This window comes from Lactuca sativa, chromosome 9, assembly GCF_002870075.4.
Source record: "Lactuca sativa cultivar Salinas chromosome 9, Lsat_Salinas_v11, whole genome shotgun sequence".
NCBI lineage: Eukaryota > Viridiplantae > Streptophyta > Magnoliopsida > Asterales > Asteraceae > Lactuca > Lactuca sativa.
Window position 1 is genome coordinate 68943779 of NC_056631.2, and position 72089 is coordinate 69015867.

Sequence of the window (72089 nt, forward strand, 5' to 3'; positions counted from 1 at the left end):
GCTCGGAACCTGATCCCGAACCCAATCCCTCTCCAGAACTGCCACCTGCTGGCCTCTGACATAGTACCACCATTCCGCAATACACATAGGCAACCATTAGTGATACTGATACCTCTAAAGGGATCACATCTATTTCAAGTTCCCTGGTCTTGCCTCAACATTCCTTAATTCGGGTACGGATCCTCTACTTTCAGTAGTACGGGCCCATACTACCTTCCACATCTATCCGTACCTTCCTCAAGGACAGCTTGACTCCACCAGATCCCTTTTTCCACTACTGACCCTCTGTTATTCCCATTCTAGGCTTGCCTTAGGAAAATCTCTAACTCTACCCAAACCGGTCCTCAGCTGCTGAAGGCCTCCTTGTAATGCCAGTTAGCCATTACCTGAATACCATCACATGTGATGAGGCCCAGATAATCCTTCGAGTAACATACTCGTCCCTACAACGGTTAGACTCAAACAAGAGCTGCGCAATAGGGCCAAATCCAGTACTCTGAGATTGTTCAACCTTGATCACATGTAATGTGACGTATTCACCTAATGACTAACTTCCATCACGCAGAGTCCCACATAGCACAAAGCAAGCAGCATTCGGACGGAGGAAAAAAAAATACTCAAACAAGTCTATCCTCAACATGAGAAGCTGAACTAGCACATAATGCTAAGCTCATACTACCAGGCATAACCTAATTAGGCTATCCTACCACTGTTGTAGCACCTGGTTCCTGGTACATAAAATTTATCTTAGTGTTTTTCTTTTTAGCCTTGGACTCGGCGAGTCGTAGGTCCGACTCGCCGAGTAAGGACGGGATCCGGAACACGTTTAAGTTGGCAACTCGGCGAGTCACCGCTGTCTGATGAAACCCTAAATTTCAAGGGTTTGCACCCTATTTAAACCCCTTTTTCCGCCCCAAGCTCGCCCCCATTCACCCTCAGAGCTCTATACCTCGTTCAAGCCTTGTTCCTTGTGAGTTTGAAGCATTTGGTGTGTTTTCTTCAAGATTTGGAGTGAGAAGGAGAGTAGATCAAGAAGAAGAGGAGTAGGCCAGGCATCTTTGAGCTATCTCAGTGTTTTCCTTAAGGTATAACTCGATTTCCCCTCTGTTTTCATGCTTATAGTCCCTTTTAGCTCCATGGAAGTCCTTCTTGAGCCTTTCCTCAAGCTTGTTTGTGCTTTGTGGGTTGTAATAAGTGGTTAGCCTCTAGATCTAGGTGATATTGAGCTCCAGGAGCTTAGATCTACTGTCTTTATGGAGCCATATTGCATGAAAGCCTTAGATCTACTCTTTTGGTGCATTTTGAGCCCTAAAACCTTTATTGGTGATTATTTACACGTAAAGTTGGAAACTTTACGTGTTATTCATGCCCTAGAAACCCAGATCTATGAATGCATGAGCTGGATGCAAGCAGAATCGCGTGTATAGTTTTTGCATGTGGCCGACTCGGCGAGTCGTTCATCTGACTCGATGATTCGAGTCGCGAGTCCCCGAGTTTCCCCCTTTTCGCATTTGCGGGTTGGGAGTAGTGAGTCATTGGGTGTGACTCAGTGGGTCGGAAGCCAGACTTACTCATGAAGTCACTCGGCGAGTTAATGCCATGACTCGGCGAGTTCAAGGCAATCTTCTTGTCTCAAGAACAACTCGGCGAGTCACAACTTAGAGTGTTCTTCGGATGAAGATGAACTCGGCGAGTCAATGCCTAACTCGACGAGTAGAGACGGGCTCATGGTCAGACAAAGGGATAGGGACTCGGCGAGTCTGGTCAACTGGCAGTTGACTGTGACTTGACTCTTGATTTGTTAAGGGTAAATGGTCAATTTACCCTGAAGTAGGTTAGCAGTATTTGACTGAGTATTTTGTGGGAATTATAGCCGGAGGATTTTCGGAGCGGCAGCAACAACGGACAGTCAATTCCCACACAAATCAGTAGCTATTTCGAGGTGAGTTACCTTCCAGTAGCGGTGGGTCTATGGCCACAATGCCGGCCCACCAGTAGGAGTTGTATGTTGGATGATTGTCTTTGTGATATCATCTAGGTTTGCTACTACCTAATACGTTATATGCTGGCATGATATGTTATATGTGATAGTAGTAGAGTTCGGTTGTTAGGACCGAAGGGTAGGTCAGACACCCCAGATATGTCTGACAGTATGTGATGATATGATATATGCTGGTATGATATGTTATATGTGATAATGGTAGTAGGAGGGGAATAGTCTCCGAGGGTCGGTTGTTAGGACCGACGGGTAGGTCAGCACCCCAGAATGGCTTGACATGGGTAGGTCAGCGCCCCAGAATGGCTTGACACGGGTAGGTCAGCACCCCAGAATGGCTTGACACGGGTAGGTCGGCACCCCAGAATGTCGTACCGGGTAGGTCGGGCGCCCCAGAATTGCCCGGCAGTATGTATGATATGTGATTCTATGGTATGTGGTATATTAGGGGAACTCACTAAGCTTCGTGCTTACAGTTTTCAGTTTTGGTTTCAGGTACCTCTTCTTTGAAGGGGAAGGAGCTGGCGCGGTAGCGGTACATCACACACCTTCTTGTATTCCGCATTCTGATATTTTCCTGGGAAATTATACTCTGACACTTTTATGATTATGACAATGTTTTCCGTCATGCAACATCTTTTTTGAAATTATATGATCATTGAATGATTTATTCCTAAAATGTTTTGCTAAGTACATGTTTTAAAAAAACGAAATTTTTGGCTCGTATTTTTGGGATGTTACAACTGTCTACCCAATACTAGCATGTAATTCTCATAAGCTGAAGCACATAAAGCAGGCACATAAGGCATCACTCCTAAATCCTTAGTCCTATTCTAGCATGTTGTTCTACTGAAACTGTTAAACATAACATAAACTTGTATGGGTACTTGGGGAATACTTACTTGAGCTTGGCCGGTCGCGCACATCACACACTTTGTTCTTTCTTAAAACTCTTTACTTAATCCTTTAGAAAACTTTTTCTTTTTCGAAATTCCTTAATCCCTTGATTTCAGTTCAGACACTCCCGAAGGTGTGTCCGAATCCCTCAAACCAGGGCTCCGATACCAACTTGTAACGACCCAAATTTCACGTCCAATTTTTTTTTTTAAATCAATACTTTAGAAAACATTTGTAAATAAAACATTGTCTGATCAAAACCATTCATAACATACATCGTGTCTGAAAAACGAAACATGCAAACAATCAAATATCAGAGTACAAAATCCCAGAATGACTCATGGTGCGGAAATCAATGTGCGTGTATGATGTGCCACTACCGCGCCAGCTCCTTCCCTTTCGATGAAGAGGTACCTGAAAACAAAACTGTAAACCGTAAGCACGAAGCTTAGTGAGTTCCCCCACCGTACCACATACCATCTAACCACATAAAATACATATATTGTCAGACATATCTGGGTGTCCGACCTACCCCTTCGGTCCTCTCGACCGGATACTGACTAGCATATTTGGGTGCTGGTCTCCCCTTCGGTTCTCTCGACCGGATGCTGACTAGTATAACTGGGTGTCGGTCTCCCCTTCGGTCCTCTCGACCGGTGGCTGACTAGCATATCTGGGTGCTGGTCTCCCCTTCGGTCAGCTGGGGACTATTTCACCCCCTACTACTACCACATAACACGTATCACATAATCTATCTAGCATGGCTGGGCATGACTGCCCCTTCGGCCCTATCGACCGGTAATCTGGGGACTATCTCCCCTACTGTCACTAGCACATAGCATCATATCATACTAACACATAATCATATCACAGGTAGTAGCAACCCTAGATGAATATCACAGAGACAATCATCTAATCATATAACTCCTACTAGTGGGCCAGCATTGTGGCCGTAGACCCACTGCTACTGGAAGGTAACTCACCTCGAAAAGTAGTTGTTGAAAGTCTACTTGCTAAGCGCCTGACTGCTGAACCGGTAATCCTCCGGCTATAAATCATAAACATAGATTAGCCACTCATAAACACCCTTAGGTCAGATGATTGACCCACCCTGGTCCAAGGTCAACTCGTTGGTCAAAGTCAACTTCCAGTTGACTGGACTCGCCGAGTCATGGCACAGACTCGCCGAGTCCTTCTCCTACTAACCCGGTCCTACTCGAAAATTCCCTCTTCTCACTCACTTAGTCACCCTTAACTCACTACATGGGACGAAAGAACCGACTCGCGATCCGACTCGCCGAGTCCAAGAACAACTCGCCGAGTCCCCACGAGCAGATCTCCTACTCGCTTCCAAATCCTCACCAGAGCATCCTTTATGAGGATTTGGGTTTCTGGGACTATTGCTACACGTTAAATTGCTAATTCCGCGTGCAGATACGAAGGGTTGGACATTCAACACCTAAAACCCCTCTTACTCAGTAACAGTTCATATGACTCGCCGAGTCCCTTCAACCCACTTCCCATACAGACCAAATTTGAGACATGTAACACTTCCAAACCATAGATCCATGTTCCTAGGGCATGCTTATCACGTAAAATTGCAAACTTTACGTGAATGCATGGCCCTATAAGCTCCGAAAGGCAAATCCAAGCTCTTTATGAGGTCATACACTCAATAGGGACGTCAATCACTTCAACCACAGAGACGTTATACTTCTTATACGTCCATAAGGTCTAGATCTGAAGTCCTTTCGGATCATAGAGCACACACACATGGAGTTTGGTGTTTTAGGGCTTGAAAACCACCAATTAGGGACAAAAAGGGGATCTAATGAACTAGTGATCAAGGTAGGGACTTTTCTACCTGAATGGAAGCCTCTTGCAGGGTAGATGTCAGATCTACTTCTCCTCCTTGCACTCTTCCACCTCCTTCTTCTTCTATTAAGCTTCAAACTTCCTTCACAAGGACAAAATCACTCACAAGGACAAAAGGGGGCTAGGGTTTCGCTCTACAGTTCTTCTGTAAGTGTTAGGGACAAGGGAGGACGAGTTAGAGCGTTTAAATAGGGTGCAAACACTCGGGTTAGGGTTTTTGCCCAAATAGGGCCTACTCGACGAGTCCGGGAACCGACTCGCCGAGTCCAAAGCTTAGACCCCGTGTCTCATCCCGCTTTTACTCGGCGAGTTGGTCCTTCAACTTGCCGAGTCCAAGGCAAAATGTATTATTTAAGAAATATTAGATACAAGGAATATGTACCAGGAACCAGGTGCTACAGCGGCGGTACGCCCATCGTACCTAAAGTTACGCCCAACGTAACACCCTAAAAAACGCGACTTCTTCAGCCTAGTACGCCCAACGTTCTCCTAGTGTACGCCTAATATACTACCAGACTCTCCATCTTAACTTCAAACAACCATAACTTCTGTGTTCCAACTCTGTTTTAGGTGTTCTTTATATGCACATAAAGGTATTGAAGAGCCCCACAGTCATATCTAATTATTTTTAACTTAAGACATACTGAACTAAAATCCTTATTCCAAGAAAGAAGTCTGAAGCATTACTTCTCCCGTTTTACTCTTTGATTCCAAAACACAAACCAAGGGCTCGGATTGTATAACTAATATTATCAACATCCAATAGGGTCTAAACTCTATTCCCTTGAATACCAAGGCCTTTAAAATTGATCCATTTATTTTCCAAATTTCCGAAATAAGAAGCTTCTAAAACAGGATGTTACATAACATATTGAAGTGAAATGGAATTTCATTTAGTTAGGAGTTGACTATGGATAACAATTAGCTAACCATTTACATATAATTAGTTTATTTTGATTTTGATATGAACTTAGAAATATCCACTAAGGAGTTGAATGTATGTATAGCCCATTTGGGACTAACATAGCCAATCATAGAAACCCCAACTTCAAATACTCCCATATTCACTATCATAAATAAAATTGTCAAAAAAGAAAGAAAGCCAGTTGTGCATATGATTTGTGGTGATATACCTAATCGGGTCCCAAACGCCAAGGACAATAAGAAGGCTTATTTTGATAAACCATTACTTCTAGGATTAATAAAAAAGGACTAAAAAGCATAAAAGCTCAACATGTCTGATATGTAATACTAAGACATAGAAGAGATAATTTGATCGTGGATTACAAGCCCATGCTACTATTCATAGATCAAACGATAACACATTCTCGTGAATGTTTAGCGTACAATCAGATATGAAATTTCATAATACCATTAGAACGCTACTTCTTATCCTTAGGTATTTTACTAAGGACAAAGTAATGACATTCTCAAGAATGTGCATCAGCTTAAAGAGAGTATAATGACCAAAACAAGGAGAAGTAGAGTTGATCATTAATAGCGGGTTCTTGCTAAAATTCATAGGATCAAAGACATCTCGTTCTCCTAAATGTTTAGTCTATTGTTTTATGAATTAAAAATGTTTGTACAAGATTTCATAAAATTGTTATAACTCATTTAGAACGCTTTAAAATGTTTAAAAGAAAGTCACAAATCTATGAAATGTGTATAGTAACAAAATGTTGATTCAAATATTTGAATTAGATGTAATATTATGGAATCATATTCTTGAAAATAAGAATTGCATTGCCAAAGATCTAGATGGATAGGATTTTAGAATTCATTTGACAGCAAGTCATATGATTAATGTGGCTCCTATTTGTCGAGACAGATGATAAAAGCCTTATGTGATAGTGTGAATATTTGTAGGAGTTAGTTTTGACTAATGGTTCATTCGAATTATCCACAATATATACTAATTCGAATACATCCAAAAGTTTGGATAAAATGTATTTGTGGAGTTGTTATCTTACACATGTGAACATGAGATATACTACCAAGTATCTAGTTGGATCGGATCTTGGATACCATTTGATTACTATCCTTATGGTAAATGCAAGTCATGTTTATCGAGATAGATGATTAATACAACACTCGGTGATGAAAATATATGTTGGAATTAGTTTTTAATAATGGACCATTCATATAAACCACAATATATAGTAAAACTAACTTCGTGTGAACATGTTTATATGAATAAACATTGAGACCGGAACCTTCTATGCATTTAGAGTTTTCATAAAAACAGAATTTGAGAATCAACTGAGCAAAAGGATAAGATACTCAGATTCAATAAGATCCGTGAGCATCTTAGTCAAAATCAAATCTATCATCTAAGTAATTATGAAAAGGTTTCATAAATTGTCTCCAACATTGTCACTAGGAGTGTTGTTCTAGACAGAAACAAGTCATTATTTGATTTGATACTTCATGAGTCAGACTATGCTTTACAAAATAGTTCATGGATTGTACCATGAATAGTGTAATAAACTCCTTGGTCTTACACAAATTTAGAAGGTTCTGAAACACTCTTAAATGTAGAGTAAGGTTTCATCCCTCACTAAGTACATTTAAAAGTCTACGATTATGAGGTTACGTTCTTCGTGAAGTGCTCGGACTTAGATTACAAATATGATGTGTTGTTGGAGATCCCAACAGGACTTTTGGATAATTGTTTACAAATATTTTGACAACAAAATGTTTTTTGCTCAAAGGACGGTCTTCTAAAAGAAGGAGATGATATTGAAAAATTTTAGTGGGGGCCACAGGGATCTGGATAAGATTCAAGAGTCAACCAATGAAGAACCTAAAATTGTTTTTAGATTTCAGTTTGAGTTTGAAAGAGTTATTAAGGAAACTGACATAACCCCAACTCTTCCTAATATATTTGATAGAGGACTTCATATGCCTAGTATTATATATTGAGATTATATGAGTCACTGGTAGACAATAATCAGAGTATTATAGCTATCATAAGTCATGGAAGGCCCTATAAGGTTGCAAATTTGAAGTAGGACTTTGAGAGCGAGATTCCGTCTATGAGTGTTTGAAAAATTGGTTGAACAAACACTTGGCCTTAAAACATGTTAGTGTTAGTGGATCTTCAAAGAAGATAACAACCATGGATGGGAACTGACACATAGTCAAACCAAATTAGGTTATGAAGAATGTGTAAGCTTATGAAGTTCATTTATGAACTGAACGAGCGTCTCATATGTAACTTTCCAAAAACCATAGTAAAAAATTTTTGATTTTCCAAAAGTCATTTTCATAAAAACCATAAGTTATACAAAACATTGTTTCCAAAACATAGTCATAAAAATTAGAGTATCCAATCACATCCCTCAACATAAATCCATAGGATGATGTGTACGATCATACCTTTGCCTTTCTATGATCATTTGAAATACCTGAAACATTTAAATCCACAAATGTAAGCCAAATCTTAGTGAGTTCCCCCAAAATACCCCACACAACAATACATATACAATACATGCACACATGAGCCTTCAATATACATGGACAACCTCGTAAGGCCTACAGGATGCCTCGACCGCTCTACTGACCCTACAATCTACTGAACTGCCTCTCAAGGCCTACATTAGTTGGACCGCTCCCTTGGGCCTACAGTCTGATTGGACTGCCTCTATAGGCATACAGTACATCTGGACTACCCGAGTATCTTGGCCTATAACAAAAAGTAGGATCGCCTCAACCTAACCACAATATGTCGACATATGCAAACAAATAAACAATAACCAACAATCACATGTAATCATAAAGATCTACCAATATAACAGATCACTACAACATACCACCATCCTACACACAAGGATACATACTACAATACAAAATAAGTGAAAAAACTCACCTCGCAGTCAAGCAGATAACAACATAACTCACACAATCCAAGAACTAGTACTACAGGTCACCTATACAACAATCATGGACCAATTCTTAAACTACATCCCAAAACCCTTAAATCGACCTAAAGTCAAACCTAGTCAGAAAGTCAAAAGTCAACTGTCAGAATTCCATCGGTTGGTCACCATGTCGTGGCCAAGCATTTGCCACGTCATGGTGATTTCATGACAAAACAGTTGCGAAGACCACTTAACGCCCATCATGGAGGCTAAATCTCCATGTTGTAGGAACTATTGTGACCAACTTAATGCATTAAGCTCTTAATCCTTCAAGCAGCTCACGTATACTCTCTAGAAGGCCTTATTACACTCCAAACATCATAAAAAAAATGTTGATTTTTAGGCATGCACATCCAACACATGCCATAAGCTAGGTCAAAAATGGAGGAAATGAGACCCAAAAGTCCATGCATAATATCAAGACTCTATTAAACTTTAGATCTTAAACATATGTCCATAAGGGGTACCCAAGGATCCATAAAGTTTCCAACTTTATGGAGTACAACTACTCAACTATACAATCCTGAAGAACAATGCAAAGAAACCTAGATCTAGAGCATGAAGCATAAAGGTTGGAGCTTGAAGACTCACAAAGGTCCAGAAGATGATCTAGAAAGTGGATGCGGGGCTTGCTTGTTGGATCTTCACATAATGGATGTCTTCTTCTTTTTCTTCTTCTCACCAAAAATCACACACAAAACGTAAAAAACCCAACAATGGTGGTTATTGATGCTGCTAGGTCGAAAGGGAGGTGATAGAAACTGAGGGTGTGCAAACCCTAGCTATGAAATGCCTTAAATAGTGTTTAAAGCCCGAGAATTAGGGTTTTGCAAACTGGTCATCGCCAAATCACGGCTAACATCATGCCACGTCGTGGGGACAAATGAATGCACATTTCATCTGGCCTTGACCACGTCATGGTACATCCCTTGCCACGTCATGGTAACCACACAATTCATTATTTCATAATTGAATTGTCAAAAATCAAAGGAGTTATTTAGCTTAAACTTGGTGTTATAATTCTTCCCCACTTGAACTAGATTTCATCCTTGAAATCCTCAGTTGCAAACAGATCTAGGTAGTGTTCGTGCATCTTTGCCTCGGGATCCTAAGTCTACTATGAGCCCTTCCGGTGTTGCCAATGCACCTTGACCAAGGGCACCAACTTATTGCACAAGGTCTCCATCTTCCTATCACGAATCACCACTGGTCTCTCCACGTAGTTCAGGCGCTCGTCGACGATTCTGTTTGCAATCGAAGTTCATGTCTTTACTGAATGGTAAAGTATTAGCTTGGGAGAGTACCAAGTAATACACCATAGTGGATTTTATAATAAACTTATAATATATTTCATCCAATTTGAATGAAAAGAAAGCCATGTGAATAAAAAAAGTCATTATTGACATCTTTATTGAAATTCAATCATTAATGATCATTTTGAAGGCTCTTATGATTGAAAGGGTTAACTTACCTAGCGTATGGATCCCAAATTCACGCAAGATCACATGGCGTATACTCAGTAAGTACCATCACATCTAATAGTTGTTTGAATGTGAAGACATTACAGTCAATAAAGTTATATTGATAGAAATTTGGTCGATCCATTCACTAAGTCAACAAGTATGACAGTAAGACTGACAGTGAAACTTGATCATGAGGCACTTGAATTGACAAATGATTTAACTAAAACCCACTTAAAAACATTTGTTTTATATTTGAGAACTTAAACAGTATGAAGTCTTAATCTGATTTGGCGATTATTAAGTAGAGATCTTAATATATGATGATGATCAATCATTTCAATTAGTTTATCACTGTGTTCTCTTTTTGCATGTCTAAAACCCACTTCATGAATATTAATTTATTCAAAACTCCACAATCAGTCATACTCTTAGGAGTGAGTATTGAGTTAAGATTGTAGTGAGGTTCGTGGATTGTCTATAGATATTAGATATACAGTGGATATTGCCCTAAAACTCATGAGTACTTGAAATTGAGATTTAAGTATTGGAACAACCCGTGCTCACAGAGATTACTTCATGGATTCAATCATGAGTAATTCTGAGACAACAATATTTTTTTCTTAAAACGGAGAGACGTTGATTTCTTTGCATACAATTTGGTTGTGCATTGTTCTTGCTCTAATGTTATCCATAATTGGTGGTCATAACGAGCAAGTCCATGTATGATTTGACAAGTAGATAAAAACTATGCAATCAAAGTTTATATGTTCCTTCTCCCTTAATAGGAGAGGCAAAATCCTTGGTCCCCTTGATGATTTCATGTTGATATCTTATGTGTCTGGCCAGGTCCGGACTGAATTGATATGTTCAATTAGTAGTCTAATTTGATCATCAGAAATCAAAAATTGAGAAACATCTTAAAGTTGAACTATTAGGTTGATTCATAATCCATGACTCAGTTCACAATGATATCTTGTAGAAACATAGGAATAATTGATCACATATCTATGAACTGATACTTGATAAGATCAAAGTTCGATAGTTGTTATGGAAGGCAGACTTTGTTGGTTATTAGACGATTATTTGACCAATAGTAGTTGATGAATTATCCAAGTGGAAGACTGTTGGAAACAAGTGTCCAATGTCATAACTAAATTTATATAACTTTGGGAATAATATCAATGTCCTTTTTCAGTAGCCCTCAAGAGCTAAAATAGGTAGAATGGATTTAGGAGATTGAGATCATTCTTTAATTGATTTATTACATGTTAATAAATTAATTAGAAACTAATTAGAATTGATTGGAATTAATTAGAATTAATTATAATTAATCTAGAGGTGCATGGACTGAATGTTAATTGTTCAAAAAGTTGAGCAAAAGGAGCATTCTGGAAGTCTATAGGTGGTGGACGGTTTTAGAGCTCTTAGGAGCCTTCCAAAATCATTCTAGATAACAAATATAGAAAGATTTGAATCTGGATTAAATCTGATTATTTAATTTATTCAAATCAGGGTTTATCTGCTTATTACCACAACTATATAAATGACCTCTGTGGCCTTAGAAAATTTGACCATAACTCACCATAAGGTTAAGAAACTAATTTCTCAGGCCTCTCCCATCTAATAAATATTCTAGGGTTTTAGCCTTTTGGGTGTGATCCATTAGAGACATTCTACTTTGGGTCCTAGTCCTTCCGGTGATTGCAAGGAGTTCAAGGCCTACAAGTGGTCAAGGCCAAATACGATTTGTCCTAAAGAATAGTAATATTTTCCCTTTTGATAGTTCATAATGTGGTTCGGTGCGATTATTAGCTAAAACCTCACCACTAACCGCAAATGCGGTTAATCCATTTTCAAAACCGCTTGGTGCGGCGGTGCGGTTAGGCGGTTATTTTTGCGGTGCGGTTTTGTTTTTTCTGTGTTGCGGTTATTAACCGCATGAATTTGGTGCGGTTATTTTGTGTGGTTTTTAACCACAATTTAGAGCTCAAATAGTTTTAAGAGTTCAAACATATTACTTGTAATGATAAAAAAAAAACCATAAGGTATAAGACAATTAACTTAAATCACAAACAATTAATATCTTAAAAACGTCAAATCAATAGTAATTAACAATAAATTTCATAAAATTGTCTAATTTCACCATTTTTCAAAGTTAAACATAACAAAAACCAACACTTTTGTCTTCTAGTATTTTATTCATCTTCCATTCATGAAAGTTGTCTTATTTTTAATATTTAATATATTAATAATTAATAAAAAAAGTTGTATATAATATATGCGGTGCGATGCGGTTTTTGAAAACTAATAACCGCACCGCACCGCAAATTTGCGGTTTTTGAAAAACAAAAACTTCACCATCGGTTTTTATTGCGGTTACGGTTTATGCGGTTTTTGCGGTTAATTTTAGTTGCGGTGTGGTTTTTTCTCACCCCTAGTTCATATTCATGTTTTAAAAGTACGTTGCTATAATAGTAAAACTTAGATCCTATGATGCATGTACACTTATGATGATTTTTGAATGTTTCCGTTGCCTTAATCTAGTATGTAGTTGCATAGAAAACCCAACATGTACTATATGCCATATTCCTTTTATACGTGGGGGTCACATAAACACCTTTTATATGTAGGGCCACATAAACATGTAATATTCTTCATTTATTGGTTTTAATTATATGATATAAACACGTTATAATCTTATTTTACCAACTTATGTTCATATTCCACATTCCACATACAAGTTATCAATTAGCAATCATTTGCATCCTAACAGCAACTATAAGACATAAAGCATACACTACTCCAATTACCTGCCAATTTCCATCAATTTTATTCCATTTCAATTACTTTTTTATTTTTCGAGGAGTTTTACATTTATCAATATATAACTGTTTTTCATGACCACTTCCATGTCATATGACTAACACTCATATGTACTTAATAGAGATTAAGTATTAGAGCAACCTACACTTAGAGATTATTTCATGGAAACTGTCACAAGTAATTATAAGATGGTAATATCGTATATCCTTAAAATAGAGATGCATGAGATTCTTGATCTACAGTCTATTGTGTTATGGTATCCTCCAATGTTGTTCATAACTCGAAGCCATGCATGAAATGTCCATGTATGACAAGATGAGTGATTAATGTGTATGTAGTTAATGTTTATTTGTTCCTTAATTTTTCCCTAATGGGAAAAACGATATCCCTTGGCCACTCGATGATGCAATGTTGACATCAATGCATGGGCATGCTCAGACTGAATTGGTAGTGAATCAATTGTGTAGTCAGTTTTTACGTCACCACAAATCTTTATTGCGAAACATAATCTTGAGTGTCTAAGATTGATAAAATTTTATGCCTTACGTTCATAGGGATATCATGAAGAACAAAAGGGATATTTGATCACTTACCTAAATGATTATTTCATACCTGCGGGTTATGAGTACAACAATAGTCTTCGATGACATACCCCTTGCAAGATTAAGGAATATATTTATACAGTTGTATCATATGCAAGTGGGAGGCTGTTGAAAATATGTCCATAGTAATATTTTCATAATTAGCAAGGTCCTTTTAGGTAACACACAATGTATGGTGTTAGGATCACTACTACCCAATCATGCCAACATAGAACAATAAGGTTCCATTTTCTAAAACCAATTGGTGATAGAAGGGATTACCCATTGACGACCATATATATTAGCATCTAGTTTTTCATTTTGTCGATGTGGGATTGGGTTTGCACCCTAACAATCCTCCCCTCAAACCCAACTTTTGCCCTTCGCCTCCCTTTAACACGGTTCATCAAATCCAATCATTTTTCATACCGCCGATACTTTCACGACACACTTACCTGACCTGGGGTCATCAAGAAGACTTTCGATACAAGACTTCAGGATTAATTTCGTTAGACTAAGAATTATTGGGGATTGCGCCACCTATCGTATCCATGATACCACTTGTTAAGTAGTAAAGCGGATGATACTTGTCAAGACTCGTAACAGATATGATGCCACTTGCCAAGTTCTAATGGCCCATGTTAGGAAGTAATGCGGATAACAAGAAAAACCAAAAGTGCACAAAGACACAATATTTATGTGGTTCGGTCAAGGTGACCAACATGCACGACCATGATGGGAGTATTCTTTATTCATAGAGTACTCGAATAGAGATTACAGGTACAACTCAATATAGATTCATCATACTCACTTAGGATACAAAAGACACACCAAATGACTTAGCAAACATCCTTATTTATAGTGAATGGATTAGACCTAACACCATAATGGGCCAAGCCTATTGGCCTATAGGCCCATGAATGGTGTCAACCAATCACAATCCGCCATGCAGTATATTTTAGAACATTCATCCATGACATACAACACATGAGTATCAAAAACTCACATGATTGAGCACCATGATCCATAGTGGATCATCATGATGCATAGGTGGCGCATCATGAACACTACTGGCTAACCATCCATCATGGTGGCACAACATGGTGTATTCCTTGAGCATCACCAACTTTTGAGCATCCTTGGAAAATCTTGAGCATCATATAGGAATTCATAGCATACATGGATAATCATAGATACCATGGCTCATCAAGGAACCAAAATGGCTCATATTGGCGCAACACCCTTCAAGCTTGGAGCAACTTCCTTCTAAGTTGCGCAACTTCCTTCTAAGTTGGGCAACTTCCTTCCAGATTGATGCAACTTCTTCCACTTTAGCACAACATCTAGCAGAGTGTCACATGGTCCAAAGTGACACAACATGTATGCCAATGGCATAATATGCCTGCCTAGTGGCACAACATGCTTGCCAGTTAATGGCGCAACTATGCATCAAGTTGCTCCATTCCACTGCCAAGTGCTCTAAATCTCTTCCAAATACTCCATACACCGTTTTATACGACTCTTTAATTTGGCACTTGATCCGTTCCTTTTTCAGATGATTCATTCCCTTATCAGATGATCCGTTCCTTTGTTACATGCTTCATGAACCCCCAAGTGCTCCATTGAGTTCCAAGTGTTCCATTGAACTTAAATTCTCCATGAGAATGCTCCACATGCTCAAGTCACTTTTAACAATCTTCACCTTGACTTGAACATCCACTAAACGCCACCTTAAACAAGAACTTCATCTCCCTTCCTGCCATTCATCCCCGAAGGGACCTAACTTTTGCGAACTTCAACCAAGTCCAAAAAAAGCTTGAACTTCTCTCTGGGCAACATCCTTGTCACCATGTCATATGGATTCTCCTTGTTACCAGACTTTTGAATGCATAATCGGCCATAGAACATGATAGGTTTCTCCACCTTTAAAAGAAGACTCTGAAGGAGACCAACCGCCAATGATCTTCTTATCTCTAGATTACTTTCATGGTATGAATATATCAATCCAACCAAGTCCGTATGTCGTGCATTGGCACTATACACCATAAAAACATTAAGAGTTTCCTTCAACTTTTGCAAGATCCACTTGACCACTTCCCGATGAGCTTTCCCCCGATTGCCTCGAATCGCCAAAGAAGTACCAACATGTTTGGACTGATCACGATAGAATGACCACAATACTTTCTCAATGTAGTGATAAATGTATAAACATCATGCTATTCTATCACTCCGAATCTCTACCATTGTTATTTTCTTTTCAACTCTAAAATCGTTCATCACAAGCTTAATCTCCAGAAGCTTCTTTAAGTTGTCTTTCCTGGAATTAACATCACCAGACACTTCTTTCCTGGGTTGTTCAATGGATATATCATGTCTATGATGTTCTATGCCACCTTGTTGTTCCTTATTTATCATAAAATTGTGTGGGGTTCTGTTTCAAACTCCACCTTCTGGATAGCACCCTGATCATTCCCTACAACACGTATACCACCTCCTATTTGGTTAAACATAACATATTCAAAGGTCACATCTCTGCTAATAACAAATTTTGGAGTCTTTCCTTCTTATATACACCACAGACGATGACCTTTCTCTCTAGATGCATATCCTAGAAATATGCACTCCATTGCCTTCGGCTCCAATTTACCATCATTCACACGAGTGTAAGCAGGGCATCCAAACATTCATAAACCAGAATTATCAGAGAGTTTCCCATACCACCTCTTGAGGAGTGTTACAATCAATTGCAGTTAATGGAGATTTGTTCACTAGATAGCAAGCAGTGTTAACTGCTTCTGCCCAAAATTGCTCTGATAAATCAGTAGATAATCGCATGTACTGAGCATTCTCCATTGGTGTTTGGTTCATCTATTTTGCCATTCCGATTTGTTATGGTGTTAACCGTATAGTGTGATGCCTTGCTATACCTTCTGTTTTGCAGAAATTGTCAAACGAAGCCTTGTAGAACTCCAACCCATTTTATGTTCTAAGTGACCTGACTTGGTTCATGGTATGTTTTTCAACCATAATGTCCCACTCCTTGAATAACCAAAAAGTTCATCTTCTTCCTTTTTCTAAAAGCAATTGGTAATAGAAGAGATTACTCATTACTGACCTTATATGCTAGCATCTAGTTTTTCTTTTTGTCGATGTGGGATTGGGTTTGCATCCCAACATATGGTTTAAGCATAAAATGACAAAAGAGAAATATGATGGACTAGCTTATTAATTTATCATAAGATGATAGATTAATTAGAAATTAAGTTCAATGGTTAAAGTGTAATTATCTGATGATACAAATTATGGATAATTATCCCAAAAAGATAGGGATAAGTCTAAGATAAACTGCACATAAACCCTGACCGTTTTGACTTGGATCATTACTTTAGGGGACGATTATATTAGAGGGGCACTATTTTGAGACCTCAATCCGTCTAGGTTATAACAAGAATCATCAAACTAAAATGTATTCTTTTGACTATGTTTCTAGTTTTAGTGTTGTTGCAAGAAATAGATGAATTTGTGATCCTTTCACGTTATGGTATTTTTTTGTGTTTATGCTTCATTGTGATTTTGAATACCATAATCTAACAACTAACATGTTTACAGTGTAACTGTCTTCGTAAGATATGTTACATAACATCCAAACTTATGTATTAGTGTTTTAACATTACTCTAAATATTGTTTACAAGATTATACTCTAAATATTGTTTACAAGATTATGTTACTCCTTGAACCAAGTATTTTATTAATGCCTCGACAACAAGGTGTTAGCATAAAATATTTGTTATATATATATATATATATATATATATATATATATATATATATATATATATATATATATATATATATATTAAAATCAAATTTAAATTTAAAAAAGTTTGTCTAGATGTTATGTTATAGTTACATGCAGTGACGGAGCTTGAAGTTTTGATTTGGGGGCCGAAAATAGAATATGTATAAAAATTGAAGAATAAGGGGGACAAAATCAAATTTTATAGTTTTAAACATAATATGTAACTTTTTTAATACATAATGGGCGTGTTTGGCACGGAGCTTTTGGAAGCGTTTGGGAGCTTCTAGCTTTTAGCTTTTAGCTTTTGACAAAACGCTCTAGTTTAAACAAAAAGCTTTGTTTGGCAGTACAAGCGTTTAGCTTTTAGTTTTAACAAAACGCTCCGATTCTAAAAGCTACTTCATGTAGCTTTTAACAAAACGCTCCGGAGCTTTTGAAATCAATTTCCATAATTACCCTTAAAAATATATTTATATATTTTTTTATTTTTAATCAATTGTCCTTTTATGTAGTTTTATATATTTCAAAAGCTTCCAGCTACTTTTGTCAAACATTCATATAACAAATAAAAGCTACAGCTTCCCGCTACCAGCTACCAGCTACACGCTACCAATTACCCGCTACCAGCTAACCGCTACACGCTTCCAACTAACAGCTATTTTTGCCAAACACGCCCAATGACTAAAAAAAAAAAAAAATAGGAGGGGCCACAACCCCCGGCCCTATATAACCTCCGCCACTTGTTACAAGTTACATGTATGTAATATGAACAAAATTTGTCGATTTGAATATAATGTTTTTTTTAAGAACGGCAACACGTTTTCTATTCTATTTTTAATTTACATCATCAACTATAATAACCGAAAAAACATCATGTCAATATTTTTTGACCTATAAGCTTGATGTAAATGAGATTAGATATTTTATTACTTTTTAAACATAATTAAAATTTTGATAACTTATAGAAAATTTTGACAGTAATCAACGCCAAAATATAACATAAAACCATTTTTTTTTTTGCATTAACTTTGATTCGTTGTAGAAAGTGCTTTTGTCATGATAGTGTTGATTTGTTTTAAACAACAGCAAAAGAAAAGAAAAAAAATCCCTCCTATGTCCTAATATGCATGCCGACATATCAGATACATGTTGGAGATTGGTCCATATCATGTTAACTTGGGTTTTGCTCCATCCATTTTTTTAGGGGTGAACATGTTAACCGAAAAACCGAACCATAAGTAAATTAACCGATTTAATTGAACAATTTTAACCAAATCATTACTAAAAGATAAGGTTCAGTTTCTAATTTTGATTAACCAAATACATATGATTTAGTTATGGTTTTCATCAAAAACCAAACCATTATAAATCGAACCGAACCAATAATATTAATATTGTTTTTAATATAATATAATATTAAATATATGGTATGTAATTATATTGAGAATTGAAAATTTAAAGAGTTATTATTCGGAGTTAGATAGGATAAGTAAGAGCTAGGTTTAAATGTGGATTGACATCTATTGTGTGGGCGTGTAGATAATTCTATTCTGTGAGAATTACAAAGAAAATATGTTCTTTGATAATATGAATACGTTCAATTATTTTAATTATTAAACATTTTCACTAATTAAATCGTCTATCAGGTTATTATACACTTTTTTTTTTTAATTATTCTCATTCTGTCAAAATATCAGGATGTTTATTGAGTCGTATTCTGTAAAAATTAAAATAAATAAAAAACGATGAATAAGAACAAAAAAGAATTAGAATTGGTGAGAATCCATTAAAATAACAATAGTTCTGTGAGATTGAACGTATTCACATGACTAAACAAAATATTCTCTTAGTAATTTTCATAAAATAGCATTATCCATACGTCCACACAGTAGTTGTCTATCCACATTATAACATAGCCCGGATAAATAATATTCTATCAATGCAATTATATATACACACAATCATTCACTTTTCATAACGATAGACCTTGTGTTTTTCAATTTTTATAAAGAAATATTTTTATTTTTATGTCATCTTTGATCATTTTGATTAACCGATATTAGCCATTAACCATTAGCCGTCAAAAACCAATAACCAAAATTAACCGTTACCGAATGATTATTGAAATATATTAATCAATTGCAATGGTTATGGTTTAGTTTTGACCAATAACCCAACCAAACCGTTCCATATATACTCCTATAGTTTTTACTTTTTACTATATTTCCATAAAAAAGAAATACCAAGTCATTGTCGTTTCTAACTTATTTACCAAAAAAAATGTATATCATAATCTTTAAAATAAAATATTGTATTCCACACACCACTTTTTCGATTGTATATCATTTGGTAATTAACTTTAAAAACACTATGGATTAGTAAATTCTTTTGAGAAGGACCATAGTGTGCATGGTGCAAAACTCATCATTCGTCTATATTTTTCGATACTAAGTTGGGCTCTCTTATACAAATCTGATAAGAAGTGAGAACTAGAGTTTTTTGTTTACTTTTTATGTTTTTATCTTTATTTTATTATTATTATTATTATTATTATTATTATTTTACTTTTGTTGACAAGTTTTTTAATTTTGACATTTTTCTTTTGTTGACTGATTAGGACCAAGGTCGGTTAGTATGACCGACTAGCACTAATCTTAAACGGTTGGAGACTGTCTAGCATACATCTAGACGTTGATTAATCTACTATCTAGACCGATTTTTAGAGTGTTGATTACTAATAATTGTACCCAAGGCTTATGCTGGGAAGTAGGAACCCATCTACTTATGCCTACCTTGGTTGAATGCTATTGACGTTATAACAAGTAGACACGTGAACAGTAATTACCACAAAAACAGAAAAGTCTACATCATCATATTCAACAAGGTTTTGAGTAAAATATACAAATACCATACAAAACTCAAACTCATATTCACCCGACGACAACGAAATGAAATATATCAATTTATTATGTACATGTATTATGTTTTAATTTCATTGAAAATAGTTATAATAATGCATTCGTAATGTATGTACGTAAGTTCCTTATCAATTGATTGATATGTATCTGCGTTACTTAATGGTCCACATAAAACCACACCCTGAGAGATACACATGAAGGAGAAGGGATGCATATGAGTTCAATGTACAGATTCATTCTCACATGTAGTGGTCCGGTTAAATGGATAAAATGTGACATTTTTGCATGGGTGCAAGTCATACCCATGCTCTCCCTCACGCTTTCATCCATCCCAACTTCATCTTATTGGTTTGAATAAGATCCTTGATGAATTTGGTCCATGCTTGTCATAATGTAGTTTTGCTTTAAGGTTGGACCAGAAGGGATGAAATGAAAAAATATGTTATTATTATTTTTGTGTTCTTTGAGTTGCATATGTAAGTTAAAATATGTTATCAAGTAGAGGTAACACCATGTATGACCTTGTAGAAATGTTGTGTACTTGTGTATGTACGTATTGTGTAGTAGAGGATATATAATTTACACTATATGATTAAATATCGTTTATACATAGGAATACACTTTTAGTATGTGAACTCGAATATGTAAAAATGGGTTTTTTTACATGTTTTTAAAATCCTACATTCGTTAAAATGAATATGTAAAAATAATTTGTAAAAAACATAAAAATTAAAAATACGTGCATGGAAAACAAAATTGTAATAGATGTAAAAGATAATTTTGTAAAAATAAATTCATAAGAAACAAAAGTCGTAAAAAAATGTAAATATAGTACTTTATTGAAAACTAAAATTTAGAAAAATATTTAAAACAAAATTGAAAATGGAATAGGGATACGAGGCACGAGTTAGAACGAATCATGGTTTCGTGACTCACATAAAAAACAAAATAATAAAATAAAATAAAAGTGAACCATCTAAGGACCAAATCATTAACATTTTGTTATTTGAGTTTTTTAATCAAACGAGGCGATTAGAATGAGAGGGGAAAGGATGGAAAAAGGATAAAAATGAAAGAGTAAGGGGTCGTTTGATAGTTACTGATTGAGTTAGAGCTGACTGAGTTAGAAGCTGACTGGGTTAGAAATGTTGACTGAGTCCACATCTGACTGAATTTATGTTGTTTGATTATTTATCTGACTGATTGTGTTGAATGATAAAAATGACCATATTATCCTTATGTTGTCCTTTTGTGTTGGATAAAATAATTATAAAAATAAAAATTATCACATAAAATCCAAATGAAACATACTTAATTTAAAATCCAAATACAAAGTGTAATACAAAACCCAAATATACATTGTCATACGTAATAAAAAAAAAGTATATCATTTAACGTGAAGCATTTGAAAGTAACTGAGTAGCAATCTGGTCACGCAAAATAGTCATATACTCAACGGCTTCTGAACCCCATTCTATGCCTTGTATGTTTTGACCCTCACTTCCTCCACCTCCCACATTAGGAGTAGCCATAGCGTTTTGTTCAAATTGCTTTTTCATCCCAAGTATGGTAAAGCTTTTGTAGTACTATATTGTTTATTAAACAAGTTTATGACTGGTGAAAAAGATAAACACAAGAAAAAGAAACATGATTATTCAATCAAATGACATAAAAATGATGACAACCACACATCTTCAAGAATTCATGACTAGTTGGCATTCACAAAGCTTTAAGAATTCATGTCGTTGAGATAGAAGATTGACATCTTTAAAGAGATACACTACCATAAAAATATATGGATAGTTCTGGACAATTTTGCCCCTGATTATGGGGTATTAACAGAAAAAACATTCATGCTTCCATGGAAGCTTGTCTAGCAACAGCAAAAAGGTACCAGGAAAAAAAAAATATTGTATATGAGCATGATTGAAAGGAACAGAAGAACAGCGAAATATTTTTGGTGTTGTATCAAGTGCAGGACAATTTTGCCCCTGAATACATAAATAATAAGGACAAAAACGAAAAAAAAAAAAAAAAAAAAAACTTGTTTGTTTTGTTGTTGTTAATCACGATGATGTTGCTGATCGTTGGCTGTCTTCTTGCTTCGTCGATGGCAGATAACGAGGGAGGGGATGAAACAGAATGTAGGGCGACGTGTTTTTGAATGGCTTTTCTCGGTTCATCAAATAGAAATCAAGGACCGAATCCTTTATTTTTTTTTGGACCGAGTCCTTATGTCTATAATTCCTATCAAACATGCTAATTGGTATTTTATAGACCCAATCCCTCTTTGGACCCAATTAGATACCTTATCAAACGACCCCTAATATAAATAAGACAAAATTAAATATATGGTTTTTGTTAAAAAAAAAATTAATGGTCTATCAGCCGTTCAATTTTGAATAAATAAGACAAAATTAAATATGTGGTTTTAACGATAATGACTTAAAAGGGTAATATATTTTTTGAATTTTGTACACATTTAGTCCTTAATATTTTTGTACATATTTAGTCTTTAACATTTTTTTTGTTTCAATTAAGTTCTTTTTTTATACTCATTCAGTACTTATAAATGATTTCTTAATATTTTTATTATGACATCTTACATGAGACAATTACTGATGAGTTGTTTGGGGTTGTTGATGTTTATGTCCAACGTGATTTCGACTGTTTGGTTGCGTATGTCTTGTGGTTTGGCTTGATTCTTATATTCTGAATGTCGTAACTTCTTCATACGATAACATATTTAAGGATCTTTATATCCGCATTTTCATTTTTTCATTAAGATTATTCCCGTTAAAATGTAATATATTTTTACTTACGATTTTATAAAAAAAACATCCATACATGCATTCATAAAAAAAACGTATGGACATGGGCAAACGCAGGAATACATTGTTGGTATTGCCGAGATGAAATAGGTGTTGCTAATACATGAAAAATAACTATAAACGAAAAAAATTGAAATTCCGAGATCATATGGATATAAAGATCGTTCGCGTGGATATAAAGATCGTTCGCGTGGATATAAAGATCGTTAAAATCCGAGATCGTATGAAGAAGTTATGACATTCAAAACGCATGACCTAAGCAACCAAGTAGTTGAGATCGCGATGGACGTAAGCATCAAAATGTCCAAACACTTCAATAATGAATTTCCCACGTAAGATTTCATGAGAAAAAACCAAAGAAATAATTCATAAGTATTTAATGAGTACAAAAACAAAAATGCCTTATTTTGTAAAAAATTATATATTAAGGACTAAATGTGTACAAAAATATTAAGGAATAAATGTGTACAAAGTGAGAAATATATTACCCTATTAAGTCATTTTTACCGGCTAACCTGATTTAGCCGGTTATAAGGATTGAATGTGTACAGTTTAACAAGTTGAAAGGGTAAATATGAATGAAAAAAAAATCAGTGACTAAATGTGTACAAATCAAAAAATATGTTACCCTTTTAAGTCATTATCCCTGGTTTCAATTCATATCCAATCTTAAATGACAGAATATACTTTTAAATAACTTTTTTTTTTAAATTTCTTTTCATTATGTTCTTATTATTTTATATAAAAAACAAAAAAAAATCCCACCACTCCATTCCTCATCCACCACAATTAATCTTTTTCATTGAGTTCAATTTGGGACATAAGGATTTTAAAAGAAAAAACTTTGTTTGGCTTGAAAAAACTTTGTTTGGCTTCCTTACATGAAGGGAGAGGCATGGGCGACATGATGTTGAGAATCGCAACTCTGCACTCATCATTGGCGTTGGGAAGAGAATTTGTCGATGGGTTGAAAGGAGATGAGAGAAGTTGTGGAGGAGATTATCAACAGTAGAAGGTGAATGTAGATTCACCGATGATGTTGGAGGGTTTTCTGATGAAGGTTGTAATTGGGATGAGACATATAAATGAATGGGGGAAGGGAAAAGGAGTGGGGTATGGGTTTTTTTTTTTGAAAATATTAAAATAGATAATAAAGAAGGAAAAAACAAATTATAAGAGCATAATAGCATTTTTGAAGTTGATAGGGACTAAAATCACTAAAATATCAAAAAATAGACCACTGATATACTACTAAACGTTTTTTTTTTTTTGACAAAAGCCACATATTTTTTACATCCACATGAAACATTTTTTTTTGCAATTTTTCTATAAATAATCAAGGATGTTCTTGAGTTGGTGGGAAATGAAATGGAATACAGGAATTTAATAAGTTAGCTTAATTTTCGAGTTTTTTTTATTAAATTGTCATGTTTGAGAAGCGAAAAAGTCGTTTATAAGCCAACTTTATAAAAAACTTAGTTTTCAATATTTTTTTTTAATTTTCCATATATACCCTTAATTAATTATGAAAAAACATATTTTTTTTTATATGTCATTTGATTTCATTATATTTTTTCAGCTAGTATGTCGGTTAGTTTTTATCAAATGTTATTTTGTTAGCCAACTTATAAGTTATCAACAAAATTTTCAGCTAACAATTATTTTGCCAGCTACTACATCAAATATTAAACATCTTAATGAGGTAAGTATCATAACCCCACCAAATCATGTAATCCCACTTATTTACTCTAAATCCTGTCTTGTAATATAATAAAGTGAATGTAATGCTTTTTAAATTCACATATATTGTTTATGTCACACTCGAACTTTCAAAAACAAATACAAATATCTCAAAACACAAAAGATACATCAATAAACAAATCATCACCATCAACTTAACAAATAATGATACAACGGTAACTTAAAAATACTTAAAAATTACAATTTAAATTTTCTAAAAGTTATAACAAATGGTAGGGGTGACAAATCGGGCCATCGTGTCGTGTTTTTGTCTGACACGACATGACAGGATAAGATTTTATATAACACGAACACGACACGACACGATGTCATGTTTTTTCTAACTAACACGAAAACGAACCAATTAAAAAACGACAAACACGACACGACACGAAAAAATAACATAATATAATAATTATTGTATTTAATTAATATTTAATCATACATAAACGACAAACATGAGAAACACGAAAAACACGACAAATAAATGCTAAATCGTGTCAATATCGTGTCGAATTTTGAACACGAACACGACACGACACGACATCGTGTTTTTTACACTTGACACGAACACGACACGAACACGAATTTGAATTTCAGTTTCATCCCAATTTCGTTTCGTGTCGTGTCCATAATTGTCACCCCTAACAAATGGTATGACGTAACTACTTACACCATTCTAAAACTTGCATATGCATACATGAACAACTAGGGATGAAAATGGGGCGGTTTTGGGACGGGGTTGACCATCCCTGTCCCCATCCTCGAGTGTCTTACCTCGTCCCCATCCCCGACGGATGCGATGAATAAAATCCTTTCCCCTTTGTATTTTAGGCTTTTCCCCAGCCTATCCCCCGCTTCCCCAACCCATCCCCGATCTATCAACATAATAAACTCAACAAACTCAACGTACACACAAAAAAAAAAAGACAAGTTTAATAAGTGATCAAAACCATATGCCATAAACAGATTCTGTTTACATCAATCATAAAGTTTAACAAGCATCAAAATAAAAAGTGTCGATTTGGTATACAGATCGACGAACAAAATGACAATTGATGAACTCTTGGAATTAGGAACATAATTTGGTATATGGACTCTATCTCTAATTGTCTAATATAGATCAAATCATTTTATTGGACTTAATTCAAATTCAATAAATGATGGATATATATATATATATATATATATATATATATATATATATATATATATATATATATATATATATATATATATATATATATATATACGGGTTCCCCACCGGGTCGGGTGAAATTTCCATCCCTATGAGCAACACAATTTTACAATATATCCCAAAATATTATAACAACTATCAATACTTTGTAAAATAAACCCACAATCTCGTTAACCTTTGTATATGTTTTTTAAGTTCTTATTTCCGTAGTCATCTAAATCATCTAAACAAGGATATCATTTTCAATCTTCATCGTATATTTTACAACAACATTTATCCATCAATTTCCCCATGTTAAGTGTGGGCTAGTTAGTACAATGACACTACTCGATCTATTAGGAACGTTCAACTGTAATATTCTCCTTCCTTTTGATATCTAGACTATAAATTTTACTTTTTATGACTCTCAACACTCATTTGAGTCAAACTTTTTGTAGGGGCGGACCTAGGGGTGGTCCACGGTGGCACCGGCAACCCCTAACTTTTCCGGCTGCAGTGGAAAATTTTTTGAAAATTTTATTTTTTCTACTACCGTGCAACCAATAACTCTCCCGTGCAACCCCTCCTGTAAAATAAACCCACAATCTCGTTAACCTTTGTATATGTTTTTTAAGTTCTTATTTCCGCAGTCATCTAAATCATCTAAACAAGGATATCATTTTCAATCTTCATCATATATTGTACAACAACATTTATCCATCAATTTCCCGTTGTTAAGTGTGGGCTACTTAGTGCAATGGCACTACTCGATATATTATGCACGTTCAACTGTAATATTCTCCTTCCTTTTGATATCCAGACTATAAGTTTTACTTTTTATGACTCTCCACACTCATTTGAGTCAAACTTTTTCATGTAGGCATATGCCAAAGATGATACACATATCTCATATTATATAAATATAAAAAATTGTGGTCCTTATGAATAATAGTCTTTTTGCATTTCAGAATTTGACCACAAATAGTTTGTCGCATTTTCCAATTTTGGTCCTTGGCTTGCTCATCAACCACTGCTTCCAATAAGATGGTTACATATAGATTCTTTGTCAACTTCTTCATTATCACTTTTAAACAAATGCTTACAATTATTTGTAGAGCCTTTATTTATATCTACACTATTGTAATAGGAAACCGTAACTCAAACCATTTTTTTTTTAAATTCTAACAATTTACAAAATTTTATTTTTAGAAAATTATAACTATTATGAAATCTCATAGAATGTTTGATTATTTCTCCTCAAATGATTGTAATATATAATTAAACAAAATTCTTTTGCAAAGCATGATCACTTTACAAACTTTATACATGTTTTATTATTTTTTTGAGATTTATCACATGCACCTTTCTACATTGTACTTAGCTAGTGATCATCAAATGTCAATAATTTCATTTTAACATCATCCATAAATCATAATTTACCAAAATCTAAAGTAATTTGCAAACCATTTTACAAAATCCAATTCTACTTGGTTAAAAATAATCATTATTAGATTTCACAAACCGAACCAATCCAAAAAAAAAAAAAATACATCACAAAGAATACAAAGAATGAATGATTACTCATGATATTATTTTTAAAATTAATTACTTTGTGACATGATATTTTTCATTTTAATATTTTTAGTGAGCCCTAAGATAACCAAATGGGCTAGTTCTTGCATCTCTTTTTAGACTTCTGGGCCTAAATCTTCACAATTTCAAATTCAAAGAGCCCAAATTCGAAAATGCAAGGGTTTATCTAAATCGCCAAGTGGCTTGTTACATCATTCTTCTCCAGTCTCTTCTAGGGTTTAAGCAAAGACGTGCGATTCTTCAATCTCGTTTTCGCCACCTGAATAATGGCGTTTTGGGGTTAGTTTCAATAATTTTGTTCTTACATCTCTCACCCTCATTCATATCTTCGTAGATTGTTTTCTTAATGTTGTTCATTTGGTGTTTGATCTTCAGGAATTGAAATAAAGCCCGGCAAACCTCACCTTCATCAATACGACGATGAAAGAGGAAGGCTTCATCTATCACAGGTTTGTTTACGCCGCTCAAATAATTTCAACCGCTTTTGTACCCCCGATTTTTCTTCTACTTATCATGGTTTTACTTTTGCTAAGTTAGCAAGCTGAGAAACGATTATTTTATCTCATGAATCAAGTCCCATTTTTGAAGTTGAAATTAAGATTGAATTCTTCTGTTGATTTAGGCAACACTTGGTAGTGGTTCATCTAAAGAGAAGGCTGTTGTTGTGTGTAATGTTGGTGATAAGAAACCGATTTACTTATGCTCGTTGCTACCAAAAAAAATGGAGACATGCTCACTAAACATCGAGTTTGAGGAATATGATGAAGTTACATTCTCAGTTGAGGGACCTCACAGCATTCATCTATCTGGATTCTTCTATGGAGAAAAACCAGATTCTGATGACGAAGATGACTATGAATCGTATCCTTTTCTAAATCCTATTCCATTTGCTCTATGATATTGCCATGTAGACATGAACTTGAACATGAACTTATACTGTTAATTGTTTCTTTTCCTTAACAAGATTTTAAAGTGATTCTGATGAAGAAGGTATCATAGCACCAGAGATGGACATGGACTCTGAAGATGATAGTGATTTTAATTTTGATGAAGCAGATGACCTCACTGATAATGAGATGGATATGATGCCTAACAGTGGAGGTATATAAGTATATAACTATATTACATCTCTTTTGTTGCATTATATTGTTACACACTAGTTTTTGCATTTCTTAAATCACATTTGTTTTTCCTATTAGTGAGAATTGAGGAGATTGTTGATGAAGAAAATCCTGCCACTGAAAAAGCCACTCCTGCACAATCAAAGAAGAATAAACAGGGGCAAATTGTTGTAAAAAAGTCAAACAATGTTCCAGAAGTGGAGAGTGAAGATGAAGATGGGTTTCTGATATTACCCTCTGATAAGGACAAAGCTAGTGTTCCAGTTCCAGAGAGCAAACAAGTTTCAGAAGTGTCAATTGGAAAAGGTCAAAATGGTCAAGTCAAGAGGAAAAAAGGGAAAGATGATTCTGAACATACAGCAAAACGAAAGAAAGATGATTCTGTTACAGGAGATGATCCAATCAGGTATCATTTTCAATCTTGTTTTAAGACATGCACTCTAAACAAATGTGATCCATCAGTTCAATTCTATTTAGTTCTCTAATTACATATAACAATGTTTTTTTTTTTGGTGTTTTCAATTTCTAATTCCATTATGTTGCTCTTTGATTATCAATTTATCAGCCAACCAGAAAATGTAGCAGCAGTTTCTACACCAGAAACAGATGCCAAAAAATCAAAAAAGAAGAAGAAGAATAAGAAAGTAAAAGAGACACAAGAAAGTGGTGACAATAACAAAAATGTAGCTCAAAAGGAGGAAATCAATCAAGAGAAGACACCTGTAAAGTAAGTATCTTCTTACCTCACTTAGAGAAATAAAAACAAAGAGTAAATTGCAGTTTTGGTCTTTATTTTGGTGTCATATAAGTAACACATGATATTTGTAACTGTAAGGACCAAAAGTGAAAAAGAGCTATAAACTAAGGGACCAAATTTGTAATTTACAATAGAAACAAACAAATATATATATGAGTTAAAACACTAATTGTTTGTTTTATATTTATCAAAAGGGAGACAAAATCAGAATCCAAAGAGAAGAGTACAAGTACTACAAAGAAGGATTCAAAAGTAAAAACCGAAACAAAAGCATCTCAAGTTAGAACTTTTCCAAATGGATTAGTAATTGAGGAGATTCAAATGGGTAAACCAAATGGAAAACGGGCCGACCCGGGAAAGAAAGTGAGCCAATTTATATATATTTTTTGTTTTATAACTTGTTTCAAAGTAATCAAAGTTGTCTTAACTTTTTTATTTTTTATTTTTATTTTATTAGATCAGCATGCGTTACATTGGGAAGTTGCAGAAGAATGGAAAAATATTCGACTCTAACATTGGAAAAGCACCATTTAAATTTCGCCTAGGTAAAAATAATTTTTATATATATTTAAATTTGACATTTTAGTGTAAGATAATTTTATATATTAATAATGTTATATTTATTTATTTAAAACTTTTGTAGGTGTTGGGGAAGTGATAGCGGGATGGGATGTTGGTGTTAAAGGTATGCGTGTTGGGGACAAAAGAAGACTAACCATTCCTCCAGCTATGGGGTAATTTTTTATTTTTCTAAATATTTTAATATATATATATATATTTAGTTTTGTTATTTGTTTATATAAAAAAAATTAAATTTGAAAAATTGTGGTTTTTAGGTATGGTAGTAAAGGTGCTGGATCAGCCATACCACCAAATGCATGGTTGGTTTTTGATGTTGAATTGATAGATGTGAATTAGGTAGCTACTACTACTACTACATGATCTTGCAATATTTGTTTGATACACTAAATGATGAGAAGAATTTGTATTTTGGGTTTTTGGTGTTATGTTTTTTTTTTTTGTTTTATATTGAGAATTAAAGTGATCAATGGGAAAATCTGTTGGTTGTAAGTTGAGAAAATGTTATGCGCTATACGTTTTAAAGGAAATGCAATTTTGTATTGGAAGAAATGAAATTTGGTTCTTGATCAACATCGTGGTTTAATACTTTGTATGATTATGTTTTCTGATTTTTTGTTTGATACAGCTATTTTGCTTTTACTGCTTTAAGTTATTTACTGTATGTTTCTTTAAGATGTATCTAGGTATGTGTTACTGTTTACATCAACTTACTTTTCCTTTTACTTTATTTTTTTTTATTTATAATTTATTTTACTTTGTATTCATTAATTTAATTTATATACTTTTTGTATCAATAATTTTTTTTAAATCTTAAAAATATTTTAAAGACAAAATCTTATTATAATACAACATACTGAAATTACAGATTAATAAAATGTTTTCAAATATGCTCAATTAAATCATCTTGAAGAGCATGATGTATTATATTATCACTGTAATCTTTAATTAATATTTGTAATTGTAACTATGAATTTCTAATTAAATAAAATATTTTAGTTTCATTTATTAATATTATTTATATAAAATATAATAAAATGCTTATGTGGCACTGTAGAGTTTAATATGTAAAATGATATAATTAGTGGAATGTTGATGTGAAAATCCATTGAACTCTTAATGCATTAGAGATGACCTTAAACCTAGCAATGTGTACGTTATACTAATGTACTCATAATCTCTACTAATGAACAATCTTTAGGTAAGTGATCAATTATTCTTTTGTCCCACAAGATATCAATATAAATGTAATACATGGAGCTATGCAATCTCGGACGTTCAAGATTGTGTTTCTTGATAGAGATTTGTGTTGACCACACCATATTGAACTATTGATTCATTATTACTTCAGTTTGAGCACGACCATGTATTTGATGTCAACACCAATTCATCATGGGGCTAGGGACATCACTTCTCCCATAATGACAAAAGAAACAAGAGAAATTAAATATCCTCCTACTTTTTGTTCCTAAATATCTTCCTACCCAATGAAATGATGACATGTGTAACATTTAATGCTCATTTAATGAGATTTAATGATATTTTAGGATTCTAATATGACACATGTCATCAATTAAATGGGTAGGAAGATTTGTAGGATTAAAAGGTAGGAGGATATTTAATTTCTCAAGAAACAAATAAACTTTGACTACACTAAATCATCGACCGTTATGATAGAAGGAACGATCAAACTTAGACTACATAGACCTTATCATGTCATACCTGAACATTTCATGTATGGCTGCCAGTACAAACAACGTTGGAGCACACCAAAACATAACATACTGCATAACAAAGAATCTCATGCATTTATATTTGAAGAATATAAGATATTATCATCTTAGAATTACCCGTGAGTTTTCATGAAGTAAATCCATAAGTGCAGGTTGATCCAAATATATTAATATTCATGAACTTAAGTAAACATGCAAATAGAACATAATAATAAACTAATGAAAATGACTTCTCTCTAACATATATTAACATCTCCAAACAGTAACTGTCAAATCGGATAAATATTTACATTACGTAAGTTACCAAAACAAATCAACTAAACTAAATACACCCAAACCAATTCACGTGCAAATCTAATGCCTGTCGACCTAGTATGACTATCATGATTGGTCTGCGACAATGTTTAGTGAACGGATTGACACAGTTCTCTTCCGATGTGCCTCTACTAACTACAATGTCTCCTTGTTCAACCAACTTTTGGATGTAATGGTACTTCCTGAGTATATGTCATATGCACCTATGAGCTCTGAGTTATTTAGCCAAGGCGAATGCACCCTCATTGTCATAGAAGATCTTAACATGACCATCAATGCTAGTAACAACATGGACATCACTGATCAACTTCTTCATATACATGACCTCTTTTATATCTTCATTAACTACAATATAATTAGCCTATCTAGTCGAATCTGTTATTGTATACTGATTGAAACTACTCCAAGTCACTACTCTACCATTCAGTAAGAACACGAACTTTACTGCAAACAAGAATCATCTCTATCAATTTGGAAGCTAGCATCAGTGTAGCGCTTTACATCGAGCTCTTCCAAACCTACATAAACCAAGAACATATTCTTTGTCCTCCATACATACTTAAGAGTGTTCTTGAATGCAATCCAATGATTCTCAATAAGGTTATCCTGATAATTACTTGTCATGCTTAAAGCACAAACGACATCAGACCTTATACATATCATGACATACATGATCGATCCCACAACCAACACATATTGAACTCGACTCATTCTATCCAACTCATCACTAGTACTTGGACATTGAGGTTTGCTCAATGTTACATCATGTTGCATAACCCCAAACCCTTTCTTAGAGTCATGCATCTTAATTTTCTTTAAGACTTTATCTATATATGTACTATGGATCAACCCAACAGTTGCATAGATGTATCTCTATAGATATTTATGCTACTTTTTCATAATTATTCCTTGAGTTTGAGTATAACCCTTTTCAACTAGTCGAGCTTTGTATGTGTGTATATTACCATCCATGGCTGTCTTCTTCTAGAAGACCTATTTACACCCGAGTGTTTGAAGGTTTGATGTTTTATAAACCAAGTTCCAAACTTGGTTATTATACATGGATTTCATCTCACTCTCCATAGACTCTTTCCATTTGGCAGCCTCAGGGCCTGCCATGGCTTCCTACTAGATGGTAGAATTTTCATGATATACCAATAACTCATTGCCCTTATGGAAGATTGCCCTTCGAAAAATAAACAATTTATTCCCCGGATATTTGTAAAGATGAATGGCCAAAAGATCTAGCAGGATATCCAACAAAGTAACATCTATCTGATATGGGTTTTAACTTGTCGAGGAGTTCACAATAAATGTAAGCCTCAGAACCCCAAAACTTTTAAATTTACTAATGAGGAAGCAACCCCATTCTGCATTTCAGAGAGTTTCTTTGAAACCTTCTTAGATGGTACAATGTTTATGAATTTAGTTTTAGTATGTAAGGCATAGCCCCAGAAACCGATCGAAAGCGTATCACAAATCATCATTTAACATAACATATCAAGTAATGTCCAATTTCTCCTCTCGGCCACACCATTATGTCGTGGTGTTCAAGGAGGAGTCAACTAGTAAACATTTCCATAGTTCCTTAGATGATCATTGAATTCCCGACTAAGATACTCTACACCCATGTCGGATCGGAGGATTGCAATCCTTTTCCATAGTTGATTGTCTACTTCGTTCTAGAATGTCCTGAACACTTTATAGGTTTTAGATTTATGTTTAATCAGATAAACATAACCATATATATGTTGGGTTTTATTTAAAATCGTTTTCCCACAAACACTAAAAACAACAACGAAAGTCTAAAATAGAATAAACTTAAAACTCTTTTTAATCTACAAAGGATCATTTTGCAAGACATGGAAATATTAAATCTATCATAGAAGGAAAAATGTTACAACCTTTGAAGACTTTGATTCTCATGGGAGATGGAAGTTGGTGAAGTGATGCATGAAGCTCCAAATGAGAAGATCTTTACAAATATCCACCAAACAAGAGCAAACCACTTCAAGATTCTAGTTTTCACTTGTATTAAGTTGTTCTTAAGTCATTAAGACTTATAACAAATAAGACTTAAGGAGAAGCAACTTATGAACACTCTGTGACATCCCCAAAATCTCGGCCAGAAAACACCAATTTTCATTTATGCTTTTAAACATTTTCAGAGTAAATCCTTTTGATTTGAAAGAGTTGCGGAATTTGTTTCCAAAAACAAAACATGATAAAACAATGTTTACCGAAGCATTTCATAAAAGAAATGTATTTTCATTATAATCAAAACTCGGGGTGTCATGTTCCGATACAGACCAATAAGCATAAACGAATACATTACAAGTCATATAACAAATATAAACATATGCAAACTTGTAAACAAAACAACTTGATGGTTCATCCATCTCATGCCCTTCCGCCACTTCCTGTAATACAATTTAAATCTGAGTGGGTCAGGCTTGGGAGCCTGGTGAGCATATAGGGTTTTCAACCCACAATAAATATCATATTTAATTTTCACCAACCAACAATAACCCAATTACTCATTCCCGTTATTCTCACTTTAATGTCCCTAAAACAACTAACATAAGGGACCTAGTCTAAGAATATTTCATCGGGGCGACAACACATGCTTCGGGGGTACCTTAGCAATATAAGTCAAATAAGGCAACCATGAGGGGGATGGAGTACAACGAATGAACACCCAAGTTCATTAACACCTACAGGTGGCGAACCTGCTAATGTTTCCACAAGACTATCTAGAAAAGTATGTGGTCGTCATCTAAACTCTGCTAGATGACTAAATCAAACAACAACGAGGCCTCTCATCTGTTTATTACACACCAACTATCTACCCATGTTCTACCCAACATATTAGTAGATAAAAATATACATTTGTATATATAGTTTAAAAACCTGTTTATCATGCTTTAATCAGCACATATATCACATAACAGATGAGGCACGCACACACATAACACATATCTCATAGAGAAATAATCAGATCTATAAGATAGAAGAGAGTGAATACACATTCACACATAACACAACCAAATATATACACATAGCACGTATTTTATATAAAATACTTCATATTATTGTATTTGGAAAAAAGTAACTACACACTCACTTGATCAGAAGATGATCAGACAGCACTATGGCTTGCAGAAGTAGTAATCCTCAGCAGATCTGGAAGATCTCTATAAAAATCGAACTTCTCGCGGGCAGAGCTTCGGCTCGGGAACCGCACTTCTCGGGATCTTCGGGATCTCGGGACTTGCTTCGGGACTCGGGAATATTACCGGGGATTCGGGGTACTTCTGGCACGCAAATCAATGCAAAACGGGAGAGAGAAGAGAGAAAATAGCAACCCTAAACGGCTGGCCCTTCAAATCTATTTATAGGGCAAATTTGGCCCTTGCCATGTCGTGGCAACCTTTTTCCACGTCGTGGGCTTGGTCGTCACTGCATGCGTCATCCCAAGTTACATATGGGGGCCTTCCGGAGGTGACTGGACACTTGCCACGTCGTGGCAACCTTGTTCCACGTCGTGGGCTCTGACAGTTTTGGGGTTTCGCGCCCCGAACTTCAGAAATTCATAACTTTCGCATACGAACTCCGTTTTCGACGTTCTTTATATCGCCGCGAAGGTGAGATTATGCTCTACAACTCTCGTTTAGACTCCATTGGCTAATTTTGAATTTATTTTTAATATATTATAAGTGTAACGCCCGCAAATCCGGGCTAGTCAAATTAGAGGCAATAGGGGTCGAAAACGACTTTTCGACAAAAGATTATTTAGAATAAATAATCTTAACCAAGTTGTAGTATATGTCACGAGGTTTCCGTACATATAAAGAACGCTGAAATCCGAGTTATAACGAAGAAGTTATGGCCCGTCGAAGTTTTACGGCAAAACCGGCACAGCACCGGGAAGCGTAAATAGTGAATTTACGATAGAGCGAGATTTAGCCTTAGCGATCTAAACGGAAGTCGTAGAATATGTTAAACTAAGAACATCGATAAAAAGAACGCCCAAATCTGACTTCGTATGAAGAAGTTATGATTTTTCGAAGTTTCGTACTAGCAGTGTACAACCCGAAATTCGAATTTTAGATCGATTGATTTTTAGCCGACACAACCTAAACGAGAATTGAAGATCTCGTTATTAGTAGCATAACGATAAAAAGATAGACAAAAATGGACATCAGATAAAGAAGTTATGAGATTTTAATGGACCAATCCTGTCCCGGCCTGTTAAAAATATAACTTTAAAAATAAAGTCAAAATTAGCCGACGGAGTCTAAACGAAAGTTGTAGAGTACGTCTCCACCTACACGTGGATATAAAGAACGTCAAAAACGGAGTTCGTATGTACGAGTTACAAATTATAATAACATATTTACGTATTAAAATAAAGTATAAATCATGTATACATACACATATATATACATATGTATATATCATTAGAAAGGTATCGACGATGCGGTCATTATAAGACTAATGTTGAGTTCTTTCGACATTAGTTTAGTACAAATATCATTAAATCCATTTAAAATAGTATTATAGAGGGGTATTTAGTTGTTTATATAACTAAAAGGTCATTAAGTAATTATGGAGGGTAGTTTTTGAAAATTCAATTAGTATAAATAAGAGCCTTGGGCTCTCATATTTCTTGCACCATTCTCTTGATTCAAGAGTCTTTCTCTCCTTATCCCCCGAGCATTTCGGTCCCTCGTGATTCGACTTCTCTTTCTGTAGTTTAGTATAGTAAGGTGAGCCCTGAAGCGCTGCACGAATCTTTCTTAGAAAGATTCAGCGACGAAGTTCTGCCCCTGCAGAGCCTGACTCTTAGCTAAAACCCCCTTGTAAGTAAGTTATGCTTACCTTATTTTAATATAGCTTATATTTAAAATTAGTATTGTTATTATGAACTTATAATAAATATTTGAGCTATTATTATAACTTATATAAGTGTCGTTATAATTTTTTTAACTACTCGCGGTACGAGGAATCTGGTTTAAAGGGCCGCATAGGGTTGTTGGATTTCAGAAGTGCTATAAGCCAAAATGGTCATGCCCTCTGGTGTTTTATGTCTGGCCCCTGTCTGTACATAGTGGTTGGAAAATATTGTTTAACGCTTATATAACAATAATAATAATACTAAGACTAATAGTTGGTCACGGTAAATATTAGACTAAAATTTAGCGATAATAATGCTAGGTTTCGTCGAAGGAAAATAGAATCGTTAGAAGCAAGCGCTACCCGATTTTGGAATCATCACTTTAACAAGTGAGTGCATAGTTACTTTCAGCTTACACATAGATATGAAGTATTTTACGTGCTGTGTGTGTATATTATCTGTATACTTGCTATCTATATTGGAAGAACATTTTATACATGTTTTCAGTGATTCAAACTGTATAAGTATTTTATATCTACATAATGTGCGGGGTAAAACACGGGTAGATATAATAGTTGCTGTGTGACAAAATAAAATAATGAGAGGCCTCGTTATAGCTGTTCTTGATGATCTAGTCATCTAGCGGAGTATAGATGACGACCACGGACTATTCTAGACAGTCCAGTGGAACACTAGCAGGCTCGCAACCTGTAGGTGTTTATTCGAACTGTGTGTTTAACCAAACTGTGTGTTTATTCGAACTGTGTGAACTGTGTGCTCACCAGGTATACTCCATCCCAATGACAGTCCTTTAACTAGGTCCCTTGTGTTAGATGTTTTAGGGACGTAATGTGAGGATAACGGGAATGGGTAATTGGGTTGATTGTTTGATGTTTAAAAATAATAATTATATTATTGTGGGTTGAAAACCCTATGTACTCACCAGGTTTCCCAACCTGACCCACTCAGTTTATTTATATCACAGGTGTTGATATGAAGTCACATTACACAGAGAGATTTAAAGAGATGTAGATCACTAGTGTAAATAATTGTAAGTTCTGTTTATGCTTATGTTTCTGTATTAACGATGACATCCCAAACGTTTTAAAATGAAATAAATACGTTTCTTCGAAAATGTTTTAATAACGTATTTACCATGTTTTTCTGGGAACAAATTCCGCAACATTTTTATAAAATGAAGTACTCTGATTTTTATAAAGCATAAACAAACCGGTCTTTTCTGGCCGTGATTTTGGGGATGTCACAATAAGTACATTACTTATATATTATCTTTAGTAGGCCGGGACAGGAAAACTCCGTTCGAAATTCATAACTCCTTCATCTGAACTCCGATTCCGTCCATCTTTCCGTCGTTGCACTACTATCGATGAGATCTTCAATTCTCATTTAGATCACTAAGGATAGATATCTATCTACCTTAAATTCACTATTTACGTCGCGTTGGGTCATGCCGGTTCTATCGCGAAACTTCGACAGGTCATAACTTCTTCGTTATAACTCGGATTTTGGCGTTCTTTATATGCACGAAAACCTCGTTTCAACTACTACAACATTATCCATAGATATCGGCTTTATCTAACATTTCATTTTGACACTTATTTTTATTCTTAATTAAATTAAGACACACAATTAAGCACAAAACACATAATACTCAAATAATACACTCCTATTATTTCAAAACGGGTTACAAAGGTTAACCTAGACTATTACATCAATGATAATGCCTAGCCTGGAAACGCGGGCGTTACAGTTCTCTCCCCCTTAGGATGATTCCGTCCCCGGAATCACACATCAACAAACAAATGCGGATAGCGACTCAACATATCACTCTCCGTTTTCCAAGTGGGATTTGACCCATTCGTATGTTTCCAACGGACAAACACTAATTCGACCTTCTTGCGTCGAAGCTTCTTAGTCTTTCGGCCAACAATTGCCTCTGGTTCTTCAATTAACCTCTTGTTTTCATCAATTCTCAATTCAGAAATTGGAATTATATCGGGAACTTCTCCCGTGAACTTCCTCAAATAATACACATGAAAAGTGTTGTGAATTCCATTCAGTTCTTCGGGAAATTCGAGCTTGTAAGCTTGGTTCCCAATCCTCTGAAGAACTTTAAACGGTCCAATAAACCTTGGACTCAAATTTCCCCTTTTACCAAATCTTATAAGTCCCTTCCACAGCGAGACTTTAAGCAAAACCGAATCTCCAATTTCAAAAGTCATCGGTCATCGCTTCTTGTCAGCATAGCTCTTTTGACGATCCTGAGCTGCTAACATTCTTTCCCTAATTATTTTCAACTTTTCAGCAGTTTGATGAACCATCTCGGGACCCATAAACTGCTTTTCCCCAGCCTCAAGCCAACAAGACGGCGTACGACACTTCTGTCCATACAAAGCTTGATAAGGTGCCATCTTAATGCTCGAGTGGAAACTATTATTGTAGGAAAACTCTACTAATGGTAAATGTTCATCCCAATTACCTAGGAATTCCAAGGTACATGCTCTCAGCATATCTTCAAGTGTTTGTATTGTTCTTTCACTCTGACCATCAGTCTGCGGATGGTAAGCTGTGCTTAAACATAACTTGGTACCCATTTCCTCTTGTAGACATTTCCAAAACCTTGAGGTGAAACGGCTATCACGATCCGATACAATTGTTAACGGAACACCGTGAAGCCTCACAATTTCCTTTACAGAAGAATTCGCAAGCTTTTCCATAGACCATTTCTCCCTGGCCGCTATGAAATGCACACTCTTAATGAATCGATCAACGACCACCCAAATCATGTCGTGACCATTCTTTGTTCTGGGCAGTTTAGTGACAAAATCCATAGTAATGTCTTCCCACTTACCCATAGGCACAGGCAATGGTTCTAAACTCCCGTAAGGTTTCTGATGTTGTGTCTTGACTCTCGCACAAGTCACACACTCGGCCACATACTTTGCAACATCAAGCTTCATTGTCGGCCACCAGTAGTAGGGTTTCAGGTCCCTATACATTTTAGTGCTACCCGGATGAATTGAGTACATGGTTTTGTGAGCTTCTTCCATCAGAAGATCCCTAATTCCTCCTGACTTAGGTACCCAAATACGATCTTGGAATATCTTCAGTCCATGACCGTTAGTACCAAACACCAACGTTTTACCCAAACGTTCCTCCTTTCGGTCATTTTTCTCAGAAGCTTCCTCTTGAGCTTTCTTTATACTTTCCACAATGGTCGAGACAACTTCAATTCTCAACGCTCTTGGCCTTTTCCTTTCAAGATTGACCTTCCGACTGAGAGCATCAGCAACAACATTAGCTTTACCGGGGTGGTAAAGTATCTCGCAGTCGTAGTCTTTAAGTAATTCTAGCCAGCATCGTTGCCTCATATTCAATTCTTTCTGATTAAAGAGATATTGGAGACTCTTATGATCAGTAAAAAGTTTGCATTTCGTGCCATAGAGGTAATGCCTCCATATTTTCAGAGCGAAAACTACCGCTGCCAACTCCAAATCATGAGTCGGGTAATTCTTTTCATGCTCTTTCAGTTGTCGAGACGCATATGCTATCACCTTTTCTCCTTGGGTCAAAACACAACCCAATCCAACACCAGACGCATCGCTATAAACAACGAAGTCTTCAACTCCATCGGGTAGAGAAAGTATCGGTGCCTCGCATAGCTTCTTCTTTAACTTCTCGAATGCTTCTTTATGCTTATCACTACAAGCATAAGTAGCTCCTTTGTGGGTCAAAGCTGTTAATGGAGTAGCAATCGAAGAAAAGCCTTGGATAAACTTGCGGTAATATCCAGCTAATCCCAAAAAGCTTCGAATCTCCGTGGGACTTTTCGGTTGTTCCCACTTCATCACAGCTTCGATCTTCGCTGGATCAACCATTATCCCTTCTTGGTTGACCACGTGACCCAAGAATTGGACTTCACGAATCCAAAAATCACATTTGGAGAACTTCACATACAACTTCTCCTGCTTCAAAACTTCTAACACTTCTCGCAAGTGTCTGCCATGCTCCTCCTGGCTTTTCGAGTAAATCAGAATGTCATCTATGAACACTATCACAGATTTATCAAGGAACGGGTTACAAACCCTATTCATCAAATCCATGAACGCTGCCGGAGCATTGGTTAGTCCAAACGACATAACCAAGAACTCGTAGTGTCCATATCTAGTTCTGAATGCAGTCTTCTCGATATCTTGCTCTCTTACTTTCAGCTGATGATATCCTGACCTTAGATCGATCTTCGAGAAATAGCTCGAACCTTGCAATTGATCAAATAGGTCATCAATCCCCGGCAACGGATATCTATTCTTTATTGTTGCCTTGTTCAGCTCTCTGTAATCGATGCACATTCTCATACTTCCATCTTTCTTCTTCACAAATAGCATCGGAGCTCCCCAGGGCGATGAACTAGGTCTAATGAAACCTTTGTCCAATAACTCCTGAAGTTGCATCATCAACTCCTTCATCTCCGTCGGTGCTAATCGATAAGGTGCTTTTGCTATTGGCGTGGTTCCTGGTAACAAGTCTATTCTGAACTCCACTTGTCTATCAGGTGGTAATCCAGGAAGATCTTCGGGAAATACTTCCGGATAATCACACACCACTGGAATACTCCGCATCACCTTCTTTTCTTTCTTAGCATCAATCACGAATGCTAAATATGATGTACATCCCTTGGTCAAACACCTTCTGGCTTTCATTAGGGAAATGATTCCAGAATTCACTCACCGTTTGTCCCCATACACCATAAACGAATCTTTACCAGGCGGGTTTACTTTAACTATCTTCTTCTTGCATAAAATTTCAGCATCATTGGCGCTAAGCCAATCCATTCCCAACACGATGTCGAAACCATTAAGCTCGATAGGCAATAATTCCTCATGGAACTTATTCCCATTAAGATCAATTAAGATGTCTTTCATACGATGGCTAACAGGTACAAACTTGCCACTAGCTACTTCGACTAATAAAGCATCATCTAGTCTATCAATAGGCAAAGCTAGCTTTCTACCAAACTCATGCGAAATAAAGGAGTAGTTGGCTCCAGAATCAAACAAAATTTGAGCAGGTAATTCATTTACGAGAAAGGTACCTGAAGCGACATCAACTTCATCTTTAGCAGCCTCAAGTGTCATCTGGAAGGCTCTCGCCTTCGACTTTGGTGGAATGTTGGGCCTAGCTGCCTCCTTCTTCTTCGGACAGTCTTTCAAAATATGCCCCTCTTCATTACAACCAAAACACATCCTTTTGTTGTTCGGACATTCATTGGCAAAATGTCCAACCTTCCCACACTTGTAGCAGGTCACATCCTCGCTACACTTCCCAAAGTGCTTTTTCTTACACTTATCACACCACTTCGCTTCGCCTCCTTTTCCTCCAAAGTTTTTCGAATCAGATTTCGAAAATTTGCCCTTCATACCGGAACCAGATGTTCCCTCAAACTTTCTTTTCTCACCAACCTCAACCTTGTCGGTGGTTCTCCCCTTGATCATGTTCTCAACAGACTTGGTAGCCCAGATAGCTGCCTCTAGAGTAAGTGTCTGACGTACTGGAACCTTGTACTCCCATGGGAGTCCCTTCGCATACCGATCCACCTTTGTCAGCTCATCTGGAACGATGCGCAAAGCAAACTCCATCTTATCGGTGAAGTTATTGGTGTATTCATCAACTGACATGCTGCCTTTCGTCAATGTCAAAAACTTGTTCTCTAGTTCTAACAGATTTTGAGCCGAGCAGAACTTGCGCTTGAACTGCACCAAGAACTCTGCCCATGACAATTGCAGTGGCTCATTAGGGCTCAAAGTCTCCCCTAGCGTGTTCCACCAACGAACGGCTCCACCTTGGAATTGTCGCACTGCATAGATAGTCTGCAACTTACCTCTGCAGCCACAAGTCATGAAGGCTAGCTCCATTTCGGAGATCCAATCCATAACCCCAATCGGATCCTCCTTTCCATTAAAGGTCGATGGTTTGCAAGTCAAAAAGTCCTTGTACTTGCATCCTATTCCATCATTCCTTCTATCATGGTTGTCGTGCCTAACTATCGGTGGGTTGGCTGGACCAACAGACCCACTGAAGTTTCCACCTTCCGAGTGCCCTTCATTTAATTTAGGCTCTTCCACACGAATTGACAGTTCTTCACGATTCTGCTGAAGCAACCGTCTTGTTTCATCCATCTGACGATCCAACATCATTTGAATCATCAATTGCACACCAGCCATGGTTATTGGCTCAGGTGCTGCTGCTACGATAGGTACTTGCTCAATTACTGGTGGTTGATTCCTGTTTTCGTCAGCATTTCCAACTCCACTTCTTGTTCTCACCATTTTGATCTACACACCAAATAAGGTGAAATTAGATCCTCAATCACGATAGATAATCAAATCATCCTTATCACTCCGAAACGTTTACATGCTAGTTCTAATATCGTAGACGCACGCTTAGAATCCTACACACATAAGGTTTCTAGATCCGGTCGGCAACAGACCATAGATCGGAACAAATAATATCATATATGGCAACATATAACATTTAGCACATAAAGCATTTTAGGCAACTTTCCTAAAATATACTAGTGCTCGTGTCTAAAATATAACAGACACACATCTCAAAACTTCACTTAGCATTCTAAGTTCAAGTCTAGAAATCCTACAAATTCCTAGTTCGCTTAAACTAATGCTCTGATACCAACTGTGACATCCCCAAAATCTCGGCCAGAAAACACCGATTTTCATTTATGCTTTTAAACATTTTCAGAGTAAATCCTTTTGATTTGAAAGAGTTGCGGAATTTGTTCCCAAAAACAAAACATGATAAAACAATGTTTACCGAAGCATTTCATAAAAGAAATGTATTTTCATTATAATCAAAACTCGGGGTGTCATGTTCCGATACAGACCAATAAGCATAAACGAATACATTACAAGTCATATAACAAATATAAACATATGCAGACTTGTAAACAAAACAACTTGATGGTTCCTCCATCTCATGCCCTTCCGCCACTTCCTGTAATACAATTTAAAACTGAGTGGGTCAGGCTTGGGAGCCTGGTGAGCATATAGGGTTTTCAACCCACAATAAATATCATATTTAATTTTCACCAACCAACAACAACCCAATTACCCATTCCCGTTATTCTCACTTTAATGTCCCTAAAACAACTAACATAAGGGACCTAGTCTAAGAATATTTCATCGGGGCGACAACACATGCTTCGGGGGTACCTTAGCAATATAAGTCAAATAAGGCAACCATGAGGGGGATGGAGTACAGCGAATGAACACCCAAGTTCATTAACACCTACAGGTGGCGAACCTGCTAATGTTTCCACAAGACTATCTAGAAAAGTATGTGGTCGTCATCTAAACTCCGCTAGATGACTAAATCAAACAACAACGAGGCCTCTCATCTGTTTATTACACACCAACTATCTACCCATGTTCTACCCAACATATTAGTAGATAAAAATATACATTTGTATACATAGTTTAAAAACCTGTATATCATGCTTTAATCAGCACATATATCACATAACAGATGAGGCACGCACACACATAACACATATCTCATAGAGAAATAATCAGATCTATAAGATAAAAGAGAGTGAATACACATTCACACATAACACAACCAAATATATACACATAGCACGTATTTTATATAAAATACTTCATATTATTGTATTTGGAAAAAAGTAACTACACACTCACTTGATCAGAAGATGATCAGACAGCACTATGGCTTGCAGAAGTAGTAATCCTCAGCAGATCTGGAAGATCTCTACAAAAATCGAACTTCTCGCGGGCAGAGCTTCGGCTCGGGAACCGCACTTCTCGGGATCTTCGGGATCTCGGGACTTGCTTCGGGACTCGGGAATATTACCGGGGATTCGGGGTACTGCTGGCACGCAAATCGATGCAAAACGGGAGAGAGAAGAGAGAAAATAGCAACCCTAAACGGCTGGCCCTTCAAATCTATTTATAGGGCAAATTTGACCCTTGCCACGTCGTGACAACCTTTTTCCACGTCGTGGGCTTGGTCGTCACTGCATGCGTCATCCCAAGTTGCATCTGGGGGCCTTCCGGAGGTGACAGGACACTTGCCACGTCATGGGCTCTGACAGTTTTGGGGTTTCGCGCCCCGAACTTCAGAAATTCATAACTTTCGCATACGAATTCCGTTTTCGACGTTCTTTATATCGCCGCAAAGGTGAGATTATGCTCTACAACTCTCGTTTAGACTCCATTGGCTAATTTTGACTTTATTTTTAATATATTATAAGTACATTACTTATATATTATCTTTAGTAGGCCGGGACAGGAAAACTCCGTTCGAAATTCATAACTCCTTCATCTGAACTCCGATTCCGTCCGTCTTTCCGTCGTTGCACTACTATCGATGAGATCTTAAATTCTCATTTAGATCACTAAGGATAGATATCTATCTACCTTAAATTCACTATTTACGTCGTGCTGGGTCGTGCCGGTTCTATCGCGAAACTTCGACAGGTCATAACTTCTTCGTTATAACTCGGATTTTGGCGTTCTTTATATGCACGGAAACCTCGTTTCAACTACTACAACATTATCCATAGATATCGGCTTTATCTAACATTTCATTTTGACACTTATTTTTATTCTTAATTAAATTAAGACACACAATTAAGCACAAAACACATAATACTCAAATAATACACTCCTATTATTTCAAAACGGGTTACAAAGGTTAACCTAGACTATTACATCAATGATAATGCCTAGCCTGGAAACGCGGGCGTTACACACTCAAACTCTATAGTACAAAATGCAAGAGAGAAGAGGGAAAGAGCCTTAGAAGGCTACAATTTTGAGAGGAAAAAGAGAAGAGAAATGCATGAGATAAACTAGCTAGTTTTTGCTCCAAGACCTTCTTTATATATTAGCACAAATGTACCAAATTAAACAAGTCATTTAATGAAAGTATGGAACCATCTTTCAAGCATGGTAGGAAGATAAGGAAAGACAACACACTTCCTCTTCCGATGAAGGGAATCCACGACTTTGACTTCTTGGAAGTCAAGTTTGTGTATTGTTTACATAATGTCGTAACTAGTAGTTACATTGCAACTAAATGCATATTGTAAGTGCCCAAAAAGTATGTACGTAACATTTGTATTCATCCTGAAACGACCCAAAAATACGCCCCAAAAATTTCATTTTTCAACATAACCAAAAACCATAATTTGAGTGTCATATCATAAAACCATACGTGATGTATCTCAAACATAATAAAAACACTGTGAGGGAAAAACTGTATCATATCTAAATCAAAAACTGAATCAACTCCCAGGATAAAAGCTGAAGCTGTGGTGTGTGCGATGCCATCATCTCGAGCTCTTCCCTTTGCTTGCGGAAGTACCTGAAACCAAAACTGAAACTGTAAGCACGAAGCTTAGTGAGCTCCCCCAAACTACCATATACCATACAATAACATATCAAGCACATACTGGGGCCTTGCCCCCTCCATCGAACCGAAGTTCGAAGCTGACTGACGGGGACCTTGTCCCCTACATCGGACCGAAGTCCGAAGCTAACTGACTGGGGCCTTGCCCCCCTCCATCGGACCGAAGTTCGAAGCTGACTGACTGGGACCTTGTCCCCTCCATCGGACCGAAGTCCGAAGCTAACTGTCTGGGACCTTGTCCCCTCCATCGGACCGAAGTCCGAAGCTAACTGACTGGGGCCTTGCCCCTCCATCGGACCGAAATCCGAAGCTAACTGAACACAGCATATCATAACATATTAACTGGCATAAACTCACATATACTGCATACTACATCGGGCCGTAGCCCGGAACACATAACACATAAATCCTGTCTGAGCCACGAAGGCATCAAACATACTAACTACTGTATCAGATCAAAATCCGAAAACTACTGCTAGCTAAACGGGCCGGCATTGTGGCCTTAGACCCGTTCCTACTGGAAGGAAACTCACCTCGTGAACTGGCTGCTGAGTGAATGGCTCTGAGGGCTAACTGCTGCTGCTCCGGTATCTCCCCGACTACAAGTCCATAAACACACTCAATTAAATACTGAACACTGTACTGGGTAAAATGACTCTTTTACCCTTGGTCAAAGTCAACTCTTGGTCAAAGTCAACCCACAGTTGACCTGACTCGCCGAGTTGGGCCGCCAACTCGCCGAGTCTCTAATCTCACTTCTCAATCCTACTCGTGGCTACTCGTCGAGTATGACATCGAATCGACGAGTACCCTCTCGATCCAAGAACTCAGACAATCTTCATCCGACTCGCCGAGTCATATGAACAACTCGACGAGTTGTTCTTGAGCTTAAGGAGATTGCCTTGGACTCGCCGAGTTATAAGAACAACTCGCCGAGTCCCTCCATTACTGAGTCTACCCTCGAACTCGCTGAGTCCACTCCACTACTCACTGGTCCCACTCAACACCGCTCAAAAGGAAGAAATCGGGGACTCGCGACTCGACTCGCTGAGTCGTTCTTCCGACTCGCCGAGTCACAACCATGCAACTATTCTACCCTCGATTCTGCTTGAATCCATTACATACAAATGATAGATCTGAGTCCAATAAGCTGATTTACCACGTAAAGTTTCCAACTTTACGTGTACAAACACATGAAAAAGGGGATAAAGGCTAAAAAGGCACTTAAAAGGGTAGATCTAGGGTTATTATGCAAAATAGCTCCATAAAGGCAATAGATCTGGGCTCTACAACTCCTAAATGGACAGATCTAAGGATATCTCGTCATAAAAGGGCTTCCATAACAACATAAGGCTTGAGAAAAGCATCAACTAGATCTAGAAGAGTTCTAATGGGGTTTTAAAGCATAAAAGGGAAGGAAATCCGAAGAATACCTCAAAGAACTCTGGTTTTCCCCTGAATCTTTGCTCTACAACTCTTCTCCTTGCTCCTTTCTTCTTCTCCTTCTTCAAGCCTTCACAAATGCACACAAGATCACATAAATCACTCAAGAACGAATTAGGGTTTTCTCACAGCTCTCTGAGGGTGAAGGAGGCGAGATTGGGGGCTATAAGGTGGCTTAAATAGTGGGCAACCCGTGGATTTAGGGTTTCTCACAGACAGACAGACTCGCCGAGTCCAGAATATGGACTCGCCGAGTCGCCAGCTAACACGTGCTCGAAATCCCGTCCCTACTCGGCGAGTCAGGCTATGAACTCGCCGAGTCCCTCTTGCAAACTTCAAAGTAAATACCATGGAATCATCTTACCGGAGACGGGTCGTTACACGTCCCTTATAAATATAACTAGTTTTTGTTCTCTTTTGTTATTATTTCCTAGAAGCAATAATTCATAATATGTTGGTAAAATATTATTTTCATAAAATAACGATTTTCCAATTAAATACAAGTGTTGATTATATTTAGTAATAATCAAATTACTTTAATAAATAATGAATTAGTAGTAACTTGCTATAAGGTGTGACCCTGTAGGATGATATGTTATTAACAAATATCATTTTAAAATGACTTTTGGGCATAAAGATCTTTCAATCTACTAAATCCATCAGTAATGTAACAAAGTATCTCTCATCTTGCCTTTTGGTTAATCTGAACAATCCCATTACCCATCTTGGTATGAATGTGATATAATGTACTTGCTTTTCAATTACATTATGTAACAAACAGTAAAACTAGGTCATCGTTCACCGGTCTATGTTACCATGAACACCTATTAAAATAGATCTAATGTATTATATTACACAAATTTATTGCAAATAAAGTTTTATATTTAAAAATGCATACATAATACCACTCAAGTCTTCATTGGGTATAGATCGTTAACAAACAAACACTATTCACTATACATAAGTAATGGTTTAATACATTAAAACACGATTTATGTATTAAGTAGTTTTATGTACAAATAATACACTAAACAGAGCATGAGAACACGATTACATGGATATAAAGAACATCGAACACGAAGATTGTGCGCAAGAGTTACGATCATTTTAAGAAAACAAACCAGTATTATAACTGATTTGTCCGTAAACGAGCCTTAAATCGATTCGTAAGGATAGCTATGCATTTCATTAAGTGTTTTAAGCACATTTTTGGAATCAGACCATAACCTAATATTTGATTCCATTCTCAAAATCTCGTTAACACGAATTTTTAATAGGTTTATGTTGACATATCTTCAAAATGCATGTATTCTCAGGAACATAAGAAGCCAAAGTGTCACCTTCAAGAATACTTAGAGAACTATTTAGCAATCACAGTTATGTACTTCATTATGTTTATGCCTGACTGTTAGGTCACATATCGTATTTTGGATTATCATGTAATAAATTAGATAATGTAACTTCTAGTTCCATATTAATAGAAGCTAGTATTTTATGATGTTATATTTGTATTGTTTAATGTATGTTCAATAAATGTGATCAATGAATAAGTTGCACAACCTGACGCTTCCGCCGGGGATATGACATATTACCTAAGGATTTTTGGAAGTTCACGCTCACTATATACAATAGTTACTGGTCGGGAAACTATTTTTTTAGAATCTACATCTTGGTTTAAAGCAATGTGACCCATTTCCACGAAATGCTAATGCCCATAAATTACTGGGATACCAAACCCACCGGTGTAATCTCCATGGATAGTTTCACACTCATTCTTGTGAATGTACATATGTACTACAATAGCCTGATGATAAGTGGGATTGTAGAGGTTTTTTATGTTGGTTATTAAATAGGTTGATTATTGATCAATCAGTGAGCGTAATCAGTGAGCGTTGAGGGAAGCACCAAGAAAGGCGATTTACATGAATAACATGGGATACATGTAACAAGTAAGGGTCCACCTGTATGTTTTATCATTATCTGAACATATGTAAATGTTTGTGAATATTTATATTTCTAGTATTTTTATGTTTCATGTGGATAGCATTAATTGGTTATTTCCTTCGAATTGCCATAAATATTTGGTTAGTTTACTCAATTTCCCAACTTATAATCATAAAGTTACAAATGACCATCATACCAAACACATAAAAAAATTATATAAAAGACCATTGAATTGACACTCCGAAATGCCATTTCGAAATGGCTACTATGGATTTCGGACTCTCTTCCGAAGTGTCATGTTCCGAAGAAGTTGGTTATTTGCCAAAAATAAAAAATGGTTATTTTTTCAATATAGACATTTATATTGGTTAGTTTATTCAATTTCCCTAATAAATATCATGATATAAAGATAAGTGACATACATATGGTCTTCAATGGTTGTTGAAATAGATATCCAAAGAAGTTGTCATCATAGGACAAGATCTCTACCGTATAAATTCTATTAATTTGTAATTATGAGACGACTATTTAACCCTTACCTAGTACTCTTACTAAGGCTAAACGAAGTGGATGTCATCGACACCACTCCATCTATGCTCCACCTAGATAAACTTGAGCAATGACATCTTGATACCTCCATGATGCAGTGATGTTGATAGTATGGAGAGAGAGAGAGAGAGAGAGAGAGAGAGAGAGAGAGAGGTGTTGATGGTAAGGAGAAGAGAAAATTTTGAGTTGCATAAACATGTTGATGACCAATGTTTGCTAAAAAAGTTTGTGTATGGGGTGGTGTTACCGACCCTTTATGCTATCTTATATATTAGCTTCAAAGAATGTTGATTCTGTTTGTGTTGATTCATGTTCTCTAATTTGAACAAATCTGAAAATTGTTGTAAATGCTTTAGCTGATGTGATTTAAGCCTCAAACTCGATCCCCTAATGAGGTGTTGCAATCGATTTTGGTAACTCTTTGAAGTATCAAAGTTTAAAAAACCATGACAAGAATGACGATTAAGGTATGTTGTTGTTCGTAGTGATTACAATTGTTGATAACATTGAGTGGACATAAGTTTATAATTCAAGATATTGGATACATCTTTCGTTTCCAAATTTATAAGTTGTGGTAATTTTGTGTCTCGCCATGGACGTCACTGCACTCGTGATGTTCCCCCACCTCCCCACATGGTGCAATGGGGGTATACCGACTAGGGTGAGAGAGTTATGGTAAGTTAGATGCATGTGGGTTAGAACAAGCTAATATAAAATAACATATTATAAGTGTTGATGTCATGTTTTACGATTGTTGATTTGAATTTTTATATTCATTTATGCTTTTTATGTTTGTGACGTTATGTTTAACAATTATTGATATGAAGTTTTTAAAAGTGGTTTAAGTTTTGCAACTCAGAGATTTGATAAATGTTAGTATGATCAATATATTAGAAGTACCGACATCATGTTTTACAACTATTGATTTGAATGTTTATATTCATTTATGTTTTTTTATGTTTGTTCTTTTATTATCTCTTATGTTCGTTTATCTTAACATACATAAATGAACAAATAAGAACGACATAATTTGTTGAAAGAATGAACACGAACAAGAAAATTTCATTTGTTTGTTTGATTAACGAAAATGAACATAAACAAGCCATTGTTCATGTTCGTTCGATTGATTTACAGTCCAGTGTGACAAGGACCAAAACAACAAAAGATATCCGATTTTGGATCACCGATGCAAGTTTAAACATTTTTAGATTGAAACACAAAAATTTGACAACTATAGGGACCATTCTTGCAATTTGATCTTTCATATAATACTTGAATAAAACCTTTTTACACATTAATTAAACATCTTACACACTTCTCAATGTTTAAGGAGAGAAATCCAAGTTTTGGTTGTATTCAATTTTGTCTATTTACAACCAACCCTTTCACCTTATGAAAACAAGTGAAGATTCCATAAGATAAAATATACAATAATAACACCACCATATACTTTAAACCCTAACCCTAAAATTTCAGATTGAATTGAATAAAACAAAAACACCATTTGTATAACATTTCAAGAAACTCAAATCCATAGGATACATAACACTTAAAAAACAACAATAAAAAAAACCCCACCAATTTTCATCCTCCATTATCATACACTGGAGTTGACATAAATCCTACCCTTTTAACACCTATGGTTAAAACTTAAAAGACAACCAACATTAACATAAAACTTAAACCCCAATTTTAGAAATAAATAATAGTGTCTAACAATTTTTCCTAAGTAAAACAACCTCAGAGTCTGCTAACAAAGAACACGATACATCAAATCTTGCATACTTGAGAGATTAATTAACAAGAAACCTCAAATTGTGATGTGTTGGATTCAGAAACATGCAAAGATCCATTTCTTTCGGTGTCTAAACTTCTTGGATTTGTGAGTGTAAAACTTATGTTAGGTTCATGATCTCCATATGTTTCTTTGAAGAAAGGCGTAGTAGCAAAAGGTTCAAATCTTGATTTTTTGGATTTTTGTTGTTCTTGTTGAAGATCGGTAAGAAAGCTTCCAAGTATGACCTAAAAATATAAAATTATAAATAGAAATAGAAAATATAATTACATATCATTCCAATTCCATCAAGATTGATGTTAATCTTTGGAATTTTGGAAAAAGATTGATGACCATGATGGGAATTATATAAATTATTGGTAAAGATGGAAGTGGGTATTGGAATTGAAGCAAAAGTATGCATCTTTTATTGAATTTGGAACAAAATCATAAGTTGGACTTTGACTTTTGAAGGTCAAAATGTATCTTCGGTTCTTTGAAAATGAAATATGTTTTATTAGTTGACAATTAAAAAAGTGTTTCCTCCTTTTTACTAAAAGGATTTGGGTAGTCAGAGAAGGAATGGAATGGTTCATTCCAATGGTTGTTTGGCCCGATGGAATGGAATAGTCCACTAATGAATCCTTCTGTTTTGTTAATTTGTGATCTAACTCATTTTTATTTATAAAAATTTTAACACCACAAATATTTTTTTTTTATAAATTCACGATTTTAATCAAATTATGATTTCAATTTCCATTCATTCGGTCATTCCATTCCATTCATTCATCATTCCATTCCATTCCATCCAACCAAACAGACCTTTAACTAACGAATTTAAGATAATTTCCATTTTAGTGGTATAAAAAAATAAAAAAATATATAAAAATTCTAACCTGAACAGAGCCAGCAGCAACCAGCATGCCCGCCAGTCCGCCACCCAAAACCCGCCCATCCGGGCCCGCCAAAGAAACACTCATCCCACCGGACCACCCTTTTGCTCCACCATTTTCATTCGGTGTAAAAGCTCCAGATAAACAAAGAATGTCAAATCGACCCTAAAAAAGTCAAAAAGTCAAAAAAACTTAATGAATATCAAAATTCAAATACCATGAAGATGAGATAGAAAGAAAAAGGCGAAAAAAAGGGGTATATTTGTAATTTTGTACCTCGTATGTTAAAGTGCCTCCAGAAGCATTTGGTTGACCAAGTGTGACATTTGAAACTGCACCATTTGCAGCAAGAACACATATGGCTTTTGTCCCTTGTTGAGCAAATGATATGATCTTCATATTAACATCCTAACAACATTTAAAAAAAAAACATAAATATTTATTTTCTTGTTATTAATCTTTATATTTTATTATTATTATTATATTTATACCTCTCCAGAATTAACTGTAAGCACATGGGGAGTAAAATCGGCTCCAATTGAGGATGCCAATTGTGCACCTATAACATCAAGATCATTGAAAATAATAAAGATCCAAGAAATTATAATAAGAACAAGATTACATTTTTTGCAAGAAATAAAGTTTCAAAATTCATCCACTCAATGATAAAACTGAAAACTCAAAACAAGACCTAACCTATTTATAATAGATTAAACACTAATGACATTAGGGAACATAATAACTTAATAGAAGGAAACAAATAAGTATATAAAAAGGAAACTAGGTTATTTTGTTTCCTAAAGTCATTAAGGTTTAATCTATTATAGCTAAGGTTACATTGTCATTTGAGTTTTTCAGTTTGATAATCGAGAAATTAAGAACAAAGATTGTTTTCTCTGATTATTTTCGTTTCTTTGTAATTTTCGCATCACTTTATGCATATGATATCAAAACAACAATATTGCACCTGTATTTCATAATCTTTTTATTACAAAATGGGATCAAGAAATTCAATTAAAGACTCAAAAAGTCCACATAATATGCATCAATTGGGTTCTCAAATATTCCTACAATCTAATTGATGCACAAAATGCAATCTTTCTTACAGAAAACTCCAATAAAATACCATATATTGGAAAAGGAAGCAGCTTTCTTGGAACTTGTTATCCAAATCCTCTAATTCTTTCAGACTTTCACAATCTTGTAAGAAATAAGGTTGATTTGTATTGAAATGAAAAGAGAAGATAAGGGTTCAGATGTTCAATAATTCAACTGCTAAAAGTGAAAGACGTTTTCTATTTTCCTTCAGAAAGATTCTCTTGACCAATAGTGAGTAGCTATAAGTAGTAAACAATTTGACTTTGAGAAAATCTGTCATAACTCAATGATTTTAAGCATAAGAAATGGAGGATGGTGATGTGTGGCTGACTGTTTACTGTTTACTGTGTGTGTGTGTGTTCAAATCTGACAGCAGACTTCCAGCATAAGGGACCCAGTCGTCGTACATTAAATTCATCAAAGATCTAAAGATCTAGCTTTTATTCAACATAAAACATACGCAAAAACACAAATTATAGTACTAGAATCTATATATATAGTATAAACAAAATCAAATCGAGATCAAATAAAATAATGAATCTCGATTCTCAAGCGAACATTAGATCGAATACCTGGTGGGCGAAACTCAAGTTTCTGCTTTCTCTTGATGGACGTTATCGGCTTCTCCTGCTTCTGCTTCCAGCCGGGGAAATCACCGGAGAGGGGAATCGATGAAGAAATCGGCATCGGAGACAAAGTTACTTTAGGTTTTCCGTCCGGTCCGTACTTCCTCGGCCTTCCCCTCTTTTTCTTAAAACCATCTGAGCCAGGCGTCGCATTCACAGCAATCACAGCACCCACCAGCGATTCCGCTGCTGGCGGTGGTGGTGGTGGTGGTGGTGGTGGTGCCACCGTTGATCCACTCAAAGTTCCTTCCCCGCCAAATACTACAACCGAACCGGAATTATGATTCTCCTCTGTACCTTCCATTTTCACAAACTCACTGATACTTTACTAAAGTTTTTCTTTTGGGTGATTACTTAAAACCTAACGATATAATGAAAAAAGAAAGCTTTTTGTAGGAAGATCACAGAGTTGAATCAAGATAAACAACAGCGATCATACAACATTCAAGAAGAAGAAATTACTACAAACTCAAGAAATCCCTAAAATCGTTAATTTCTAAATATTATAACTAAAATTTCAACAGTTAAGAAAATTAACTCAAAGAAGAATCAACAGTTGCTTGATCATATGTTTTGCTGTAGCAGAATAAGCGAATTTCAACAGTAAAAAAGAAAAAGAAAAAGAAAATGCAAAATCAAATTTTGTTTTTGTTTGCTTGCTGGAAATTTTTTTGAAGGAAATGAAATTAGGGTTTTGCAGGAAAAGAAGAAAGAGAGAAAAATTAAAGTAGGAAAATAGAAATATAAATAAATAAATAGGGGAAATATAATTAAAATATTGGTAAATTGATGGATAATTTTTATATCTAAATTAGAATATTCATAATATTAATTTTGGTTAAGGAAATGGTTTGAAGTCCGTCTTGGAAATTCAGTTAATCTGTATAAAATATAAAAGCAAATGTATTTAAAATAATAATTATATTCGCAAAATCTTTGTTTTTAAATAAAAATTTAATATATATTTATTATTTGAATTAAAGAATATAAAGTTAATATTAGAATATTGGATCTTTTTCTGTCTCCTACTACCTTTGACTGCTTCTCTTCACGTTGACCATAAACCTAAATAGTAAATATACATTGAATAAAGTTAATAATGACAACCTAACTATGTATAATTATTTCTTCAACACATAAAAAAAAACTGTGGAATCTTAAAAATTAAGTTTGAATCTATTTTTTTTTGTTTACGTCACTTTAAAATTGAAACTTTCATAGAAAATTAATCCATATGGTATCTTAAAAAAAACAGATTTGATTACCAAATAAAAAAAAAATTCAATGGATGACGAAAAAAAAAACCCGTTCAACTTCACGTTTTGCAATTTTTATAATAACAAAACCTAAAAGCGTGAAAAACACTAAACAAAAACAAAGATTAAAAACCAAAAAAAACAATTTGAATATTATTGTGATAGAAAAAAAAAATTACAACTTATTTATAAACGAAACAAACAATTTTTATAATAACATACCCAAAAGAGCAACATACGAATTCAATTCATATTACAAGCCAATTGCAATTTGACTTTCAAAAAAACAAGATTAAAAAACCCAAAAAAAAAAAAAAAAAATTCCATCATATCATGTCTTCAAATGTGTTTTAGGAACCACAAAACCAGCTCTTCTTTCTTCAAAGGAATACTCAATAACCTCTTCAGGAACAATCTCTTTTATCAAAACAGGGGCAGGTGTAACAGCTGTTTGCATCGCAATAGAACCCGTAGTATATGGGGTGGAGGGTAAAATCGGAATTAAATTTGTTTTTGGAGTTCTATTTGTATTTTCATCCTCTAAACCAAATATCGTAGTTTTAGTAGGGGTAGTAAATGGCGACATATTGTTATTGTTATTTTGAAATGTTTTTTGTTGCATGTCGTGTTTTTTCTCAGCTTCTGTTGTGACATTAGGGGTAGTTTTGGAAGAAATGGGAGAAAAAGGCTTGCGGAATCCATCGATTTTTTTGGTAGGACGGGAAGTAGTAGGGGTAGTTTTGGAATTGATATCCGGTTTAGGAGTTGCATGACCTAATGATAATCTTCTGTTGCTTGTAGTATTTGAATTGCCAAATGACAATCTTGCCCCTTTTTTAGTAGCACTTTGTTGCTTCATTGGACTTGGTTTTGATCCAAAAAGTGCTTCTTGTTCTGCTATTAATTGTCCCTGAAGTTTCTTCTGATCCTGAAATACCAAAAACGACATCGTATTTGCACTTTAATTACATAGTAGTATTATAAATTAATTATAATTATTATTTATTTATATATATATTTATTATACCCTTTGTCTTTTTCTTTCTTCCTCTTTTTCTTGTCTTAAGATCTTATAATCCTCCAACATGGAAAGAAGCCGAACCTGAATATAACAAATTAGATTTCAAGAATAAATTTAAAAATAAATAAACAATATAAAATCAAAATATAATTAGGAAATTACAATCTTACCCCATCATAAGTAAATTCAACACCTCTCTCATTCTCCCATGCTACCGTCTTCATAGCTAAAGCTTCCACAATTCCTGTTTTTGAAAAGATGCATGAATAATTTATAAATAAAAAAAATTGGGATTTTTCTTTTTTTATAATTTTTGCTTTTTTTTAAAAAAAATTACCTGGAAGTTTATTAACCAATGCACGTGCTTTTTCTGCACGTTTAAGTGTAAGATGAGCACCTCTTCCAGCATTATATCTATTATCATCCTGCATAAAAAAAATGGTATTTTATATGGAAGCATTTAATTAAATTAATAGTAAATTACAAAAAAAAAAGGTCCATTTGTGTTTTGACTATATTACCCTTTAACCAAAAACAATACAATAACCTTGAAATAAGGACCAATATAGCATGAGAAAAATTTTAGGGACCAAAATTCTTGAATTAGTTAAATTGAAAATTTTCATTATTCAAACACAAGTAAGTTGTAAAAAGACCAAAATACCCTGTTATACTCTTCAAGCCAACATTCCTCTGCACAAGCAGTCATCCATTTCTCAACTTTTTCAAGAATTTCTTTTCGACTAAAAGCTTCTTCTTTCACTTTCCCAATTAAAATCTCAATTTGTTCAAGAACACTACTAGCATCCACAACTCCTTTATTCAATAAAAAAACACACACACACACATCAGTCAATAATAATATATCAAAACTAAATAATTTTTAAAAAATCCACATCTTTTAACATACCAGATTCAATAGCTTCGATGGCAATTTCTAATGAAGTATCAGATTCTGTAATCAAATGTGTCTTTCTACAAATATCTTCTAATTCTGTTCTTTTCTTCATAACAAGTTCTTTCATTTTACTAGACTTCAACTCCTCTAACCTTGACACCTCAGCATCAACCTTTAATGTATATAACACATATTATACTTTTTACAACTTAATTCAAAAAATGAACACAAAATAAAAAATAAAACTTACATAATTAATGAAATCCACTGAAAGCAAATTGGGCTCTGTTATCTCCTCTTCAGAAGCAGCTATGTTACATGTAACACTTTGAAACATTTGTTGTTCTTCAATAGGAGTATCCATTAATGTCCATAGCTCTATTAAAGATGTTGCAAGATCTTGAATCTAAAATCATTAATCGATTATTTTTCATATTATTATATAGTCAGAAATCAGAATATAAATAAATACAATTTGAAATTGTCTCATTACTATAATAAATCAACCCCATTACTTACTTTTTGCTTTCTTTCTATTTTAATCTCTCGAAGTCTTTGTATGGAATTTGCTAGCTTTGAAATTGTCTCGTTACTTATGCTTTTTGACATATTTGCCCCTTCAGATAAAGTAGGATGAATTTCTTGCATTGTTTGATTAAAATCCATTCCTAACACCAAACAGAGTGAATTCAAGGAACTCATGTGGTCTAGAACTTGCTTCAAACGATCACTCTGGATATTATTAACATTAACAAAATGTTAATAATTTATTATATGACAAATTGTTAAAATCTTATAGATGATAAAATAAGATTACCTTCTCCTTTTGAAGTGTTTGCAGCTTAGTTTGAAGTTCTTGAAGGTTTCTTAAAGAGAGATCAGTTTCATCCAAGATTGTGTTTGAAGAAGTTGTGTAAATCTCCATTTGTATTTTTTGTATTTGTTCCAAGATTTCAAGAAATTGATTTCTTCTTTCGGATTTTCTCTTTTTCATTTCTTCAAGTTCTGGAAGAAGGGCTCTTAGTTCTTCCTTTAGGCTTCGAGGAGTTTGATCAGACTGAAAATGTAACATGTAAATGTTTCGAAATTGAACAAATTGCAGAAAACTATAAATAAGAAGTGATTTTTTTCAAGAAAATGGGATTAGATTTAGATATCTAATAATTACCTGCCTAATATGAACAGGTCTTTCTCCCATGGAGGAACAAATCGATGCTAATTCTGCTTCAGAATCAGCGATTGCTTGTCTTAATTGAGCTCGACGTTTATTTGCTGAATCAACTTTTCGTCTGTATACTTCAAGACATTCACGTTCGAGTTCTAGCAACATTTTATCTCTTTCAGTGTCGTTTTCGCCAACTTCATCCCAAATAATCTTTTTTTCGGAAGGATTTGTATAAAACATTAAAAAGAAGTAAACGTGATTAGTAGAAAGTATTGAGTTGAGAAGAATTGGAATTACTTTTTAGAGTTTGAAATTGCAATGGTGAATGGGTACCTGAAGTTCATATAGAAGCGATCCACATGTTGTTTCCACTTGCAAAAGTGGATCTTTTGTTGGAGTAGGCATTCTGATAACTATTTCAAATCATAAAAATTAGAGGCTTGAAACAAACTTATGAAGAATTCAGCAAGAAATACGTATAATATACACAGGAGCTTTGACATTTGAGGTGAAATTGGTATGTTTCGAGTTCAAAACTGATATGAATTTTCTCATCTTCTTTTTAGATTCAAATCAATGGAAGTTGAAATTGAATTGATTTGATAAAACCCTAAAAAGTGGAATTGTGTCTATAATTTGAAATTGGATGGAATGTATAAGTTTATGGTATGGCATCATGTCAGCGATGGAGAAGGATCAGAGATCTAGCTCTAAGCACACAATAAGTATAAGAAACATCCAAATCAAAAAATGCATATAAATGTACATAAAATGGCATGTAAGTGTTTATATTTCCTATTCAATTTGAAGCATCATTTAATGAAAAACATTACAAACGAAGAAGGGGAGACGGATTCAGATCTAAACAAATTCAAACCTGAACAAATGTGGTCTTTGCAACTGGATCGACTGATGAAATCTATCGAAGAAGGAGGGAGAGATCGAAGAACACAATCTGATTGCTTATGAGAAAATTACAGAAATCGAAATCCCAAATTTGAGAAGGAAGCTAGAGAGAGAGAGAGAGAGAAAGAGAAAGAGAAAGAGTGAGAGAGAGAGAGAGAGAGAGAGAGTAGCCGTTTTCTGAGAATTCGACCGTTGAGAAACATATATAAGAAACCTACGATGTTGGTGAGAAGTGATGTGACGATTTGAATTTCAAAATAAGGGCCAAGGCGAATTGTTTACTTAAGGTAGCCCAATTTAATGTAAGCTAACATGGGCCGATGTTTTTCCTTTTTCATGTTTTTAAAAGAAGAAACTAACTTCAGGTCATTTTCATTTGCTTAACTATCTTTATTTATTAAAACAAAAACTAATTAAATCTTCCAATATTGCATGATCAATGGTTATATTTTTTGATAAATATAGTATTAAAATTATTATATTATTAGTATTAGTTATAGAATAATAGTTTTTACCTTTACTTTTTAATGTTGTATAAAATAATACTCCGTAACTATTTTCAACGATATTATAAAATAAATATTTATTAAAGTCGCACAGTGAGATATTAATGTTAATAAAATTAAATATAGTTTTGGATTTACTTTTACATTTTAACTATTGTTATGATTAATTAATTAATTATTTTTTGAAAATTTTGAATCATAATGATTATTTGAAATATCTAACTAATGTTTGTATTTTGTAAAATAGCATAACGTAGTGTATAATTTTATGTTAATATTAACTATTATTATTATTGTTAATTAATTTTAAAACAAATTATTATTATTAAAAGGGTATAGATCACTATCTATGTAGAAGTTTTAAAACCATTTATTATTAATTATTATTGTTGTTAACTAATAAAATAGCTCTATATGTATGTCTGGATACAAAGTTTTATTTTCTTTCTATTTATCAACATTAATTAATCAATTTAAAGTCATTCTTTGAAATAAATTGAAAAATCATGAGAAATTTCAATAGGTTGGTTGGTTAGAGAATGTCATCATTGTTATTTTTCTAATTTGATAAAAAGAAATTACCTTTAAAAGTTTCAAGGTTTGCAGAAGTCATATTTTTCTAAGTTTTTTTTTTTCTAGAGTTTTCTAAAGTTGATTTTCTTCTTGTATAATCATTTCTAAATCCTACATAAGAACGTATCCAATTCTTACAAATAAGTTAAATGTTGACGACAACTCGTAAACCTAGAAGCAATCACTTAAATCCCATATTTTATTTATTACCATAGTTTGAGATTTGGTATATTGGGGTGAACCATAAGCCCCAGAACAATTATATTTCAAGTATCATATGGTTTTATTTGATCATGTAAACAAGCCATGATGGCATACGTGCACAAGAGTATGCCCCCAAAATTCAATTTTATGGGTTATTTATGTAATATGGGACCATGACTTTAAAAAAAATGTCAAGAAAAAGTGAAACAAACACTCCCTCACATGCTTATGGCATATAATGCCTTTGTCCATGGCCCTCTTCACACTCTCAATTTATCATTAAAACCTCTAATCCAGGCTCCATAGCCAATTAAAAATGTTATTCTACAAAACTCATAACGACTAATAACAAGATAAACATCAATTATAAATGTATAAAGCTAAAAAAATACATTAAATGTGTAAGATATGACGAATTAAGTTCATGGGTTGCCCTTATGATGTTATTCCTTGATATTCTTGAAATGCTTTTCTTAGATTGCCTTATACTTCTTTAATAAAGGTGGTTGTAATTGCTTACAGTTGTTTTGATCCGAGTTGGTTTAAAGTTTGTGTTTTGACCTTTAAACACATCCATTCATGATGTACCTAATTACACATGTTCTATAAATCATGACGACAAGAATCCAAAAACAAGATTGTTCCCATTCAAGCATTAGATCTAAAGGCATAATTGGTGGTTGATATTCTTTTGACCACAAGAATCACACTCATAATAACCCTTGTTTGACCAATAATATTAGAAGAGTTACGAATTTCATTACATGAATGATTCAACTTTTGATTTTGTGTTTGAGAGGTTCCAAAAACACTGTATAATATGGATGATAACATCATTAAAATTTTATGAACAAAAATAAACACTGCACACTACACCAGTTTGGTGGTAACTTATCATAATTAACTTTGACTTTAAAGAAGTCATGATTCACTTGACCTTGTCTGTGAATCAGTTCACCTAGACAAACAACTTTTGCAAGTCCCATTGTCAAAGATTATATATATATATATATATATATATATATATATATATATATATATATATATATATATATATATATATATATATATATATATATATGTAATTTTTGTCACATAAAATTATAATGATAAATATTTTAAAATTGTTATAGAAAATATGTATGAAATTTTCTTATAAAAGAAAATCATACATGTTTTCCAAATACAAAGATTATACCAAATAATCTATTAATCTAAACCAAATTTGCAAAAATGGACATGATACCAATTTTTGAGTTTTATTTAAGACAAAACTGCAAAAATGGTTACTGTGGTTTCTCATTTTATGTGGTTACGGTCCAAATGTTTGAAAAGTTGCAAATTTGGTCATTTTCAACAAGTTTTGTTGTGATTTTGGTCTCTCATCCGTTAAATTTAACTGGTTCGCTGTTAACTTCCTTAAAATGACAATTTTACCCCCATGGATCATTTTCGCAATTTTGTCTTTTACCATACAATAACGACAATTTTTGCATACATGCTTTTTATTTTATTAAAGTATTATATATTAATAGATATTATTTTTAATACATAATATTAAATATTAATAAATATTGTTTTATTGGATTATTAATTTATTTTAGTTGATTTTTAATTTGTTTTTTGGAGTAATTTTTTTTATTGAATTGTTATATATCAATACATATAGTTTTTAATATAATATTTATACCATAATAAATATTATATTATTGGATTATTAAATTTTTTAGTTCATTTTTGTAATTCTTTTTTTATATATTTTTTATTGGATTATTACTTCTAATTTATTATTTTTCTTCACATACTAAATATTTTTTTATTGGATTATTAATTTATTTTAGTTAATTTTATTTTTAGTTTTTTTTTTGTTGAAGGAATTCTTTTTTATTGAATTATTATATATCAGTATATAAAGTTTTTAATATATAATATTTATATCATAATATATATTATATTGTGGGATTATTATATATTACAAACATTATTTTATTGGTTCAGTAGATACCCTACCCTGTTCCAACCAGCATTGTAGGTAGCCACCTGCGACAACCTCTTCATAATCCACTGGAATCCTTTATGTCCCACATAATGCTCAACAAACCCCTATAACAATTATAAGTGGTGGTTGTGACCGAGTGATGGTGGTGGTATTTTCCCTATGGTTTCTCATTATAAGCTACATGAAATGATGATGTTTGACAGTGATCCTAACGATTTCAACGATGAGAGACGATGATTTTGCGTATCCTAGGACTTTTTGGTGGAACCAATAAAATATAAAAGAAATATTATTATAAATTAAAAATAAATTAATAATCCAATAAAATAATATTTAGTATATGAAGAAAATAATAAATTAAAAGTAACGATCCAATAAAAAATAGTTAAAAAAAGAAATTACAAAAATTAACTAAAAGAAAATAATAATCCAATAATATAGTATTTATTATGATATAAATTCTATATATTAAAAACTATATGTATTGATATATAATAATTCAATAAAAAAAATTACTTCAAAATTTTTAAAAAAATAATTAACTAAAATAAATTAATAATCCAATAAAACAATATTTAGTATATGAAGAAAATAATAAATTAAAAGTAATAATCCAATAAAAAATAATTTAAAAAGAAGAATTAAAAATATTAACTAAAAAAATTAATAATCCAATAATATAATATTTATTATAATATAAATATTATATATTAAAAACTATATGCATTGATATATAATAACTCAATAAAAAGAATTACTCCAACAAAAAAAATCAACTAAAATAAATTAATAATCCAATAAAAAATATTTTATTAATACATAATATTATATATTAAAAAAATATTTATTAATATATAATAATTTAATAAAATAAAAAAGAATGTATGCAAAAATGGTCCTCATAGTATGGTAAAAGAAAAAACTACGAAAATGGTCCCTGAGGGTAAATTTGTTATTTTAAAAAAGTTAACAGCAAATCAGTTAAACTCAACGGACGAGGGACCAAAAGACAAAACTACGAAAATGGTCCCTGAGGTTGCAACTTTATGAATCTCTAGATCCTTTGGAGTAATTCGTGGTTTGGATCTAATGTATGGTTGATTGATTGAACCATGCATGATATTTTAGTCATAATCCTTATTTTTGACCTAATACGCGTTCAATACATGCTTTGGACATGCATGTATAAAAAGCACTGACCTTTAAGCTAGTTTTAGTGTTAAAAGTCCTTTTAGAGTTAATAGGCTAAGGACTTTAGGGATTAAATGGTTAATGGTTGAGCCCATGCCATGTTTTTGCCTTTTTGGACCTAAGATTTGAGATCTTGATTAGACCATCAAATGGACCAGATCTGAGCTTTAGAACTCTTGGAATCAAAGAAAATGGCTTAACCCATTGAGTTGTTGGAACCCAATGCCCGCAGTGAGACCTTTGGTCGTCACAACATGGCGAATGGTAAATACCTAATTGTATTGTTGGATGAGGGCCACGGCGCGGCCATGGATAGCCCAGGTGTGACGGCTTACTAAATTCAACATTGACCATTGGCTTTTTTACTTGAGTTGACTTTTGGTCAAATGCCTAGTTTTGGAAAGAGAACTAAGGATTACCTTGCATGGCTGTATAGATGGTGTATAGAATATGTATTTGTAACATCCGGGATTTGCAAGTATTAATATTATTTATTTTATTGAATAATGGGCTATTTTTGGTTTGGTCCAGGATAGTTAGGCTTTAAGATTTGGGTTGAGAAAGGCATTACGCAGGGCGTACCATGCCAGGTACGCGCAACGTACTCAAGAGGTTAAGGCGCGGAGGCCATGCACGTACGCGCAACGTATGCGCACAGAGTCTAAAACCCTAACTTTTGGGGTTTGATCCCTATATAAAGGACCTTATGCCTTTGGTCCCACCTCCTTCTCACCTCTATGCAACCATCACGAAAACCCTAACCCATATTTGTGTGTCCTTGTGATTTGGAAGCCATTTGAGAGTATCTTGGTGTAGTTTTGGTGCTTCGGAAAAGAAAGAAGCTTGAAGAAGGAGCAAGGATTCACAAAGAGCTTATAGATCCGGGAGATTGGCATCATTTCTGACTCTTTTGAGGTATCAAGTTCCAAACTTGACCATTCCATGCTTAGATTTGTTTATAGGAGTGTTTAAGGTCACTTTTGTGAGATTCGACACTCAGCTTTACGAGGTGAGTTACCTTCCAGTAGAAGTAGGTCTAAGGCCACAATGTCGGCCCACTAGTAGGATTGATTATGGATTATTGTCTTCGTGATCATTCTCAGGTTTCCACTATTTGATATGCTTATGTGCTAGCATGATATGATGTTATGTGATAGTGGTAGTAGGGAGAATAGTCCCCATATATGGTCGATAGGGCCAAGAGGTAGGACAGGCACCCTGGTATGCCTGACAATATGATTATGTTATGTTTTATGCGGTAGTAGTAGGGGTGAAATAGTCCCCCTAACCGGTTGAGATAAACCGGAGGGGTAGGTCGGACACCACGGTATGTCTGACAGGGGTAGGTTGAGCACCCCGGTATGCTCAGCAGGGTAGGTCGGGCACCCAGATATGCTTGGCAGTATATGTTATGTATGGTATGTGGTATAATGGGGGAACTCACTAAGCTTCGTGCTTACAGTTTTCAGTTTTGTTTTGAGGTACCTCTTCATCGAAGGGGAAGGAGCTGGCACGGTAGCAGCGCATCACACACATATGATTTCCGTATTTTGCGATCCATGGGATTGTACTCTGACATTATTATTCCATAACATGTTTTATGACATTTGACTTATGAGATTATGGTTTGATAAGATATTGATGATGTTTTTCAGTAAACAATTTTATAAGCTACTTAATTAAAAATGAAATTTTTGGTCATGAAAATTGGGATGTTACAAGTTGGTATGAGAGCCTTGGTTTGAGGGATTCGGGCACACTCTCGGGTGTGTCTGAACTCAAACTAAGGAGTTGGTAGGAAAATTTTCAAAAGTAAAATCATTTTTATAAAAGGAGTTTGAAAAGAAATTAAAAAGAGAAAAGAATTTGAAAAGAACAAGGTGTGTGATGCGTGCGACCGACCGAGCTCAAGTAATTTTTCCTCAAGATACCCATACATTTTATGTTATGATATGATATGATTATGAGAACTACATGCTAGATTAGGTCTAAGGATCTAGGAAGATGCCTTACACGCCTGCTATATGTGCTTAGTAAATTTCATGCTAGAACTGATTAGAAAGTGATATGATGGCCTGAATAGGATATGCTTGGTTTGGGTACTCAATGCCCGAATGTTGCTTGCTTTGTGCTTTTTAGGACTTCTAGTTATCTTTAATTAACTAGTAGAAGAATACGTTAAGTTACATATTATGAGGACTAAATAACTTTAGAAGGTTAGGTCTATCCCTATTTCGCAGCTCTTGTCTGAGTCCAACCATTGTAGGACAAGACCTCTCATTCGAAGAATTATCTGGTCTTAGTAATATGTAATGGTATTCGCGAGCTAGTTAGCACGAGATAACATGGACTTCTTATGCAGCTGATGGCGGAGAGTAGGTCGAAGAGTTACCCTAGGGTAAGCCTAGGTTGAGAATAGTGCGGTGAGCAATGGTAGTAGGAGTGACTTGGTGAAGTCAAGGCAATCCTTGAGGAAAGTACGGATAGATGTGGAAGGTAGTATGGGACCGTACTAATGAAAGCAGAGGATTTGTACTCGAGTCAAGGAGGGATGAGATAGAACCAGGGAACTTGTAGTATGTGAGACCTTCCGAGGTTATGTATGACCCTGACGATTATGTGTTTTGTTTCAGAATGGTAATGATTACACAGCACAGAGGAGGAGGCTCAGGGTCAGGATCAGGTTCGGGATCAGGTGCCGAGCCAGTTGATGAGGGACTACGTAAGTTCATCGCTTCTGAGATCACTAAAGGCATCCTTGAGTCAACCCCGATGATTTTAGGGTCGATCAAGGAAAGGATTGTGGAAATGATGGAGGATCGCCTCAGGGCGTTTAGAAGTGACATGGCATCTAGTCAGTCATGATCACGCACACTGTCCATCAAGGATTTCAGTGGGTGTGGTGTGCCAGAACTTCATGGGGTGAAGGACCCCATTGTTGCCAGGAGGTGGATTGCAGACATGGAGTCTGCTCAGTTGACTAGCTTCTTCCCTAAGGGGTCGAAGGTTTGGTACGCTGTAGGATGTTTGAGGGACATGGCTAGAGACTGGTGGGATTCATTTGGTGATTCTATGGGAGCCTCATCCATTGAGGCTACGACCTGGTCGGGCTTTGTGACCAGGTTTAGGGCTGATTTTGCGCCGGATGTGGAGCTTCAACGGTTGGCTAGGGAGTTCCTCGACATGAGGCAGACGATAGAGACAGTAGCGGGGATCACCGCCAAGTTTTGGGAGAGGGCCTTGTTGGTGCCTCAATAGGCAGGGGATGAGGAAATGCGGAAGACCCGCTATCATGACATGTTGAGGGATGAAATCCGGAAGCACATCAGCTACTCATCATGTACGACATTGGATGACATGATTGCGAGGGCGAGGGAGAGGGAGATTGATATAGAGCACCTCAGGAAGAGGAAGGTAGCATAGGGACAAGTTAATGGGGTTTCGGGGAAGAAACCCAAGGGATCCGACACTAGGTCGAAGGTCCATCAGGGCCGGAGCCGCTGCGGGAGATGCGGCAAGCCACATGAGGGGGTGTGTAGACTAGGGTCACCAGGTTGGTATAAGTGCAACAAGACTGGGCACTTGCGTAGGGATTGTACTACCCCTACCTCCAGCTTTCAGACCTCGGACCTGATTTGCTTTCATTGCAATCAAAAAGGCCATAAAAAGGCTAAATCCCCTAGATTGATAGCGGCGGCGCCAACGCCAGCTACCTACGGATTACTGATGGTTGGGAGGGCAAGACCGAGGCTCCAATGGTGAGGAGCCGAGCCTTCCATCTGACTACCGAGGAGGCACGCGCTACACCCGATGTGGTGACGGGTATGATTTCTTCTCCCTAGCTCTTATTTTATGTCGCTTATGATATTTATGTATATGTTTTATGTGTTGTTTAGGATCGTTCCGTGTGAACGGTATCCCAGTTCAGGTGTTGTTTGATTCGGGGGCTACCCGATCATTTGTCGCTCTTGTCCTTAGCAAGAGGTTCCATGAGTCTTTGGGTATGTTGGATTGCCCTCTAGAGGTCGAGATTGTTGATGACCGATCAGTTCAAGCATCAGAGTTTTTCAGAGATTATGTTTTGAGGTTGTTCGAGGAGCACTACCTGGTAGAATTGGTTCCCATACCATTGCGTAGGAACAAGGTCATCATTGGTATGGACTGGTTGAGCCCTAATGGGGCAGTGATCGACTGCGCGTAGTAGTTGGTTTGGGTCAGGACCCCAAGTGGGGTAGAGCTGGTGATTCAGGGCGAGAGGCCACAACGCGGGCCAACTTTATGCTCAGCAGCGAGGGCTAGACGCAACCTTCAGCAGGGTTGCACCGGATATGTCGCCTACGTCATGGATTCCCAAGAGGAGGGTAAGGCGATCGTGAGTGATGTGCCAGTGGTACGAGAGTACCCAGATGTATTTCCAGAGGATTCGCTTGGGATACCTCCAGAGAGGTAGGTGGAGTTTAAGATCGATCTAGTCCCGGGTGCGGCCCCAATAGCCAAGGCCCCGTATCGGTTGGCTCCTCCCGAGATGCATGAGTTGTCTACACAACTTCAGGAGCTGTTAGATAAGGGATTCATCAAACCGAGCAGTTCACCCTGGGGAGCCCCGATTTTGTTTGTGAAGAAGAAGGATGCGTCGCATCGAATGTGTATAGACTACCGGGAGCTGAACAAGGTAACGGTGAAGAACCGTTACCCACTCCCGAGGATTGATGATCTTTTCGACCATCTTCAGGGGGCGTCTTGGTTTTCCAAGATAGATTAGCGGTCAGGCTACCATCAGATGAGGGTTAGAGACGGGGATATACAGAAGACTGCTTTCGGACTCGCTACGACCATTACGAGTTTGTGGTGATGCCCTTTGGGCTCACCAATGCTCCTGTCGCATTTATGGACCTCATGAACCGCGTATGCAGACCGATGCTGGATTGGTCCGTGATAGTTTTCATTGACGACATCTTGGTTTAGTCCAAGATGCAGGAGCAACATGAGGAGCACTTGCGGGAGGTGTTGGATACCTTGGGGAGGGAGAGCTTGTATGCCAAGTTCTCCAAGTGCAAGTTCTGGTTGCACGAGGTGCAGTTTCTTGGGCACCTTGTCAACCAGAACGGGATTTTGTTCAACCCGGCCAAGGTGGAGAACGTGATGATATGGGAGGTGCCGAAGTCTCCATCTAAGATTCAGAGTTTCCTGGGATTAGCGGGCTATTACAGGAGATTCATTTAGGATTTCTCCAAGATAGTCGTACCTTTGACTCGGTTGACGAAGAAAGCGGTGGTCTTTCGCTGGGGGCCTAAGCAGCAGGCAACGTTCGAGACATTGAGGCAGAGACTATGTGAGGAACCGATCCTCGGCCTACCAGAGGGCATGGAGGATTTCGTGGTATACTGCGATGCGTCCATCTTAGCGTTGGGCGCGATATTGATGCAGATAGGGCATATTATCGCCTACTCTTTGAGGCAGCTAAAGTCTCACGAGGCGAAATACCCGACGCACGATTTGGAGTTGGGAGCGGTTGTTTTCGCCCTCAAGATTTGGCGACACTACCTCTATGGGGTCCAATGTACCATTTACACGGGCCACAAGAGTTTCAGGTACCTTATGGATTAGCCGAATCTGAATATGAGGCAGTGTCAGTGGCTAGATGTGGTGAAGGATTACGATTGTGAGATCCCCTACCATCCGGGGAAGGCCAATGTGGTGGATGATGCTCTTAGCCGCAAGGCTGCCCCAATCAGAGACATTTGCTTATGGATGATAGTAGTGACTCCATTGTTGGAGCAGATCCAAGAGGCCCAACAGGAGGCTATGAAGGAGGAACATCGGAAGAGTGAGCGTATTATGGGGCAGGTTTCCTCCTTCGACTATGATAGTTGTGGGTTATTGACTCTACACCGTAGGGTGTGGGTTCCATATCATGGATGTGTGCGCCAGGTGCCGATGGAGGAGGCGCACAAATCCAGGTTTTCTATTCATCCTGGTGCGACAAAGATGTACATAAATCTTCGTCCTGATTAGTGGTGGTCCTGCATGAAGCAAAATGTATCATGGTACGTCGACAGATGTGTGACCTGCAGGAAGGTCAAGGTCAAGCACCAGAGGCCTCACAGAAAGACGCAGCCATTGGATATCCCTATATGGAAATGGGAAGATATTACCATGGATTTCATCACAAAGCTTCCCAGGACTGCACCGGGGGGTGGATTCGATTTGGGTCATCGTGGATCGATTGACCTAGAGTGCTCATTTCATGCTGATCCAAGAGAGTATCTCGGCTGAGAAGTTGGCCAATATCTATATCCGAGATTTAGTAGCTTGACACAGAGTGCTAGTCTCCGTGATTTCAGACATCGACGTACGGTTCACTTCCAGATTCTAGAAGAAGTTTCACGACGAGTTGGGTACTCGTCTGCACTTTAGCACCGCTTTTCACCCGTAGACGGATGCTCAGAGCGAGTGGACCATCCAGACCTTGGAGGATATACTGCGGGAGTGTGTCTTGGATTTTAATGGTAGCTGGGATACCTATCTTCTATTAGTTGAGTTTTCCTACAACAACAACTACCACGCGAGTATCGATCGTCCTCCCTTCGAGATGTTGTACGGGAGGAAGTGCAGGACCCCGATATGATGAGGTGAGGTTGGGAAGAGATTTATGGGGAGTATCGAAGTGGTGCTCAAGACGACAGAGAAGATCCAAAAGGTCAGGAGTAAGCTTCAGACTACTCAAAGTCGGCAGAAAAGTAATGCCGACAAGCGTCGTTCGGACATGGATTTCCAGGTCGGGGATATGGTTCTCCTAAGAGTGTTACCTTGGAAAGGTGTCATCCGGTTTAGGAAGCGGGACAAGTTGGGCCCCAGTTACATTGGTCCTTTCAGAGTTGGAGCACGGGTGGGAAAGGTGGCATACAGATTGGATCTGCCAGCCGAGCTTAGCAAGATTCACAGTATTTTCCATGTCTCCCAGGTGCGGAAGTGCCTGGCAGACGACTCTGTGGTAGTGCCTCTCAAGGATATTCAGGTGGATGACAGCCTGAACTACATCGAGCGACCGATAGTTATTCTAGATAGGAAGACGAAAGCACCGAGGAACAAGGAGGTAGAGCTAGTGAAGGTACAGTGGCAGCACTGCAAGGGTTCGAAATGGATGTGGGAGCCGGATGATGAGATGAGGGAGCACTACCCCGATTTATTTTCAGCAGCAACAACGAACTTCAATGACGAAATCTAATTCAAGTGGGGGAGATTTGTAACATCCGGGATTTGCAAGTATTAATATTATTTATTTTATTGAATAATGGACTGTTTTTGGTTTGGGCCAGGATAGTTGGTCTTTAAGATTTGGACTGAGAAAGGCATTACATGGGTCATACCATGCCAGGTACGCGCACCGTACTCAAGAGGTTAGGACGGGGAGGCCATGCACGTACGCCAAACGTACCAAAAGGTACGCGCAGCGTACGCGTGCAAAGTCTAAAACCCTAACTTTTAGGGTTTGATCCCTATATAAAGGACCTTATGCCTTTGGTCCAACCTCCCTCTCACCTCTATGCAGCCACCAC

The 72089-nt window shown here is 35.8% G+C and overlaps 3 protein-coding genes across 3 annotated transcripts; 1 reads left to right on the top strand and 2 right to left on the bottom strand.

Moving 5' to 3' along the window:
• The first annotated feature begins 27758 nt into the window (after positions 1–27758).
• On the top strand, positions 27759–30647 carry LOC111901654 (peptidyl-prolyl cis-trans isomerase FKBP53). Its single transcript, XM_023897540.2, has 10 exons — positions 27759–27896; positions 27993–28066; positions 28240–28478; positions 28591–28718; positions 28817–29144; positions 29304–29465; positions 29690–29858; positions 29953–30040; positions 30139–30229; positions 30332–30647. The coding sequence occupies exons 1-10, from the start codon at positions 27884–27886 to the stop codon at positions 30411–30413; spliced, it is 1374 nt and encodes a 457-aa protein (XP_023753308.1). The 5' UTR covers positions 27759–27883; the 3' UTR covers positions 30414–30647.
• A 21255-nt stretch (positions 30648–51902) lies between these two features.
• Positions 51903–55538, bottom strand: LOC111901665 (AT-hook motif nuclear-localized protein 6). Its single transcript, XM_023897550.3, has 5 exons — positions 54758–55538; positions 53579–53646; positions 53364–53495; positions 53091–53252; positions 51903–52442 (listed from the first exon to the last, which is right to left on the bottom strand). The coding sequence occupies exons 1-5, from the start codon at positions 55113–55115 to the stop codon at positions 52218–52220; spliced, it is 945 nt and encodes a 314-aa protein (XP_023753318.1). The 5' UTR covers positions 55116–55538; the 3' UTR covers positions 51903–52217.
• A 654-nt stretch (positions 55539–56192) lies between these two features.
• LOC111901666 (65-kDa microtubule-associated protein 3) lies at positions 56193–60239 on the bottom strand. Its single transcript, XM_023897551.3, has 12 exons — positions 60029–60239; positions 59485–59564; positions 59155–59361; positions 58804–59043; positions 58506–58718; positions 58237–58392; positions 57999–58158; positions 57753–57904; positions 57426–57513; positions 57259–57332; positions 57095–57169; positions 56193–56995 (listed from the first exon to the last, which is right to left on the bottom strand). Exons 2-12 carry the CDS (start codon positions 59554–59556, stop codon positions 56399–56401), a joined length of 2034 nt encoding a protein of 677 aa, XP_023753319.1. The 5' UTR covers positions 59557–59564; positions 60029–60239; the 3' UTR covers positions 56193–56398.
• Positions 60240–72089: the final 11850 nt, after the last annotated feature.

Coding starts and splice junctions, on each gene's coding strand:
- LOC111901654 (XM_023897540.2), top strand. Junction 28,479..28,590: donor GACGAAGATGACTATGAATC/GTATCCTTTTCT, acceptor AAGATTTTAAAG/TGATTCTGATGAAGAAGGTA. Junction 29,859..29,952: donor GGGCCGACCCGGGAAAGAAA/GTGAGCCAATTT, acceptor TTATTTTATTAG/ATCAGCATGCGTTACATTGG.
- LOC111901665 (XM_023897550.3), bottom strand. CDS start 55,115: ATGGAAGGTACAGAGGAGAATCATAATTCCGGTTCGGTTGTAGTATTT. Junction 53,647..54,757: donor ACTTGAGTTTCGCCCACCAG/GTATTCGATCTA, acceptor TTGATGTTATAG/GTGCACAATTGGCATCCTCA. Junction 53,496..53,578: donor TTACAGTTAATTCTGGAGAG/GTATAAATATAA, acceptor AAATGTTGTTAG/GATGTTAATATGAAGATCAT.
- LOC111901666 (XM_023897551.3), bottom strand. CDS start 59,556: ATGCCTACTCCAACAAAAGATCCACTTTTGCAAGTGGAAACAACATGT. Junction 57,905..57,998: donor CATCGAAGCTATTGAATCTG/GTATGTTAAAAG, acceptor TATTGAATAAAG/GAGTTGTGGATGCTAGTAGT. Junction 56,996..57,094: donor AAGAAAGAAAAAGACAAAGG/GTATAATAAATA, acceptor TTGGTATTTCAG/GATCAGAAGAAACTTCAGGG.